At 42.9% G+C, this 67,714-nt stretch overlaps 1 long non-coding RNA gene across 1 annotated transcript; it reads right to left on the bottom strand.

Annotated features, from left to right (window-relative positions):
• Positions 1–20,764: 20,764 nt before the first annotated feature.
• On the bottom strand, positions 20,765–60,326 carry LOC122236453. Its single transcript, XR_006214522.1, has 5 exons — positions 60,196–60,326; positions 55,215–55,352; positions 28,959–29,140; positions 24,451–24,545; positions 20,765–20,842 (listed from the first exon to the last, which is right to left on the bottom strand). It is a non-coding gene; the product is annotated as an uncharacterized LOC122236453 (long non-coding RNA).
• Positions 60,327–67,714: the final 7,388 nt, after the last annotated feature.

The following is a 67,714-nucleotide window of genomic DNA, read 5'->3' on the forward strand; positions in this document are numbered from 1 at the left end:
ACAAAGACAAAATACCATGTGCCCTCACTTATATGTGGACCCCCCCAAAAAAAAGATCAAACAAACAAAAAACAAAAAACTGAACATCTAGATACAGACAACAGATTGGTGGGGGTGTGGATGAAATGAGTGAAGACAGTCAAATGTACAAACTTCTAGTTATAAGGTAAGTCCTGGGGATGTAATGAGCGGCGTAGTGACTCTAGTTAATAATACTTTGTTGTATATTTGAAGGTTGCTAAGAAAGCGGATCTTAAAATTCTTATCACAAGAAAAAAAAATGTGTGTTGTACATCTGAACCTAATATAATAGTATATGTTAATTATATCTCAATAAAAAATAATTAAAAATAACAGAATGCCCAGTCAGGTCTCTGAAGACGTCTGGCCAGCTCCCCAGCCTGGAGCTCTGCGGTGCAGGTTGCTGATATTGTGCTACTGCACCCACAGCAGCCAGAGGCTGGTCACTCCTTCCCATCCTTAACCCACTTCCTGATGTGCAGGTCTGCCCAGCTAGTTCACAATTCTCTTTATATTATCTACCCTAGAGTATCTATACAAAAGAAATACATGCCTATAACTTACAGAAGGATATGAATTCTATAAAATAAACACAGGAGGCGGATAGCCAACTCAGGAAATATATGTTCACATTTTCCAGCCACGTCTAGATAACGATGTGGAGATGAGGGTCAGTGATCGGCCCGGTGCTCTGCGTGGGGAGAGAGGAGTGCCCTTCTGTAAGCTGGATTCCACAGACCGTTGTCCTGAGTCAGAAACTCTTTGGAATGGATTCCAACTCAAAGTGCTTATGACATTTCTGTGGACTAGTTTGTGTGAAATGAGCAAAAGCACAGGAAAATGCCAAGCCCGAGAATGGACTTGAGGAAGGAGAAGATGAGCAGTCGGATGCAGCTGGGGTAGGGAAGGCCTTCCAGCAAGTACCCACTCTAGGGATCCAAGGTGCCTGGGATTCAGACAGGCTAGACACAGGACATTAAGGAAGGTGGACAGGTAGTAGGACCACATTTACTCCAAGAGCAAAGATGTTTTCCCTGCCCTCAAGAAGCTCTGACTAGAACAAGGAGCATAGACAACAAGCACTGATCCCAAACAGACCAGGAAGGTTGGGCACAAAGGTGGAAGAGTCGTAGATTGGGTTTGGGGGATGCAGGGAAGGGATTAGAGGCTGATTGTCAGAGAAGGTGACACCTGCAATGGGCTTTGGAGGATGAAAATTATTGCACCAAGCAGAGAGCATTTCTTCATGGCTAGGGGCAGATGGGAACCATTATGTCAAGGACCAGTCTCAGAACAGCATCCCTCATCTCCCCCATGCTGAACAGAAGAAGGAATGGAAAGAGGTGGATTATGGAGGAGTGTCCCTCACAGGGTTCTCAATTCTTCCCTCTTTCCTAATAAAATACAAACACGAGACCAGCTCTGAAAGAAGGTCTACAAACCCAATTTCCACTTGCCTTTGGTGTTCTGATGGAGACTGTACCTGCCAGGAGGGGAGCTGCCTGCCAGTTTCCCTTAGAAAATGAAGGCACAGACAGCTCATGAGAAAGACAAAATTGTATTGACTTAGTCAATTTTTGTTTCTCTTCAGCTCACCAAATTTATATTCACTGTTACTGCGTGACCCAATTAACTTCTCTGCTCCCTGAATCGATTACCCATATCACGTGGCTCATTATGAGCGATGGAGAGTCCATTTAAGAAATACAGTTTGACTACCTACTATGTTGCAGGCATTTTCAGAGAGCTGGAGAGTCAAAGATGAAAAATATACTCATTAGAGAACCAAAGTTGCAAGGAAGAGGCCCGCACAGACCATCTTCCGTGATGGAAATGTGTTGCATGAATCATAAAAACATGAATGTATAGGAGTTGCCCTAATACACATACAGTCACCAGAGCCCAGAATTCCTGACATGGGACACAAACTAGGCACCATGGAGAAGCACCACATGCACCCCCTCCAGGGGGTTTCCTCAGAACTCTGTCCTCTAGAGAAGCTGGACTGTGACTACAATAATTGTTTTGGGGTATCTACTGTAAAATGTTTTCAGATCTGCTCGACATTTGAAATGTTTCATTTAAAAAAAAATCGTGAGAGTGAAAAATGTTCTTTTATACTAGTGCCTCTTGGGTTTTAATATTCATGAAAAAAAAAACACTGATAAGACACTGATTCTGATTCAAGAGGTGAGGACAGGGTAGCATTTCTAACCAGCTTCCAGGTAGATGCTGGTGCTGCTGATGCAGGAATTACCGTTTGAGCAGCAAAGCTTTAAAAAGCCTAAAATGTAACATTACAAAGGTGTGGGCATGTTCCCACAGGTCAGATCAACTCAGTATAATAAATTCACAAGGTGGAGCCTTCAGAAGTGGTGAGAAAGGGTGAAGTGTCCTTTCCAGGAGACATGGACAGCAGGGGGAATCTGACATTCAATATACACCATTTGAAAGGGGAAAAAGAGAGAGGCAAACCAAGAAACAGACTCTTAGCTACAGAGAACAAACTGATGGTCACGTAACCAGAGGGGAGGTGGGTGGGGGGATGGGTTAAATAGGTGATGGGGACAAAGGAGGGCACTTGTCATGATGAGCACCGGGTATTCTATGGAAGTGCTGAATTACTATATTGTACATCTGAAACTAATATTATACTGTATGTTAACTAACTGGAACTTACATTAAAAACTTAAAAAAAAAAAACACATGCTGTTTGCAAAAAGGAAAGCAACTCCACCCAGGATCTCAATGCTGGCTGCTTGTTAGAATCACTGGGATATATCATAAAACTATGATACCTATGGGGCGCCTGGGTGGCTCAGTCGGTTAAGCGGCCGACTTCAGCTCAGGTCACGATCTCGCGGTCCATGAGTTCGAGCCCCGCGTCGGGCTCTGGGCTGATGGCTCAGAGCCTGGAGCCTGCTTCCGATTCTGTGTCTCCCTCTCTCTCTGCCCCTCCCCCATTCATGCTCTGTCTCTCTCTGTCTCAAAAATAAATAAAACGTTAAAAAAAAATTTAAAAAACAACAACAACAACAAAAACCTATGATACCTGGATCCTACCCTCAGAGATTATAATTTAACAGATCTGCAGTATCTAGGCATTGATATTTTTAAAAAGCTTTCTAGAGAACTCTAGTGTGCACCATCTAATGGGATAATCAGTGCTCCCCAATGTGGTATCACCCACGGGTTTGGAGCTGTGAGCTGAGAACCAGGTAGCTCTTATAGTGCACAATTTTGCCTGTGACACCCCCCGTTTTATGTAAATTGCCTGTGAAGACTACAGCACAGGAGGAGCTTGAGTTATTTTATTTTCCCAGGAGGGAGGCTTCTCTGCGCCAAGCCATCCCCTTGTCACATCATGCATCGTGGGGCAGTGATTCCTTCCACCATTAGATTCTTAGGGCTGGCAAGGAACTTGAGAACCATGAACTTACTAAGTAGCAGGTAGCCAAAACCAAGGCTCAGAGTGTTTCTGTGACCTCCCCACCATCACCCAACCAGGGAAAGAATATGCCAGGAATGGGGTGAAGGTCCTGTGGCTCTTGACCTAGGTCTCTGTCCATTAAACCTGGAGGTGGGTTCCCTTTTGACCCTCATGTACAGATCTAGCCAGGCACTCTCCAGGGGGAAGAAACTATCCTGCAGTGCCCTAGCTCAGAGAGCAGGGCAAAGAGAAGACAAGACAGTGAGTCTGCTAGATTAGCTCTTCTGGGCCACACACCAGGCTAGGAGGGCTCACAAGCCTGTCTCTTCCAACCCTCCCAGCCAAGGTCTTGAACGGTGGGTGTGGTCAAACTCCAGAACTATCCAGCTGAGGCTTGAAGGGGACTGTCTAGTGTAAAGGTAAAGAGCCCAGATGAGGAGCTGAGATCCCCATCTCTCACCCAGGGACACCCACTCTGCCACCCCATGCAGCCCACCCAAGACTGAGAACCCACCCAGTCAGGGGCTTTCCTCCAACCCCTACACAACTAGGGGCAGGTTTTATTTGGCCAACTGAGGACTCCTCTGGTCCAAATCCACATTCTCTTGCGGACAGCAGATTCCACTGGCAGGTCAAGATGAATTATCAGTTACTACTTGCAGTTCTGAAACCAACCGGGCTAAAAATCGGCCATCTGTCATTGAACAAACTCAAAGAGTTAGGTCTCAACAATTTGAAAACTCTGGCCTGCCTTTTTGACTTGGAATATTACCACCTGCCTGCTAACAGGCTTTGGAAAACAGAACAAAACTTCTGGCCAACAGGAGTACTCAGTGCGTACATGGCCCAAATACACAACTGAGATCAAAGGAAAAGCAGTATCCACGGCAAGAAAGTCCCCCTTATGGCCAAGCCTGACACGACTTTGAGCAATTAAGGCCACAGCAGCATCTTACATGAAACCCAAATCATGGAGAAAGAAACAGAGATCATGTCTCCAGTGAGGTATCAGAACTTCACAGGGCACTAAAGGCAAGTCTAGTGGGATAGCACCTTCCCTCCACACCCCCAAGGGAGAGTGGGAATAGCTCAAAATCTGGCATGAATTGAATGGGTGAGTGGGTGAGTGAGTGAATGCATAACATTTATTGACCACGGCTCTAGCCCAAGCACTGAGAAGAGCCTTTTCAAATATGTTACCTCAGTAAATCCTCAGGGCTAAGTAGATGTACTAATACCCCAAATAAGGCTCAGGGAGGCTAAACAGCCTGCCTAAGGTCACAAAGTCACCCGGATGAAGAGCACGCAACAGTTGAGAACTGCAGGATGTGCTAAGGGCACTGGATCAAATAGACACTCGGAAGCCTGAGGTCGTGCCCTCAGGCCACCCACCTTCTGAATTGGAGGGCTGAGCCACACCAGAAAACAGGCAAAACTCACAAACACAACTGGAACCCAAAGGAACAGGAGGTCTGGGATTGCAGGGCTGTTTCCAAGATTGCCCTGACTGACTCTGAGCCAGTGACAGAGCAGCAGAACACGGGCACCCACTGCCCAAGGACAGATGTACTTTCAGAGATGAGTTGTGACGCTGCCCTGACGCTGCCCTGACACTGCCCAGGCCGCAGGGGTGGGGGCACATCAGAAGCATGCGAAGGAGTGGGGGGGACGTGGGGGGCCACATGAGGATAGGTCAGGACCAGGGGTTGTGTCGGGGAGCATGGAGGAGTGATGAGAAGTGGGGAGGGGCATGGGGGTGCTGTGGCTCATCAGGCAGCAGTGGGGGGAGGGGTGTACAGGAAGCATATGGAGGAGTAGGGGACGTAGGAACCTATGGGGGACGTATGGAAACATGTCGCAGCAGACAGGAGGCACACATTGTCAATGTTTTCCCACTAAGGGATCCAGCCCCAGCACTTGTTGCCCCGTGAGGAGTGTCCAAATGCAGATCAGCTAGACACTGAGGCCATCTAGTGTTGGAAGCATCTTAATGGCCACTTTACCAAAACTTGCATCTGTAGTCCCCAACTTTTACCAAGGAGCCCTGGAGCCCTGGAGCTCAAAGGAGATTTGTCTGAGGGCAGGTCAGAAGTGCACCAAGAACTCCGTATCCTAGTCCCCAGTCCTAAGGGCCAGCTGGAGCCACTTGGCTGTCAGCTGTGTGGGGGCCACAACACAAAAGACAGCCACATTCCCTAGCAGACCGGTCTGCTCCCTCCCTTGGTCACCAGCCATGCTCACCTTCTCCCTCACCAAAAACTTATCCATGGGTTACAGTGTGAAAGTAAGTAGAATTTAAAAGAATATAAAACTCCATACATCACAACTTACAGACGCTAACTGCAATGAGCACAACTAATGCTTCAGCGGTCGGATTGCTTCTGCAGACTCAGGAAACCTAAATGTCTGCAAATGGTGTACAATTCCTGGAAGTCCTACTCCCACCCCCTTCACTTCGTATTCTGGGCAGATGACAGGGAAACAGGTGTGTAAGGGTGCACATGTGCCCATTTATAAAGCAAGTAAACCACCCATCAGCTTTGGTCCTTTAGAACTCACTAAGGACGGATCGCTAGTGGCCCAGCTCATGGCTGAGTGCAGCCTAGAGGTGAAGCTCCCTGCTCCGTGCCCTGTGGCTCTCTCCTATAACAAGGAGTTTCAAAAAACAGGTTCTGGGGACTTGTCTCGGAAGCAGTGGCCTGACAGTCATCCTTTCTTAGGAAAGTAAATTGTAATTCCCGCTTGGTCAGCACACCACTTCCCTCTGTGGGAAGGAACAGCTTGAACCCAGGCAAAGAAACAAGGCTTTGCGGGGTGCCTGCGTGGCTCGGTCGGTTAAGCGTCTGACTTCGGCTCAGGTCATGATCTCACAGTCCGTGGGTTTGAGCCCCGCGTCGGGCTCTGTGCTGACAGCTCAGAGCCTGGAGCCTGTTTCAGATTCTGTGTCTCCCTCTCTCTGTGACCCTCCCCCGTTCATGCTCTATCTCTCTCTGTCTCAAAAATAAATAAACGTTAAAAAAAAAAAAAAAGAAAAAAAGAAACAAGGCTTTGCCACCATGATCTGCTGTTCAGGCTGGAGAGACTGAGGAACTCTCTCCCCAGGCTTGCCTCCTGGGCTGCTCACTGTCTACCTGACTCACATCCCACCAGGGCCCCTGTTCACCCATAGCGTCTCCCCATAACATTCAATCAAAACCGAACCCTCCATTTAAACCATTGCTTGGCTTTTCATTGCTTTTGGGATAAAAACATCGACAAGGTCCTGCCTGGTCTGGCCCTTGCTCACCTCTCAGCATTTCCCACATACCACACCTCCCTTGCTTTCTGCTCGCCAGCTTTACCCCACCTTCTCTCAACCCTTGGCTCTTGCCTTTCCAGGGTCATCACACACTCCACACCCTCTGTCTGGAATGCTCTTCCCTTCTCTCTCCTCCTAGTCACATATCTCCTCTTGAGGAAGCCCTCTCTGACCTCTTTGTCCAGATCTCCCTATCAGAGTTTTTTTGGGTACCTTTGTGGCACATATTCTAATTTGACCATTGTCTCTCTCCCTGGCAAGACTGAAAGCTCCATGTTGGATTTTGCTCATCCTCTACCTCACAGGTACTATGGCACCCCATGATAATAATGGTGGCAACTACCATTTATTAGGCATCTACTTGAGCTGGCCATTGTGGAAATAAGCTTTAATCTCTTCATCTTGGAGCATACTAGCCTCACTACGCAGATCAGGATAGTGAGGCTTGAATAGGGTAAGCAAGTTGCCTCATAGTTGTTAAGCAGAGGAGCTGGGATTCAGGGACTTCTGGTGGTAAAGCCCATACTCAACCACCACTCCATACACCTATTCATCTGTTATATCACCTTCCCCCTCACCATATACCACTCTTCTGCCATCTCTTCACCCTCTTTGTTCCATCCCCACCCACTCTGTATAACTCATGGCTGACCCAGAGTAGGGATTCAGTAAATGCCTGCATGTTGAAACCTGGCCTGGTAATCTGATACCAAGTTTCCTTCTTCTATGCAGACACAGTCAAGTACAGCATTGCCATCAAAAATCATCTGAAGGACACATTCAGTCGGCATCAATCAGATCCCCCTTCCTGAGCATCTCCTCATGAGCAGGTATTATGTGAAGGGACTGAAATACCCAAGACATTATTTGCCAGAGGCGTGCTGGGGCACAGTATCCCTTAGGATGCCAATAAGCACAAAAACTGGACTCTGTCATCAAAGTTGGGAAGGCATGGATTGAACCGAGTTGCACAGGGTCCCTTGTGGTGCACTTTCTTAGTCTTTCATGAGCTAATGTGTACTGACCATCCACACAAGGGGTTGGGATGGGCATCTCTTCCTCAAACAACTCCCAGAACCTTCTTTTCTGGGAGCCAAACACGTGACTAGAGTTCCATGGAAATGCTTTGAATGTCACCTAACCCATGGTACAACTCTCCTCTTGGCTTTGTCGGTGAAGTCAAGATGGCTCTGGTATCTTCAGCACAGCACTGGTCCCTTGTGCTTCGCAGTGGAAAATCTGACAAATAATTCAGTATTCAATAATTCTCAGCTACAGGGACTCTATCAATATTTTTCAGCTTTAAAGTCTGATATCTTTCAGCCAGAAACTCACATGGCAACTGTTTCTATTGCCACCCTTCTTGGAGGTGGCTCTCAACGTTCTTGGTGCATGTATTATCCACATTAGGTGCAAAAGTCCCACAGGCTTCCTTTCCCAGGTACCAGGGCCATCAACAGCTTGGTGAAAGGTAATGAGAACAGGTAGGCTGCTTAAATGAAGCATGGGAAGGAAATGGTAAGACTGTATCCAATTTTTAGGACATAGAGAACAGATTTGCCAAATGACATGGTAGAAAGAAGCCTACCTACTAGTTAACTGAGTGTCTCAGAGGCTCCTCTGACCTTCAACCAATCGAGGGAAGAATTCAAGACAAGACTCTGACAGCACCATCCATTCATTCAACACATACTTAGTTAGAGAATGACTATTTTTACATTGTTAGCATTCACATCCTACCTATCTTTCAACAGATAATTTTAAGAACTCTGTGTGCAAAGGGCTGGTGAGTTGATTGTTTTCCATACCTGGGTTTTTAGATCTTGAAAGAATTCAATACAATTTGGGGAATAAAGAGAACATCTAGCCAACAAATAGACTGTACTTCCAAAGAGGGTTTGTGAATTAATTGTTTGGAGTTCAGGATGTACTTTCTAGAGGAACTCTCAGGCTGCTACTGATAATAATAATAATAATAATAGATACTAGAAATAGTAATACAGGGTTAATTATGTGCCTGGCCCTTTACTAAGCACTTAGTATTCATTTTTTTCACTCAACCCCTGCAATACTGCTATGAGTTCTATGATGGTCATCTCTATTTTCCAGAGGAAGAAACTGAGGCTTAAAGAGATAGGGTAACTTATTTCAGGTCCCACATTTGGTAAATGGCAGAACTTAGACTCCAACCCAGACCTGTCTGTCCAGAGCCATGCGAGCAAAAGGCTGTGCAACTCCAAAGCTGTGTTGACATATGGCAGAAAATTGCACAGTGATAACTGCAGCATCCATCACAAGGAAATAATAGCATCTAATAAGCAGGCTTATTTTCTATATTGAACACTAAGGATTTAAGAAAAGAAGACATGCTTTAAGAATTTGATTTTCTACCAAAGATGTCTTAACACATGGTTTACATTTCCCAATTCCTGATTCCTACCACCCTATGCAACCTTCATTCTGGTACATCATGGTTTATCTCGGGAACCTTGAGAACAAGCCAGATGCAAGCAGACTGACCAAAGGAGCAGAGGTTAGTTAGCTCTGTTCTCCACACTCACAGTCAGGTTCATGCAGCCAAAATGGGAGGAAAGGACATCATCTCTGTCTGCACAACCTAAGCTAACCAGGGATATTAATCAATTAATGGATTCAAATTAATCGGTAATCAAATTGATCAATCCACATTCTTCAAGGAAGAATACTCCAACAGAAAAATAAGCAGGGAACATGAAAGAGTAATCCACAGAAAAATATAAACGGGGCTATAAACATGTAAAAAGACTGCTAAATTCTCTAGGAAACACTGAGATACCAGTAACAATAAAATACACTGGGCCATTACATTTACAACATTTGGATTGGTCTTGTTTTGTTTTGTTGGTTTTTTTTTAATTTTTTTTAACGTTTACTTATTTTTGAGACAGAGACAGAGCATGAACGGGGGAGGGGCAGAGAGAGAGGGAGACACAGAATCGGAAGCAGGCTCCAGGCTCGGAGCCATCAGCCCAGAGCCCGACACGGGGCTCGAACTCACGGACCGGGCCATGAGATTGTGACCTGAGGTGAAGTCGGCCGCTTAACCGACTGAGCCACCCAGGCACCCCGGTCTTGTTTTGTTTTTTAAAGATGACAGTATTTCTGAGGATCCATGGGGAAAGGCACTTCCATTTTCTGTGGGTGAACAGCAGTACAGCTTTTCTGTACAGTAACTGGAAAAGCACACCAAACACCCTTACAAAGTGCACGCCCTTTGCTTAGCAACTTCATTTCAAGGAGTTTGTCTTAAGGAACTAAATAGGGATGTACCAGAAGTTTAGCTACAAGTAGTGTGCCCTGCATGACCCCATTTTTTTGTTAAAAAAAAACACACACACACGCGCGGGGTGCCTGGGTGTCTCAGACGGTTGGGTGTCTGACTTCAGCTCAGGTTATGATTTTGTGGTTCGTAGGTTCAAGCCCCACATCAGGCTCTGTGCTGACAGCTCAGAGCCTGGAGCCTGCTTCAGATTCTGTGCCTCCCTTTCTCTCTTCCCCTTCCCTGCTCACACTGTCTCTCTCAAAAATAAACATTAAAAAAAAATTAAACACACACACACACACACACACACACACACACATATCTTTAAGACAAAGTCTAGGAGAATATAAACTAAAAAATAAATTGCAGTTACCACTAGATTACAGAACAAGGACTAATTTTATATTTTCTATTTTTTTGCTCAATGAATATGTACTAATGCTGTAATTTTTTAAGTTGCATATATAAAAGCTGTACATGTGTGTGTGTATATATATTTGTGTATATATATATATTTAGGTTACGTGTGTGTGTGTGTATATATATATATATATATATATATATATTTTAGGCTATATATATGTGTGTGTATATATCTGTGTGTGTGTGTGTATATATATATATATATATATATATATATATAGCCTAAAATATACATATATATAAGATTCAAGCCAATGAACCCATTCCAGATTATTTGCAGGGTAGGGGGTGGGGTACCCTTTGTCTTGAGTAGTGGTCTCCAAAGTAGATTATGTGCATGCCAGGATGTGCAGAAGAAGATCCATTGAGATGTGGGGAGAAAATATTAGAGCTTCTATTTATATTTATTCTTCATCAAAAAACAAGAAAGATGTTTAGTGTTAGCAACATTTAATAAAGTAGCTGACACTGGCACCTCGCTGGATCCCCTGGTGAGCCAGGCACAAGTCACATGAGACCTGATGGTTCCCAAAGGAGGAGGGGTTCCCAGGACAGAGGCTTCACCTTCTTGCTTGCTTGCTTTCAGTGTCTCATGCTGTGCCGCACTTGACATGTGCCCAGTTACATCAATTTATGACTCTGGTGTTCAGATGTAACTAAACCGGCCCTCAGGAAATAGACAAGTGGCTTTAAAAGAGTCCTGCCAAGAAATGGCAGATTGCAGATGATAATGATAATATTGCAAGCCCAGCAAACAGCAAGCAAAAGCTCACTGTGACACTTCTGCTCCTCGTGACAGCAAGTCCTCAGCCACATGATTAGATAAAAGTAATGACAATCTAATCAGATCTGACAAGAAGTGAGCCAGAAAGAGCCAGAAAGTACGGAGTTAGAGGTGATGTTTTAACAATACCAAGGATCAGTAAGACAGAAACTGGGTTCCAGCTTTAAAGAAATTATATTGTTGAGTGAGAAAGGGAAGTGCAGAACAGGGAGTAATAATCATCAACCACCATAAAAGGGGAGGGAAATACTGTCTGTACTGGCTTGTACGTGCACTTAAAAACAACAGTGGAAGGATAAACCAGACATGAACAGTAGTGGTAACTTGCTTAGAAAAGCAAGACCTGAGGAGACTGACAAGTAGGCAAGGAGACATTTCAGGCTTTTACTTACAGCTTTTGAAGTTTGCACTGTATGGATGTATTACCTCCTCAAAAAAAAGTAAAAGTTATATCTTAATTACTTTTTTTCTTAGGCTGTTTCTGAACATTTCCGAACCATATTCTACAAAAGTCTTCTACTCTTGGAGTCTGACCTACTGGTTTATCAGATCCAATTTTAAAGCTGTGAGTGGTTCAGCTGGTGAGGCGTCTGACTTCAGCTCAGGTCATGGTCAGTGAAGAGCCCACTTCAGATCCTCTGTCCCCTTCTCTCTCTGCCCCTCTCCTGCCCATTCTCTCCCCCCCACCTTTCTCTCTCAAAAATAAATAAACAATTAAAAAATTTAGATAAATAAAAGCTGTGAGAGCTATTAAATATGCCTTATTCCAAACACTTGTCTATCTATCTCCAAAAATCTATTCCTCAGAACATTTCTGAATGTGGCAATGGAAAGAAAGAGAGGCAGAGAGAAGGAGCCCATTCCAGCCCTCCTGGGAATATCTGACTGACTGAATACACAAGCCTCAACCATCCACTTGGACAACATTTTTTTTTTTCAAAATATTTTTTTACGTTTATTTATTTTTGAGACAGAGAGAGACAAAGCATGAACGGGGGAGGGTCAGAGAGAGGGAGACACAGAATCTGAAACAGGCTCCAGGCTCTGAGCTGTCAGCACAGAGCCCGACGTGGGGCTCGAACTCACGGACCGCGGGATCATGACCTGAGCCGAAGTCGGCCGCTTAACCAACTGAGCCACCCAGGCGCCCCTTGGACAACATTTTTAACACTGTCCTAGGAAGTTATTTAAAATATATATGGAAACTAAAAGTCTTACCAAATTCCCAGGCAACTTCTGGTTTCAGGTCCAGCATGTAAGGAGCTTGAAAATCTTGTCATCACTTGCCAAAGTAGGATCTAACCTCCACAAAGTGGCCCCTCACCTCCAAAGGATTTCCCAGGGTCCTCAGGAAATTCTGAAGAGGTCAACAAGTCCAGAACTAATGGAACTTGTGTCCAGTATTCTAAAAGTTACAAATCAAAACTCAAAAGAGAACCTCAGTACATCATCCTCTTTGTCCTTCTAAAGTGAATACTATGACTCTATTCATTTTGAATGTGCACCCAAATCTCTTTCCCATATCTATTTTGCCATTTTTATTGTGTCTCACGGTATTCTTTAAAAGGTATATCTAAATTCCTTTTCAAACAGAATGTTTTTACAAGGCCCTCCTTTTCTTGTGGATTCCAAAGCAGTCCCCAGAAGGAAGAAAATCCCCCAGGTTGACATGTTAAGAGCTGAGGAATGTGCTCAACATCATTAGTCACTAGGGAAATGCAAATAAAAACCACAATGAGATACCACTTCATACCCACTAGGATGGTCATAATCAAATATATGGATAGTAGGGGTGCCTGGGTGGCTCAGTCGGCTAAGTGTCTGACTTCAGCTCAGGTCATGATCTCACAGTTCGTGGGTTCAAGCCCCACATCAGGCTCTGTGCTGAGGGCTCGGAGCCTGTTGCCTGCTTCAGATTCTGTGTCTCTTTCTCTCTCTGCCCCTCCCCCACTTGTGCTCTGTCTCTATCAAAAATAAATACATGTAAAAAATAATAAATAAATAAATATATGGACAGTAATGTTGGTGAGGATGTGGAAAAATTGAAACCTTGTACATGACAGGTAGGGATGCAAAATGATGCCGCCACTGTGGAAAACAGTCTGGCAGTTCCTCAAAAAGCTAAACATCATATCACCATATGACTCTGCAATTCTACTCCTAGGTATATATCCAAAAGAATTAAAAACAGGTATTCAAACAAAGGCTTGTACTTAGAAGTTCATTCAGCACTACTCACAATCACCAAAAAGCAGAAATAACCCAGACGTCCATCAACTGATGATGCAGTATATACCAAGTGTGGTATGGCCATGCAATGGAATATTATTCAGGCATGAAAAGGAATGAGGTACTGACACATGCTACATCATGGATGAACTCTGAAAACTTAAGGCACATATGTGATTCCATGTGTATGAAATAGAATTGGTAAATCTATAAAGATAGATCAGTGGCCACAGGGGCTGGGTACATGAGTGAAGGGGAAGTGATTTGCTTAATGGGTATGGGGTTTCTCTTTGAGGTGATAAAGAAGTTTTGGAAACTATCTAGCGGTATGGTTGTACAACATTGGAAATATACTGAATGCCACGGAACTGTACACTTTAAGATGATTAATTTTATATTACATGAATTTTATTTTGATCAAAAAAAAAAAAACCTAGGAGAGGGAGGTGCCTGGGTGGCTCTGTCAGCTAAGCATCTGACTCTTGGTTTTGGTTCAGGTCATGATCTCATGGTTTGTGGGATCAAGCCCCATATCAGCCTCTGCACTAACAGCGTGGAGCACGCTTGGGATTTTCCCTCTCTCCTCTCTCTCTGCCTCTCTCTTCACCCTCTCTCTCTCTTTCTCTCAAAATAAATAAATAAACATTAAAAAATAACAAAAAATAAAAAACCTAAGGGCTGGTTATCCCCATCCTATGGTTTGTGGTCTCCTCATTTCTTCTCCGTGTAGATCTTGGGTAAATGACAAATCAAACTGCAAAAGCTTGAGTCCATGGGTTTGTTCCCACGCCAGTTCTCGCTCGTGCCCAGGAGTAAGCCCGGTCCATTACTCTGCCATATCTGAACTTTACCCTCTTCCTGTTCTGGTCCTTCACAGACACTGCTGATACTTCTGCTAGGTAACAATGATTTACATTGAGCACCTCCTGCTTCCAGAGTCACTAAGCTAAGCACTTAGCATGCATTACCTCATGTAATGCTCCCAACAATGCCATAAAGTGGGATTATCACTGTCTCCACTTTACACTTGATGGAACAGAGAAGGACTTTCCCAAGACACCTGGGCAGTGGCAAAACTGGGCTGGGAAGGTGGATGGCAATGATTCCAAAGCCATGACACAAATCTATTCTCTGAGATGTTAATGGTGTTCCCTGCAAAATAAAGTGGGAATTCATATTAGTTTAAAAAAGACTCTGATAAAAATCCTGCAAGAAAGGAACTTTGGATTTCTTTTTCCCAGTGTTCTCCAAAATTAGTTAACCACAGAACACTCTCTCCCTCTCTCTTTCCCCTCTGGCCCCTCCTGCATCTCTTCGTCTCTTTCAGAGAACTTCCCTTAACATCTCAGGGGACACTCATGTTTCTGGGACCACAGGGTGGCAAGTGCTGCGTCAACAGGGTGAACTGTCGGGCCAGAGAGGCCTCTCCAGCTAACCAGTGTCAAAGAGACTAGTCATAACACTAAAACGGAAAGGCGGACTTTAGAGACCACTGAGCTGGGTGTAGGGACCCCGGCAACGGGGTCTGGCACTACAGGAGATAGGACTCAACTGCAAACCCGACAAGGGAAAGTGAGGATGTACAGCCAAAGAGCCAGGTGGGGGTGAGTGGATGGAAAATTCCTAAGAGGAAAGGGGCGCTCTGGCTAAACCCACCTACCAGGGTGATCAGACACCATCTGCAGGACAATGGAAGATAAGGAACCAGATCAGCTATCGAGGGTGACACTCTGGCTAAACCACCTTCGCAGGATTCTTGCTAAAACTGGATAATGCAAGATGGACACAGAAGCCCAAAAGCCAAGTCCTAGCTGGGAAGAGGGCTCAAAGGAGCCTGGCTGAAGTTTGGTCAAGGAGAGGCTCTGCCAACAAACCACCAGCTGACCCCCTGCGTCAGACTCTGAAGAAGTACCAGAGGGACCTGCAGGAAAACAGAGCAGGAAGTTAGGAGGCGGCAGGACGAATCGAGGAAGATGGCAGAGCCAGGGCTTCCAGCCGGGATTCTCAGCCCTGAAGCCCATCGCAATCCCTGCAGAACTGAAAAACAAAAGCAAAGAACCCACCTCCGCCCTCGGAGGCTCTGAGTAGAGCTAGAGCTCACACATGCACACACTTGTCCGTCTTCCCAGGTGAGTCTGGTGCACAGCAGCCGGGTGGGACCGCGCCGTGCCGGGCTGGGCATCTCCCTCACGCGGCTCCCAGTCACGGCCAGAGAGGTTCCCCCAAGAAGACACACCAACGGGCTTCAGGTTTCTTGAAGAAAGGCTGTCCTTGGCAGCTCTAACCTCAAGAAGCTGAGACTGACAAGGCCAGGATGAGGGAGAGAGGCAGGAAGCGGCATCCTCCCCATCTTCACTGGAGCCAGGGCCATTAGGCAGAAATGGCTTCCTCTCCCCCGGAATCCCCACGCTTGCCATCGAAAGCCAGAAACAGGATGAGTGATTACAGTTCCTGACAATCAATCCGTTTCATAGGATCTCCCTCTCAGTTATTTCCTAAATAAATGCATTTTTGGAGGGAAGGATTTATTGCCAATCAACCCTGTCAGCTCTCTATATCATCAACATGTATTTTCTTTTACAAAGTATTTGTTGTATTCTGGTTTTTTTTATTTTTGTTTGTTTGTTTGTTTGTTTGTTTTTAAATGTGGCCTGAGATAGACGCATCCTGGAGAATTTAAGAAATTCCATTTTATTTTGTTGTTTTCCTTCAGGCTTTCCGGGTGCCCATTTCCCTGGCCTCTCAGCCTTTATGTTAACGGTTTTCAAAGCACGGCCCCAGGACCACCACCACCAGGACCTGCACCAGCAACAGCAAGGAGCATGTTAGAAATGCAAAGTCTTGGACTTCAACACCCCCCCCCCCATCTACTAAATCAGAAACAGAAAGGCTGAGGGTGGAGCCACAACCTGTTATCTTAACAAGCCTTCAGGTCACACTCAGCTGCACAGTCAGACTTCTTTCAATTCTTTTGCTTGAGACCCTAAAAGTCCACACTTTGCGGAAATAGTCTGTGTCTTTAAGCACCTCCCTTAGATTTCTAGGCTTTTTGTTTGTTTGTTTTATTTTGAGAGAGAGAGAGAGAGAGCATGAGCAGGGGAGGGACAGAGAGAGGGAGAGAGAGAGAGAATCCCAAGCAGGCCCCTCACTGTCGGTACAGAGCCTGATGTGGGGTTCAAACTCACCAACTGTGAGATCACGACCTGAGCCCAAATCAGAAGTTGGACGCTTAACCGACTGGGCCACCCAGGCGCCCCTTTTTAAAAAATTTGTGTTGTCAAACTCTTCTTTGGTAGTCATTGCTCGGAGCAGGCCCCGATGTTCTTTCTTAGTCATGGGTTGTCTATGGAAAGGACGCTGGGAGCAGGGGTCACTATGCGGTGGCTGATCGCCTGGGCCACAGGATGAAATATAGGGAATTAAACAGGAGCAAAATCCAGAACCAGTGATCAAAGGAAAGACAAACGTGGGCTTCCCCGGCACCAGCCCCCAGTGGGGAGGGAAGCCGCAGGACTGAGATCCCACAGCAGAGCGCCAGGAGGGCTAACCTCAGCCCACACAGTCCTGGTTGATGCCCCTGCCCCCTGCCTTCCTTTCTAAAACTTACTGGCCAATTTGCATAAAGTCCCAGCTCATTAGGCACTGGGGATTGGAAGTCTAGTATTAGGCAATGTCTCCCCTCCAGGGTTTCAACTTCCTTCCAACACCAGAGAAACAAGGTACAAGAATCCAGAACTGCAGGCTAGAATTCTTTTTACTGAGAATTTGCAGTCTCCTGAGCAAGGGAGAAGGGCCCAAGGGAGCTTGCCCTGCTAAAAAGGGCTAGCTGCCTCCCTACAGGGACCGCCAACTGGACAGCCTTGAAGGACACCCAGAATCTCTCTGATTTGGGGGCACACCCAAAAATTCCTCATCTCAGAACCGCTGTCTCTACTGAGTCAATGTGGTTCCAGAAAACATTTTTTTATTTTTTTTTCCAGAAAACATTTTTTAAGTTAATCCTTCCTTTGGAGTCATCAAACCAGAGAGGGACCTGGCATCAGTTTAGCACCTACTGTATACCAGATTCCATGCCAAGCACACTACACACATTGTCTCCTTTATTCCTCATCAGCCTGTGGGGCAGACACTATTACCACCCCCACTCCATCGTAGAGATGAGGAAACTGAGGTCCAGGGAGTGTGTGACAGTTGCTCTAGATCATAAGACTAGTGAGGGGCAGGTCAGAGGCAAACCCAGGTATGAGCACTTCCCCTGCACCGCCTCCTACCTTTAACCCATCCGCTCATGTTTGCCTTTCAAAACTTAGAAACAGATTCCCTAGAAACAAAACCGGATTCCTTAAACACAGGAGTAGAAAAGGGGCAGAAAAGGGCCAGATATTATTTTGAGTGAGATAGGGTCTTTGTAGCGAACAAGACTGGTGAAGTCCGGTGGTCCTGGAGGGCTAGGGTGAAAGTACATTCATAGCCTGCAAAGCAAGAAGGGGATTCAAAGCCATAGGTAAGAAGGCCTTTGCCTCACCCTGGCCCATGGATTCCCCAGGAACGGGATTGTGAAAACAGGAGAGTTTCTGAGGGCTTCTAGTGGGAACTGATGCTCAAGTAATCCCTGCCTGCAGAAGGGGACTTTTCCTACCCCACTCCCCTCCTGGCCCCAGAGACCTGAACAACAAACACTGCTAACAGAGGTCACTTGCCCCCATCACACAACATAAGCCACCTGACCCTCCTTCTGGGAAAAGGCCCTTTCTGTCCAGCAGGCCTAGAGGCCAGGCAATCTGAGTCCCACCCCTCCCACCACCCCAACTTCGGGGTTCACAGCCCGAGCGGATCGCCTCCCGCGGCAAGGAAAGCCCAGAAAGATCTTAAAACCATCCCCAGAGGGGCAGTGAAGGCTAAGGGGCACACACTTTTTAAGGACTAGAACACAATCTATCTTTGGCAGATTTTGTTCCACTTTGGGGGATGGCAGTTACGGAGTGCCCTGAGTATGTAATTTTTAACTGATGTAAATTCAGCTTTCCCTGCTTCATTCCAGGAGACACATAATACAATGTTAGAGGTGTGGAAGTGTGTGCGTTATGATTAGATTCACAAACCTAGTGCTTGAACGGATGCCGGGAGACCAGCCCCCCAGGAGGGCAAGACAAATCTTAGGCAGAAGCTTTGGGTTTCAGTCTCAGGCTTTTGTTACGGGATAGATTTCTCTGGGTCCACCATGCTATTGGCATCATCAGACCCCTTCCTTCATTTGCTCCTTAGTGGATTCTAATCAGGACTGGAAGGCAAAGGCCAGGAGCCTGTTCTAGGACATCTGTGGAAGGGAAAGTTGGGTGGATCTGGTGGCGACAGACTCAAATGTCATGGTGGAGATAAGGCTGCCAGGCCGCTACCACAGCAGCAGAAGAGATCTGGGTGGGGCACAGATGAGGCCTCCTGGGTACTTGCTGGAGTTTTACATGTTGCCCTGGGTGCGGTTATACAAGCATCGAGTGTCACTTCACGAAAGTTCATTAAGCTGTATATTTATGTTTCATGCTGTGGAATGTTTGTTGCATTTCATCATTTTTTTTGAAGCATGGCTTTTAAAAAACAGGCATCCTGAGCATTTCCAGTTTAATCCCAATATTGCCTCCAAGGCCTCCTGAGAGAGATGGCGTGCATGAGTCAGGAAATGTCTGTGAAAGGGCAATGTCATTCTCTAAGCAGCAAGGGAGGAATCTGATTTCATTCTGTGGGGGGTGGCGGACAGGAGATTTTCCCTTTCTGGAGTGCAGGAACCCTTGCCTCCATGCCCAGAGGGATGCAGAGCTGCAGACAGCCTGGAGGAGGGGCCTGAGGGCGCCCCACTGGGAGTGGGAGCGAGTGTTGGCATGGGCTGTGAGAGGCCGAGCAGCCATGCTGGCAACTGCTGAAAGAAGGAGCCGCCAGGGGCCTCCACAGGAACCCGCCTCCCTGATCTCTGCTACCATCGCAGCAGATTACGAGGTAAAATGTGTTTTTATAAAGCCACTCCCAACTTTTCATTAGCTTGCTTTTTCCTTAATGAGAAAACTGATCAGGAGAAACCACAAGAGAGCCCCAGCTGGATTTGAGCTCTTTGCAGGGTGGCCAAATGTGGCTGAACTCAGACCAAATAAAGATGTTTACTGACAGCCTAATAAACAAATGGACCCCTTTGGATGTAACCTTGATGAATGGAGCATCCAGGTGTTTTCAATAATGGCAATAAGCACTACAACTCAAAGTATTTCTGATTCAAGTATAATGCATTATTAGGCCATTAGAGGCTGAGCACGGAGGACCATTTGGACACGGCCCTATCAATAATGCTGCTTCCCAGCCTGCATTTAGGCCCAGGGAATTAGTCATCCTGATATTCTATTTAATAAAAACCTCAAGAAGAAGCATCAAAAATCACATTACATTTTAACAGGGTTACAGCAGCCCAGGAGAACCACAAGTTTAATTTTCATAAGAGCATTCATTCCTCAATTATGTCAGACATGAAAATGTAAATGGCAAATTTAATGCTCACAATATCCCTCAAAGCACATTGGCAGGTAAAGGCACATTATGTTGAGTAGATGCTGGCTGCATATCAAGCAGCCCCCAGAGTGAGACTTGGGGGTGCAGAGAGGAGGAGGGATTCAGGCTACTTAGCTGGAAGAGCTCCAGCGCCTTGGGTAGGGGGAGGGGAGGAAACACTTGTGCGTCCCAGAGACACAGGCTTCCTGGCGCCCGCTCACGGCATTTCTAACAGGTGCCAAAAGCCCATTTTGTTCAATTTGCTTCGCAGTCAAAAGATGCCAATGAAGGCATTCCAGGGTCTAAAAGTGAACAGGACTTCCAAGGGATTACCAGGAATTGTATGGAGTATGTGAGATGGGAATGTGTATTTTAAACAAAATTCCAGGTTAGAAACTACTCCTCCTTCAGAGGACTAGACCATTTTCTGGTCAAGAGTGTGATAGAATGAGGAGAGTATCATTTCTATTTTGTTAACTTTTTAAAAGTTTATTTATTTATTTTGAGAGAGAGAGAGAGAGAAAGAGAGAGCACAAAGGAGGGGCAGAGAAGGAGGGAGGGAGAGAGAATCCCAAGCAGTCTCCACACTGTCAGCACAGAGCCCGATGCGGAGCTTGAACTCACAAACCATGAGTTCATGACCTGAATCAAAATCAAGAGTCGGACTCTTAACCAACTGAGCCACCCAGGCACCTCTTATTTCTATTTTTAATGGGGAGCCACTGAAATCAACCACCAAAGAATTCCACTGCCTTTTTTTCCATAAAGAAAATGGCTTCTGCAAGATGTTCATGATATACTGGTAGATTGAAAAAATGGAATAATCTGTAGCAAGAAAATACCAGATATTAATTGGGTAGGTATACGTATAGGAAATCGTCTGAAAGATTATATACCAAACTAAGGGTATCTATTGAGTGTGCATTACTTTTGTAAACAAAAATAATAATGATAAAGCTTTTTTTCGAGATAGAAACCCTGTTAGAGAATGTCCATTCATGGGTACAGCCATCTCTCCAACGACAGTTATACCATTCCTTTTGAGTTTCTCTGTGTCTGTAATTAAACCAGAATCATAAGACATGGGAGAAGAAAGGAGGCTCAGATGCACTCTGGTCTTACCCCTCCCTTCACTCTGGAGGAAACTAAGACCCAGAGAGATTCATTCATTCAGCAAGGATTTGCCAGAGTCCAAATGCGCCAGGCAGGACTCGAAGTTCTGTGTTTCCCTCCACAGCTTGATCCAAACCTCACTCTGAAGATCTTGGAGCAGATACATCACTGATAACTGGGTTCTATGGAACCTAATCTATGACAGCAAATTTTGCCATTCTTTCCTTTTGGTAAATTTTTTTGGAGGTTCACCTTTAAAAGATCTACTCAAATGTTTTTTATTTCAAACAAGGTCATGAGTCATTGTTTTAAATATTCTTTGCTCTTTTCATGTGAGAAAGCATTTATAAAGATTTTTTCAGAGGAAAATGTTCAAACCATATTATTTTATATGTGAAAGATCCTATAGGGAAAACATAAGAAGCCACAAACATTGAGCTGATGTCAAGGAACTTTAAATGGCCCAGGTAAGAAGAGACGAGGGTCCACACCAGGGCTATAACTGAAAGGTCAGATGGGAGGGAACAAATGAGATACTTAGGAGGTAAAACCTTTAGAATGTCCCAACTGAGTGGATGTGGGGATGAGAAGAAGAAGAACCAAGGATGCATGTGGGAAGACACGGCTTTAGAAGCTAGAGAATGTCGATGTCTCCAAGTACCTAGGAAAGACAAGAGAGACATTTGGTAGGATGGGGTAGGGAATTAATTTATCTTTTGGCAGGTTGAGTTTGAGGAGCTTTTGGGACATTCAAGGAAAGATTTTGATGGACATGGAGTCTAGAGCTCCAGAGAAAATTCTGTTGGAAGACAGAGAGTTGGAATACAACTTCACCATATGACATTGGTTAAAACTGTGACAGGGAATGAGGTTTTTGGCCCAGGCAGAACATGAACGAAAAGGGAAAGTGGTTGCCATTGTCTGCTAAGCAACAAAAACGCTAAAGCCTTAGGTAGAACAAGAACTGATGAAGGCAACAGGGAAAGAACAGAGAAGTAGTAAAACACCAGGACAGCGGCCAGATCACAAATGCACAGGGCAGAAGGCCACACAGATCACGAGAAGCTAGGAATCAAAGATGGGGGATTTGCTAGCACTACTGAGTCAGCATGACCCTTTGGGCTTTCTCGAGTAAGTTAGACTATGACAACACTCACAAAATCATAACAAAATTTTATTGATGCCTGATTTCTGGCTGGACCCCAGGGAAGCTGAGGCAAGATATGTAAAGCCCAAGCTCCCAGGCATTTCGAACAAGGCTTAAATTTTTTTTGAAGTGTTTCATAAGAAAACACTCTTCTCCCATGACAACATTTCATGGGTCCTCAGCTCCTCCCCAACACTTAACAACCCACACCCTATGAAGGGGTAGGGAAAACCTTGTCGGGAGAAATGGAAGACACCTGCCAGCCACAAGCAAGACTTCACCTTGCCTTGGCCATGTCTACCTTCTCTCTGTCAGCGCTGAGCGTCTGTCACATGCTGAGTAGCTTGACTCTTGGGTCCCTTCTCTGTGCCCAGCAGCAAAAGAACAGAGGAGGTTGAAATCACATAGATCCTACATGTCCGCTGCGGAGAGGGTAAAATATGAATATTCTAAGACAACGTTGTCTCCATACGGTGGAGCAGAAGACAACATAGGCAGGATGGGGCAAGAATCTTACTCATGCCAGTAAATCAGTGGGGACACTAATGAGAGGTTTGACTCTGGGTTCTTGTCACATAATCGGGATCTACAAGCACTTCCTCCTTCCTCCTAGAGCCATTATTACCTTCCCTATGTGACTACTGAAGAGCATGGTGAAGGAAGAGAGGGGTGAAGAACCAGGAAATGACGCATTATAACAGCTGAGTTCAACAATGGCAAACCCCTGGTATTGGGCTGGGAAGGTAACCTCCTTCCCTCTGGCTTTGTGTTCCACCTGAGGGATATGACTGACTCTCCTGGCCACTCCTTCCCCCTGCAGAAGAGAAGTGATCTATCAGATTGTCTGATTGAAAGCAAATGCTTATCCAAGGATGCACCTGTGTCCCCAAGAGCCTTTAGAAATCCCCACCAACAGAAGGCATCTCTGCTTTTCTGGGTTCCCTGCAGAAACGTGTGGACAGATTGTCCTGGGTGGCAATTGCTGTGAAGCAGCTGGAAGGGCTCCACTTTGCACAAAATAAATAAATCTACAATGTAATGTTAAATAAATCTACGATGTAATGTAAGTCGTGACATGCACCGAGAATACCTTCCACCGGCAAATACGCTGATGTGTCTGGGACACTGGTTTTGCCCAGAAGAGTCTGACAAAAACAACAAACACACATTAACTGAATGAGAATTGGAACGACAAAGGAGAGAAAGAAAGTGTGTGTTCAGGCCTCCTCTGTGCTGAGCCCTGCCTTTTATATACACTATAACCATCTAATCTGCACAATAATTCCACTAGACAAGGAAACAGCATCAGAGAGCCCGGGCAACTTGCCTGAGATCACACATGGAAAGAGCAGAGCCTGCATTTGAAGGCCTCAGGTCTGTCTAATTCCAAAGCTCCTGGTCTTTTCATTCATACGTACTGACAGGTGGCAAGCAATTTGTTTTCCTCATTTTCTCTTTGCTTGCAGTTTCAGCCCCACACCAGAGCAGAAAGCCCACTGTCTGGGAATAACAGAAGTGTTGGAGTTTGTACCTGGGGTTCAGAAAATTCCTAGGATCTGGTAAGGGACATACCCGCTGTTGCGAGGGAGGTGGCAGGAATACACGATAGTACACCTGCACACTATAGTACACCCACACATTGCAGTATACTCACACCTGGTTGTACACATGCACGCTGCAGAGCCTCTGCATTCTGTAGTACCACTGCATGCTGCAATATATTTGCGCTCTAAAGTTTACCTCAAGGTTGTAGTAGGCTGTAGTCTGTCCTCATAAATGTTAGTTCCCTTTCTCAGTTTGAGAAAATGATAGGAACCAATCGCAGTGACAGGGACCGCATCTTGACAACAGTAAAGAGAGGACACCAGCAATTTAAAACTGTTCAGAAGAACTAAAGCTAGGCTTTTTTCAAGGAGGCTCATATCCTGGTGAGAATCAGTTCGTCATCAACTAATCAGGAAAAATCTGTCGAACCCAAACCTCGTGGGAAGTGCCATGCATAGTAGACCACCTTCTAGGATGATCCCCAATGATGCCTGTCTCCTGGTGCTCATACCCTTGGGTAATTCTCACCCCTCAAGGGTAGACTAAATTTGGTACTTGCTTATAACAAGTAGAATACAGCAAAAGTAAAATAACTTCATTTCTGAGATTTGGTTATAAAAGACCGTACCTTCCTTCTTGCTGGCTCGCTCGACCATTCTCCACCCTCCACCACTCACTTAGGTAAAGCCAGCTGCCATGTTGTGCTGCCCTATGGAGAGGCCCCTGTGGGAGAAATTGAGGGTGACTGTCAGCCAAGGTGGAGACGCCCTAGCTGCAACCTCATGAGAGACTCTGAGCCCAAAGACCCAGGTAAGCCATGCCCAAATTCCTGACTCACAGACACTGTGGCATGACAAATGTGTGTTACTTTAAGCTAAGTTTTAGAGTAATTTGTCACACAGCAATAGATAGCTAAAGCACCAAGTGAACTAGACTCTGCACAATTTTTCATTTGAATAAACATAGTCCAGAAACCACAAATAATTTAAATTGATCCCAAGCTTCACTGGAATTTTGTAAAGAAAGTCAAAGCAAATAAAACTTTAAACCCACTACCACACCGAAAACCTTCTTTGGCCATTTCAGCACGCCAGTTATCGCTCACGTCCAGTGGCTACCCCACAGCCCCTCTCTCTTTATGCCTCAATCTGAATTGTTTACTGAAAACTCACCACCAGATTTGGGCTCTCATGGCCCTTCTCTTGACTTCCACTCTCCCTTTCCTTCAATGTCTATTTCTTCTTTTCTTTTGAAAGTATATCTGGACCATGGCAGACCCAAATCACCAGTAACCATCCCTCAGTTTTGCCTCTTCTGGCCCTAAAGCAACCAGTGAGCTGAGCAAGTGAATACAGCATTTGCCTTAGTCAATGGGGTGGTGGAAAGACAGGGAACACACACTTGGGTGAATATTTGCCCCTGTCATACCTAGTGATGGGCTTGAGCTGTTCCATGAACAAGTACAAACCCCATGGCACGTGGACTTCAGCTTTAAAAAAAAAAATAAGAGTATCAGGTCCTTAGAGAAGTAGTAGCTGCCAGGGGATGACTTGGGTGCCGACCACCATTCCTAAAAAATTGGGCCTTCTGGAATGAAATTTTCCTCTAAGACAATTTTACAGTTTCTCTTTCCATTTGTGATTACATTGGGAAGGGTAGATTACAGATATTTTTCAGCTAGAGATGTCTTACATACTCATGAATTAGGTAAGGGTTTTATCCTACAGCCAAATTATGAAAAATAAGAATGACTTAAAAATAAAAAGTAAAATAATAATAATAATACTAATAAAGAAGAAGAAGATCTCAGGAAGAATGCCAAGTTCCACCAAGACTGAATTTCTCAAGGTCCTGCAACCTAGCCAGTGTCTGGTTGAAAATTTGCTACAGCCTCATCTCAGGCGTTCAGATAACTCTGAGTATACCCTGATAGGCTGTGCAGGGTCATTATCTCCCCTAAGTAGATCCAGTTCCAAGAGCAGGAAATTAAATAGCTTATTTTAGCCAAGAAGACTGCCGTAAATTAGCTAACTCCATTACCTTCATTGCAGTGCTCCTCTTGCCCTAAAGGACAGCCCTGGGGCTGCACAGGAAGCTCTCAACCACTGAGAGCGGGCGTGGCTCAGGCTGCACGAAGGCTGAGCCTCAGAGTGTCTGTGCAGAGAGAAAAAGTGCCATTCGATGCCCCAAATGCCACCACCTTGGGTTCAAACAAGAGTGTCTCAGGTTATGTTCAACAGGACAGTGAGCTCTGGGAGGACAAGGATGGCATCCTTTATCTCTGAATATATTGTAAGGTGCTCTGTGTTTAGGTAAGCCAAAATGTTTTACTCTCTAAAATGGGAGTGTGTCTTCCTCTCTCTCTGCTTCTTACCGCACTCACTCACTCTCTCTCTCTCTCAAAAATAAACATTAAAAAAAAAAAAAAAAAAAACAGGGCACCTGGATGGCTCAGTCGGTTAAGTGTCCGACTTCAGCTGAGTTCACAATCTCACGGTTCATGGGTTCGAGCCCTGCTGAGCTGTCAGCACAGAGCCTGGAGCCTGTTTCAGATTCTGTGTCTCCTCTCTCTCTGTTCCTTCCCCCACTCACACTCTGTCTCTCTCTCTCTCTCTTTCAAAAATAAATAAACATTTAAAAATTTAAATAAATAAATAAAATGGGAGTAATATGCACATACGCTCAGAGCTGTAGAGAACATTACAAATTGTGTACATTGAGCTTCTAACAATTTATAGATACAGATATATATCTATAGATATAGACTGGCATATAGTAGCTACTCAATATTAATGAAAGGGGAAGAGAGTATCACAGAAGAGATAATGGAAAGAAAATTAACCATAAAAACATATATTTATTATTGTGTATGCTATTTGTCAGACACCATTTTCAATGGACAGAGAGCATCAAAATATATAACAGAGAAAGACAGCATTTTTATAATCTACAAATTTAATATAGTGAAAATAACTAGTATGTATAGCTAACTGTTAACCATTTGTTATCATGACCATTTCATGGTGAGAAAACTGAATATTTCAGAGATTAAGTAATTTGCTGAAGCTATCCACAAGTATATAATAAGGTTTTTAGAATGACAATAGTATCTTTGGAGTACATCATATTTACCAGACGCTTTGCATACATTAGCTCTTTTAATGTTTTCAGCAACCTCATCATTAATTTTTTTGAGAGAGAGAGAGAGCAAGCAGGGGAAGAGCAGAGGGAAAGGGAGGGAGAGAATCTTAAGCACACTCCATGCTCAGCACAGAATCCAATGTGAGGCTCAATCCCACAACTACTAGATCATGACCTAAGCCGAAGTCAAGAGTCAGACGCCTGACCAAATGAACCACCCAGACACCTCAACAACCTCATCATTAAGCTAGAGGCTATTACCCTACTTAACAGAGGGGGAAACAGAAGCCCAGAGAAGTGTCAATGACCATTAAGGGGCAGAGCCCATGTGCTTCCTCCTGACGATATCCTTGATAAATATATATACAAAATCCTCAACAAAATTCTGAATTGAACTGCACATTGAAAGGATCATACACTCTGATCATGTGGGATTCATCCCTGGAATACAAAGTTGTTTCAAACATATGCAAATCAAAAATACCATACACCACATTAATAGAATAACAGATGAAAGTCCTATGATCCTCTCAGTTGATGCAAAGAAAGCATTTGACAAAATATGACACCGTTTCATGACAAAAGCTCTCAATAAAATGGGTACAGAATGAACATACCTCAACATAATCAAGGCCATATATGACAAACTCCAAGCTAGCATCATATTCAGTAGAAAAGCTGAGAGCTTTTCCTCCAAAATTAAGAACAAGACAAGAATACCCACTTTCCAGTCTTACTCAACATAAAAAAAAAAAAGCCGGGGAGAGCCTGGGTGGCTCAGTCAGTTGAGTGCCCAACTCTTGATTTCAGGTCAGGTCATGGTCCCAGCATCATAGTATCAGGTCCTGCATCAAGCTCTGGGCTGAGCATGGAGCCTGCTTAAGAGTTTCTTCATATCTCTCTCTCTCAAATAAAAAAAAAGGAGGAGGAGGAAATAGTCTACCTGAACTGACATTTAACAATAGGTCTAATGGGGGATAAATGTGCACTATGAAGAAAGGTGCCATGGGTGGAAAAAACAAACAGAACTAAAATGTCAGTCTTAGGTCAAAAGTCACAAGGGCAGGTGTTCTGAGGATACCTATTTGCAGCTGAACTTCTTCCCCTTAGGCCACCCTGAACAGTAGCTGTTCATGAACAGTAGCATGAAGTCAGTCCCTTAACAGGGATAGAAGATTCTCCTTAACAACATACGAAGCCAACTACAATAAGAAGAAACAATTCCAGGTGATAGATACAACAAAGAAGGAATGAAGGCAGAAAAGGGGATAAGCAGACCAATCTCTTTTCAAGTCTGTGAATCAAAAAACAAACAATCATTTTTACAGTTCTTGCCCCCCACAATTAAATCTGTGTGTGTGTGTGTGTGTGTGTGTGTGTGTGTGTGTGTAACAATTCTGAGGAATAGAATAACGCTTGTTAGAGGTAAGACAAAGAAAGGTTGTCTTTCTCAGATGATAGAAGGCTTGCAATAAGAAATATTGTGCACACAGGCACAATTAAAGCACATTTTTGAAATAATTTAATGTTAATATTGAATTTTACATAGTTTGCCAGAGGAATCTATCGCTTGGGCTAGATGTGAACTTTTCTGCAAGCTGGTATATATTGCTTAATACAGTTCAGCCTGTTCCCTCCTGATGGGACAGTGTATTGTCCCCATCAAGGAGTTCTGGCAACAGGGTTATGACCAGAAGCTGAAGTAAAGACTGATCAAGGATCTAGAATTCAGAGACAAATACCAATCAGTAAGATGCTTCGGGTGACTACTGTCTCCTAGTTGTATCAATTACATGATAAGTGACCAAAGGCATGACGAGTCTGTGAGTTCAGAGCAAAGTTCTGAAGGGCATAGCAGAAGCAATTCAGTTTGAGAGGGGTCCGAATGGCAGCGGAGGGAGAGTAAGAACACTAGCAATTACTGAGCCCCTGCCATACACTTGACACCATGTGCTGGTTTTCATGCCATGCTTTTCCTTCCCACCAGGCACTTACTTCAATTTGTGGTTTCTCCAAATTGTTGCATCTTTGGCCTTCCCAAGAATAATCATCTCAAGGAAATTGAGGTAACACAATGGCAATTAAATAGCCATGAGGAAATGAGTTCCTGTCATCATGGGACAAAGACCCCAAAGACACTGGTTTGGTTGCTGGAAAATACGCAGCTCAATTCAAGCCTAATGTGAGAAAAAGCAGTATCAGAATGCTGGAAAAGTCAAGTTCTTTCCACAGTGGATGCTGCTGTGGTTGGCATGCCAACTATTAACTCCAATTCAGTAAAAAGAGATAAGGAAGGGACAGTCAGTGCAAACCCATAAATCTCTCTGCCATACAACCTTTTATCTGAATATATAAAAAAAAGAATCTAGACAGGAAGTATGTAACCCTAAAGCAGTAACCCGATACATTTATTAGCTATAACTGGGTTTTCCAAAGATGCAGCATAAGTTAATTGAGAGCTTCAAGGGGGGCCTTAAACTACTGGCCTCTTCTACCCATTTAAAATGTAGAAAATCACAATGTTCCTGATGAGAATCAAGACAGCTGTATTGTCTGCAGAAACCAGGAACCCCTGGACACGAAATGTCTACCTGTAGACCCCAACAGCTGATCCCTGCTCAGGTACCATTTTGTAAATGGTGAGTTAAATAAATACGACTAGTATGTGCAAAGGCACTAAATGTGCAATTCTCATTATTCAGTGACCAAGTAAGACCTCAAAGCGTGAGCCTGGACTTATAACTTGTCTGCCAGTTCAGATCTCTCCTCTAAAGAGTTTCTTTTAATTTGATTAAGAAATTTCAAATACACACTACACAACTATATACACATGTCTATCTATCTTTCTATCTTTTTATCTATGTTATTGAAGGTTAACTTAGGCATAAACACCTACATTTACAAATTCAAATACTATACAAGTCTGACATTATGCTCCTGGAATTATCTACCAGTCCTTCTCACTAGGGAATTTTGCCAGGTGTGATTAGGTTAAACTAATTCTCAACCAATGCCTCTTAGAGGACCTTGGGCAATATTTGGAGACATTTTTTTTTGAAGTTTATTTACTTAGGGGCATCTAGGTGGCTCAGTCAGTTGAGAGTCTGACTTTGGCTCAGGTCATGATCTCGTAGTTCATGAGTTCAAGCCCTACATTGGGCTCTGTGCTGACAGCTCAGAACCTGGAGTCTGCTTTGGATTGTGTCTCCCTCTCTCTCTTCCCCTCCCCTGCTCGCACTCTCTCTCTTTCTTAAAAATAAATAAACATTTAAAAAATCTTAAGTTTGTTATTTATTTTGAGAGAGAGTGTGTGAGCAGGGGAGGGGAGGCTGACAGAGGGAGAGAGAATCCCCTTGGGATTCTGTCTCTGCCCCTCCCCCTCCCCCCCATCTGTCTCTCTCAAAAATAAATAAACATTAAAAAAATATATAAAAAATATATATATAGTTTTCTTAGAAAACACCACAATTAATTATGTGTAAATATATATATTAAGTAAAGTGTCTTTAAACAGAAACACACATAAAACAAGATTATGGATTGATCAGTTGACGAAAATGTTGTGCATAGAGGCATGCAGGAGTCCCATCCTGTATTTCCTCTAGGAGCAATGATTCCATATTTGCTAATTCAGTATTTGTGGCAACTTAACAGGACATAACTGCTGCAGATAATGAGAGAATCGACTGCATCTTAGGAAGGGACCTCTCAGAATCAACACCACATGGAAGTATAAATTCCTGATGTTGTGTACCTTCCTGAGGGCACATTTGAAAGGCTTCTGCAGCACCCGGTGGGAGGTTTACTATAGAGAAAGAGAGGCAGACCCGAAGAAAGAACAAGAGGGAGGAAAAGACAAACTCCGCCTACTTCCCCATAAGGCTATGGTTCTGCCAAAGCTCCAATGACTCAGCAGCTCCTGGAGTGAAAACCCAGTGAAATTAAAGTGATTTGCCAAAGACCAGCTAGCTCGGGGATCATGGCGCTAGTACTTGGAGTCTGGTTCTGTCTTTTCTGCACTTACCCCAGGGAGTTACAGAAAGATATCCTCATAGCCATGCATGGAGCCATCAACACAGCATATACTCATGCCTGTGGGCACACCAGCCATGTCAGGACTGCCCATCAGCAGCTAGCCACCAGGGGACTAGCTAGTCTAGGGCCTAAGACCCTTACAGACTCACTCAACAAAGAACGACATTTCTCAGTCTCAGAGAACACACCCAAAAGTATACACCTGGCAATATTGACATCAACAAAAATGATAACAGCAATATTTATCGAGCACTTCCTCTGTGACAAGCATTGCATTCAGTGCTTAACTTGTTACAAATTGTAGAGCTAAGCGTACATCAAAGTCAAGCCAACTGGAGTAGCATTTTGAAGAAATGGCTTCTATGGACACGGAAGTTTCTTTCATGTTGATGTAAATTTAGGCAGTTGTCATTTCTGAAAATCTCACCTTAGAGATGTGTGTCCTGGCAGTAGGTGATCACTGAGAACTTAGCAACGGTCATACTACATTATATTTGTTTATGGAAAATTAGTTCTGAAGCCCCAGTGTGAGAAAGTGAGCAGGCTGGGTGCTAAGCACACCCAGCAGAACAGGATATCTGCCTGCAGGAATCAGAGCTGGCAGAGCACAGGAGTCAGGAACTGAAATAACAGGAAAGGAAGCGATATGATTAGAAGAAGTGACCTGTGGATGCGTCACCAGAGAGGTTCAGAGGATGGAGTAACGTCTCCTGCATAGGAGACACTGGGAAGGCTCTTGGAGGAGGGGATGTTTGCACTGTATGTGAAGAGAGGGCAGCAGGCATGCGGTAGGAGAGAGGGACTGGGGTTCAGAGGCAGGCAAAAGCTAGACAGCATCCGTCTCTGGGTAGCACCACACCGCACATATAAATAAGGGTGGCCAGGGGTGTCTGGGTGGCTCAGTTGGTTAAGCGTCCAACTCTGCATTTCGACCCAGGTCGTGATCTCACGGTTCATGGGTTCAAGCCCCATGTTGGGATCTGCGCTGACCGTGCCGAACCTGCTAAGGATTCTCTCCCTCTCTCTCTGCCCCTCCCCTGCTCGCTCGCTCTCTCTCTCTCTCTCAGAATAAATAAACTTTAAAAAAAAAAACAAAGAAGAGTATCCAGAATCTATCATGTTCCAGGCCCCATGATAGAACTAGGACCCAAAGATGGTTAGGGTGAGGCTCCAGTCCCAGAGCGGCTCCTGAGCAGCCCAGAGGCCCTCCTAGAGCAGTGCTGCTCAAATGCAGCCTTTGGTGAGATAAGGAGCACTCGCCAGAATGAAAAACAACCTGCCGATTCTTTTATTAAGTCAGTCTTGTGAGGAAACATGTGAGCTGACCCAGTGACAGACTTGACTTACAGGTGGGCCCAAGGACACTATCGGGACTGGCAGCTGGTGTGCCATACTTGGAGTTGCACTTCTCTAGAGCAACCGTCCCCAGAACAGGGCATGTGCAAGAAGACGTATTGGGGCACTATTGGGTGCAAGAAGACGTATTGGGTAAACACTAAAATTTCTCCTCATAGAGGGCCACGAGCTCTGAGCTGAAATCTTTGGGGACAGATGTGCTTTGCATTTTCTTCTGGGTGTTAGAAAAGGCAAAATGTGCACACACCCCACAGGAGGTAGGGCGACACCAATTAATCAGACACGCGGACACTTCTGCGGCAAAATTTGTGACTGATTCTCCAACAGCGTGTTTAATACTGATTCCAAATAGTCTTTGATCACTGCAGGTCAGACTTTGCTGATCTTGGGAGACCCATCTTCCCCAGAATTCCTGTCATTTCTACACAGTCTCGTTCCTCTGCACAGCAGCACTGGCAAGCTCTGCTTAGAAATGACTAAACCGCAAACGTGTCTTAGAAGCGAGAGAGAGCATATGACAAAGATAGAGAATGTCTCCCTCCCCGAAGACATTCCAGGACTGTAAAGCTTAGAGATGCCTCCTTCCTCAGAGACGTCCCAGGGGAGTAAAGATAATGTCTTGTCTTCCTCAGAGGCAACCAAAAGTAGCAGGCACCATTATCACTCCACCCCCGCACCCCTTCCCTGGAGCTTGGACTCAGCAGTTAATCCAGCAAGGTCACACAACCAACGAGCAGTGGAGCTGGGTTGGAACACGATTCTATAGGGTTCTGTCCGATGCCTAGCTCTGCTCTTACCCACTGAACTCAGATGAGGATGTGCCAAGAGCACCGGGAAAATTGCCTGCTATGAAACCTTATTTAAGGCATACCTCTTAACTTCTCAGTTTCCTTACCTGTAAAATGGGGCTAATACTTTCCTACCTCTGAAAATTGTGACGATGTGGTAAGATGATCATGGGATGGTGTTGGGTGGGATATTCTGGAAATTAAAAGGCAATGTAAAATGTAAGGGATTATAACTGATGTTACTGCAATCATTATGGTCCTAAAATACACAAAAGGGAAATGAGTAAAGTGACTTAGTAGCCTTGCCACTGCCTCCCATTGCAGCGTAGAAAGGCCCAGCAAGGCTCAAAGGCCCATCGACACTCAAAGGCCAGCCTTGGTGAGTGGACAGGCTTTGGCTCACAAGACTCCCTGAGCATGACCAAGCAAAGAAGAGAAGGGAGCTTGGGCTCTGAAGAAACAGAATTGTCCTGCTTTCCATTTCTTTCATTCCAGAAATAGTGAGGCCTTCTCAGCAGGTTACGGGGAACTGCTATGTTTTGATTTTACCCAGAAGTTGTCCAAGGAAAAGAGCAGTTCCAGAGCCCCTCTGAGCAGGAATGAGGATCACACACTTAATTCCTACTTAGCTAAACACTCTTCCTTGGCTGGTCTGACTGAGTTTAGAAAGAGTAAATATTTTTTGTAGGATCAAGTAAGTGATTTTGTTTTCTAAATACATGCTGACATAGGGTCTGGGTAGAAGAAATACAGGTTCAGACTAGGTCTAGAGATCAGGAATTCACATTTGAGCCCCAAGTGTATATCAGACACAGAGCTGGACATGTGCACAGTCCTCTCTTTACTCTTCATAGCAGCCCCTGAAGGAATGACTGCCACCCTCACTTTATTACAGATGAGAGAGAAGCTTGGAGAGGCTAACTGGTCTACCACAGACACACAGGCGGCAAGCACCAGAACTGAGGTCTAAGCCCAGCTTGCCTGTCTAGAACACCTATGCCGTTTCCAGAATGGTCTGCCCGGCTGACTTATTTTTGATTCCTCTTCTTTGCCAGGTGACCAAAGGACAGACATTGTCATACCGGTGTCTCTTCATCTGTCCAAAACCCTAACCATATTATTCCCTGGCAGATTAGAAAAGTAGTTCTTTAAGACAATAAAATGGTGCTGTTGACTTTTGCATCTTACCTTAGAATAATAACAAGCATTACCTCTAGAAGTTGACATAGATGGCTTGCTCTCTCTGGTTTCATTTAGCACTCAGTTGCTAGATTGGATCTACACCTATGATGTCGCCGAAAGGTGGAGGTTGGAGATATCAGAGCAAATCAGCCAGTTACCAGAGGTGATGCCCCTGAGACAGGGTCTAGCCTGGTGAGAGGCCACATCCCCCAGAAGGAAGCCAGGCTCCTTCAACAACAGTGATGGCTTACTGGCCCTTATTCCTGTAGCTCTGGAAACAACAGCATTTCTCCTGCTCATGATCACACACTTCTGTTTATTGACACCCCCCCCCTTCAATTTTCCTTACTATGACTTATATTGTAACCCAGCACTAGACGTTCTGGGTCCAGCATAAGCTTGAAATGGAAGGTGAGATTTTAAAAAAGTTCTGGACGAAAGTATTAAACACTGTTAAAGAGTTCAAAAATCAAAGAGATGGAGAAAGGAGAGATGGAGAAAGGGGGAGAAAAACAGAGAGAGAAAGAGAGGGAGGGAGAGAATTACCGCTTTGCCTAGAGAAGACAGTGCAAACACAGTCAGCTCTTTATCTGGGGGGTGCATCATTTTTGTTGCAGAAAACCCAAGGAGATATCATCTTAGCTGTGTCATTGAGCATCTAGTACACAGTGGGCACTGGTCTGGCACACTACCCACATTACCTGGAAGGGGGTGCTCTTTCCAGCATACTTGGGCATGATGCCTTTAGAGAGAAAACAGGAATGGAAATGAGGAGGAAGAGGAGGGAAGGGAAAAGGAGGAATAGGGCCAGGTAAGGAGGGGAAGGAAAAGAAACAGCTATTTATTATAAACATGCATGATCCGGTACTGTGCTAAGCTTATGACAGGCAACGCAGCATTTCTCCCCACATCCACTCTGCAAACTGCAAAGTAGGCATGAATAGTGCCATTTGACAGATTAGGAAACTGCAGCTCACACATCGGCACATGTGTGATCAGCTAGCTGTCACTGAACTACTGCACTAATTTGAGTCAGCGCTGATGAGTGGACCAAAAATAATTCTTCTAGGACAAAGAGGAGAATAAAATTCCTTTGCTCCTAAAATAGTCAAATCACTATGGAAAAAAAAAAGAGTTTTATTAGATTATCGGGATTCTTGCCTTCATTATAAATTTTATATCCGTACTCTATATAGACAGTCCTGTGTTTTGATTTCAGTGCCATAGGGGACAGTTATATCCAAAGCTGCAGTACCAAGTCTAGTCACTTCACACCAATAAATGTTTTTTGTAGTTTTTTCTGAAGCAGAACAAATTTGAATCATATACTATCAGTGGAAGCTGCAACCAATCCTCAAGTCCAATGAGGCCTTGACCAGAGTTGAACGGTTTGGAGGGTGAACATCAAAATGCTTCTTGGAGGAGGGTCTAAGGCCAAAACCAAGTCCATGCTGGGGGTCAGAGAAGGCCAGGAACCAAGGTCTAGAGCCGAAAGCAGGGAGAGGAGCAGAGAAATAGGCAAATGAAGAGCTGGCTGGAGATAGCCTCAGATCAATAGACTGAAGATAAGTCTGCATCCTCGTAACATGTATTTTATCTGTTCCAAGTGCACAGTGGATGAATAGACCAGAATTAGGTAAAGAAGTCCACCCTGGATACACTCTAGCTTGTTGAAAGTCATATTTTTCATCCCATATCACCAACTTACCATTCTGGTTTCTATCCAATTCTCAGTGCTATGCCCACCATATGGTAAGCCGTCAATAAATATTCGTTGAAGTATATGAATCAACACATTTTTTAATGTACCCAGAGAGTGAGGGAGGTTTCTATATTTAGAAGCCTTGACCCCATCTGAGAAGAGACACACCTGAGGGGCCAGTTGGCATCTCACAATGATACCTCTGCCTCTTTGTTAACCACCAAGACCCCCAGTTTGAACAACACAGCCTTCCTCTAGCTAGGAAACTATTTTTGCATCAGCACAAGAAATTTGGGCTCATCTCTCAGAGAAGAGGCTTGAAACCCTGTGACCGCCACTTGTCCCCCAGACACACAGTCGTCAAGTAGTGGTTCTGTGTTTTCACAGTAATGGGTGATGGGTCTTCCCTAAGTGCTTGATTACTCCTGCTGAACTCTCACAGCGCAGAGACTTCTATATACGTGGAAGATAACACTCAAATCTAATGTCCAGGTCTGACTTCTCTCCACTTAAGATAATAAGAAAGACCAGTAAAAGAGACTTCACACAATGCGAGAAGAGCACATATATCACTGATAATACCTCCCTTTCACAGTACTTAGGAGTTGCTTGCATGGATCAGGTTATATTCCAAAGGCTTTGGTTTGTCACAGCCGGAAATAATTCACAGGCTAGTACAGTGCAAGATCATGTAATAGTACTCAAATGTAGTCAACTAATGATGGGTGTTACTATTAACTCATTTCAGAACAGCATTATGAAATATTTGTTATCTCCATTTTATAGACGAGGAAACCAAAGCTGGGAGAATAAAGCTATCAAAAAGCATAATAAATTACCCCAGAACTTAGCTTAAAATAACAAACATTGGGGCACCTGGGTAGCTCAGTCAGTTGAGCATCCTACTTCAGCTCAGGTCATGATCTCATGGTTTGCGAGTTCAACCCCCATGTCAGGCTTGCTACTGTCAGTGCACAGCCAGTTTCAGGTCCTCTGTCCCCCTCTCTCTCTTCCCCTCCTTCGTTTTCTTTATCTCTCTCTCTCTCTCTCTCTTTGTCTCTTAAAAATAAAATAAATAAATAAACCTTAAAAAAAAAAGCATGAACATTTACTATCTCACACAGTTTCTGTGGGTCAAGAACTGGGAGGTAGTTGGGATGAGGGCTTCTGGCTTAGGATTTCTCCTGAGATTTCAGTCAGTCTGTTTACTGGGACTATAGTCTTTGGAAGGCTTGACTGGGACATGGCTGGAAGTCTGATGCTGGCTGTGGGTGTTAGTTCTTCCCCAAGCCAGCCCCTCAACAGGCTGCTTGAGTGTCCTTATAACGTGGCTCCAGCTTCCTCAGAGTGAACAATCCAAAATATAGACAGCCAAGTGGAAGTTATCCATTTGGCTAGCCATAACATCACTTTGACCACATTCTATTTATTAGAAGTAAATCACCAAGACTAGCCCACATTCAATAGAAGGGAAAATAGATTCCACTTTTTTAGGACAAGTGTGTCAAACATTTTACAACATACTTCAAAATCACCACAGAAGCAGAACTGGAATTCTCATTTACCCCTTTCTAATTTTACATCTTCATATCTGTCCTTGATACCCAAGGTAGGGAAAATATGGCATAAATATTTCCCCAGTTCATCTCCATTATGTGTAGCAGACATCATAAGCAATCTAGGACTCATTCTGCTGAAGCTAGACTTGGCCTCAGAATCTCTCTCACTATGCTTGAGGAAATCACCACCAGTCATTTGGAGTTGGTACACAAGTAGACATGTACTCCATCACTGCCTATACCATACCTGTGTAGAAGAATCTCAAAGGTATGGCAGGTTTGGACTTAGACTCCCTAATCTATGGATCACCTCTTGAACCCTCTGTAAAACAAGATTTGTACTAGTAAACCCCTCACAAAAGTTCACTAAGAAGGAAAAGGCTTTAGAAAGCCTCATTTGTCCTATCTTTTAGAAGACCCTCCAAATCTAGAACTCCACCATAACTGTGCACCCCATACTCCAGTGATGTCGTTTATACTCTAGTGACAGGAGGACGGGACTGTATCTAACACCCACATTCCTTTACTTGGTACAGGGGCGCTCACTCATGTGTGCACATTGGAGTCACCAGTACTGGGGACTGGCTCCCACCTCAGGGATTCTGAGGTCTTTGATCTGGGATGCAGCCTGAAGCCCGGAGCCTTTTCAGAGCTCCCCGCATGATGCTAATGTTTAGCCATGTCAGAAAAACTGACTTAGCACTTTGTTTTCATGGTCAATAAGCTGTGTATGCATTAAAGTATGTCACTGTGTCACTAGTTAAATGAATATATTAATAGAATTTAGAGAGTGATTAATCTGCAGGCAATATTCAAAATTTGCTACTCTTTTCAAAATGCCAATCTTGTTTTGACTATAGATTGCCTTCCTCCTATAGTTTTTACCATCTTTTTTAAATGGACCAACTCATATGATTCAATAAAGATCAAATTACTTGGCATATGTAAGTGGCTTGAACACACATTTTTCATAGGCACCTCCAAAACCCCCACAAATGTTCACTTCCCTCTATAATTCATCTGAATTTCATAAAAATATGAGATCGCTTTGGAGTAAATATAAAATACTGTTGATCTGGAATTTAATGATGGTTTTTAGTAAATACTTTTCTCATACCACATAGTCCATGTTTACTGTCATAAATTAATGAGAAGTTAGTTAGGTCATCCAAAAATAAAGAGGGAGATTAGATAGAGACTCTAAAGAATCTGAAAATTTTCTTTCAATTATCACATCTATCCTAAAAGGACATATTTTTATCTCAGACATTTTTGTCTTTACTCATTAGCCAAGGCAAGGATAGACCATCACCACAAGATATTGAAGGTTTCTGGAGACACAGGGAAGGCTGCAGTTCCCTTAACACAGTTCCTAAACTTTATTTTTCATTAAAATCACCTTTAAAAGTCCTCATAATCAGTTGCGCCCCAAATATTTACATCAAAATCACTGGCAGTGAAAGTTAGGCATTTGTAAAATTTGTAAAAATGCCCTAGGTAGTAGCTATGTGCAAAAAAGTTTGAGAACTATTGCCTTAACATTTTACTGCTAATTTTTTTAGACAAGAGAGAGAGACCACGCAAGTGGGGCAGAGGGACAGAGGAAGAGAGAGAGAAAATCTTAGAGAGAACCCAGATGCAGGGTTAGACCCAATGACCCTGGGATCATGACCTGACCCAAAATCAAGAGTTGGACACTCAACCGACTGAGCCACCCAGGCATCCCCTTACTGCTAAATTTGTATGGATCTATGAACAGAATAAATTTTCTATATCCTCAAACTATTTCAAGAAAAAAAATAGCACCTACTTAGATGGGACAGATTTGAATAAAAAGTTCATAACTGAGCTAGACTGTTACACAGTTAAGAACTTGAAAAATACATGTTTCTTCGCTTACCAAGATTTAACATTAAAGCAGAACATATTATTTTAAATACAGTATTACCCTTTGGATTTGAAAGCTAAGCAAAAATGTAGTTTATCAATGTGTTCTTTTTTCTCTCTTTGCTATAGCTGACTTGTCTAGTTATGTCACATATGTCTCACAACCAAAGACCAAATTAAAACTGATATCAAGAATCACATTTTTTAATCATAAAAATAAATTGTTTATATTTCTATTGTAAGGGACTTATTAGCTTAACTCACAAGACTTATCCATACCACTTTTTCAGTTCTTAATCATCTACTACTGCCTTACAACTTCATTTATTTAACTGATTTACATCATTAATTCTTAGTGTTTTTATTTTCAGTGTGTGCCTCACATGGATTGTAAGAGAAGAGATCACGTACATCAACTAATACTTACTGAAAATATGTTATGTGTCTAGAGCTATATTGGCCCATCAAAAATGTTGTGTTGCCTATAGCTATGTTATTCAATTTACAGTTTACAATCAGTAACTAAATCAACTTAGTGGCCTGACCACCTTTTTAATGACATAGTATAAAACAAAAGAGACTAGAAAAGAATAGCAGATTACAGCATGCTTCCCACATATTAAGGGTAAGTTTAATTAAATGAAATTTTGTTTCGGTGTGTGTGTGTGTGTGTGTGTGTGTGTGCGCATGCACACCCATACGTGTATGTGCACACAGAGTTGGTGGAGCCTTGGAAATCAAAAGAAAACTATATGACAATGATTGATATCCTAAACTAATTTTTTAAATGCATATTAGTTATTTGTAGGACTAAAACTCACACACAATCTGTGATAATTCAGGCAATTTATAACTCACTAATAGCCACTAATTGTGCTCCACACCTGCATCCCTATGACCCTGATTGTGATTAATGAGGTCATTCATTCTTGCTGTTATCCATATAGCATATACAACCTATTTATGCTTTGAACTAACTGAAATGAGGGGAATATGGTCACACTCAATGTCTGCCAAGAATTCTACATAGTGGTTCAGTAAAATGAAGCATCGTATTTCACTACAATGCACACAGTTTGAATGCGGAGAAGACATGTATAAATTGATTCAACTAATCAATATCTGGGTGCCTACCATATGCTAAGCATGAGAAAATTAAATATGATTATTTATACTGTGGAATTATAATAAAGTTCTACCTGCATTAGTGGTAAGTCAAAGGAGGCCACTAATTGCTATATGGGTTCAGAATGGTGAAATTCAGAGCAGACATCAAGATAATTTGAACACATTTTAAAATATTGAAAACACAGAATGTCACAAAATGTGAGAAACCATTGAGGACAAAATTTCATAAGCCACCAACATACTGGCCTCACAGCAAGACGACAGACTTCAGAAGAGGTTATATGGGTTACCACTTGTATGAATATGTATTGATGAATAGAATTTATAGAAATGTATAATGTATGTTTGTATCTATTCTGTTCAATCCTCAAAATGTTTAGAAGTGGAGGGAATACTTGCTTCTTTACCAAGTCATTACAACACCTTCATATACTTTCCAAATCGATAATTGCATGAGTTATAATAAAATAACCTGTGTCCTCCATGGTTTAATTGCAGTGTGGATGTTTGGTGGCTTTCCTCTAGGTAACAGGCAATAGCTGGACAACAGACTTTTCTCACTGCAAAGGGACAAATATTTGTGGAATGTGTTTCTCCTCCATCCTCCTCCTCTCTGCAAACTAACATTTGATAAACCCTTAGACACAGTGTGATAAGCAGGAGTGCTGTAATCAGAAATAGGCTCAGCAACACTGAAAAACAGCTTTCTTATGGAGGAATATCATCTTGTGTTTAAAGAGCTGATGAAGAGTTAGAAGAAATACCTGATCATCACTGTCTAGGCTAGTTGAATTCTGCCTGGAGAAACCAACTTTGCTTTAGAGCTTTGGTCCTCAAAAGACGGGAGGTTTTATTCTTGCCCAGTATAATCATGGTCCTTCCATCTTTGAGCTCCTTTCCAGGGATAAGTAGGATACCAAGATACTAAGTACACCTTGGGCTATTTTATCAATATTTATTTGCTGATGTGAGTGAAGCTTTCTGTTTCTTCTAGAGTTTTTATTGCTTGTAGCTATTGTTTTTCTGTTATAATTATAATAATTGTAAAATTTTCAAGAACAATTTGTAATTATAGTTCAACTCAAGATCAATAAAAACTATATTCCACATTCAGCACATTGGTTTGTTGTCCTTGAGAAAAGACCATGGGTGGGAAACCAAGGGACCTGAGTGCTAGTTCAGCTCTGTCATGCTGCTGTGTGATCCCGAGCAAGCCCTTGGCCTCTCTAGACCACAGTTGTCTCATCTACAAAATATAGAGCTTCAAGAAGATGTTCTCTCCTCCTTTAGACAATTAGATCTCCTTTAGTGCTAAAACTATACAACTTGGGCTTAGAACTGTCTCACCTGCAAGACCTCTGTGCTAGACTTTGTGCACTGGCTATTCACATGCTATCCACAGCCCCCTTCTCTCTTACCTTCCTCGGTCATGGGCTGGAAAGCTAACATTCTTAATTCTCAGACCCCTTGTGCTTACATGGGATAGCCATGTAAGCAAGTTCTGGCCAGTGATGTTACTTGAAGCCTCTGAGAGGAAATTCCAGAATAGCTTTAAAAAAAAAAAAAAGACTCAGCTATAACATCCCTTCATCCTTTCATTCCTCTTCTATCTTCCTTCTTGGATGTGGCTATAAGCATAAAGCCACAGCATGTGACCATGAGGCACAAACATGAAGACTATGGTCATAAGCTAATGCTAGCAAAAATATGAAAGGAACCTGATCTGCAAATGCATCCCAAACCAGCATCCCAGACCTGGCTGTTCCACATCACACTCTTGTTGCTTGAAACAAATAAATCCTTGACCAATTAAAGCACTACTAATTGGGCTTTCTATGAGCTGCAAATAAATGGAGCCATAATAAACATTAAAAATTATCTTTCCCAAGGGGCACCCGTGTGACTCAGTTAGTTGGTAATAGGGAACTCCCATGAGTTTCCCACGACTCTTGATCTCGGCTCAGGTCATGATCTCACGTAGGATCGAGCCTCACATTAGGCTCTGCGCAGACAACACGTAGCCTGCTTGGGATTCTCTCCCTCCCTCTCTCCCTGCCCCTCCCTTGCTCTCTCTCTCTCTCACTCTCAAAATAAATAAACATTAAAAAAATTATCTTTCCTGAATAGTAATGATTTAGAACATACTTCAGTACACTTTAGAATTAATCCTTTTCCTAGGAATCAGTTTCCACTTTGAGATGACTTCCTTCACCTTGTTTAGAGCTTCTATGATTCCTCCTCAGCATTCAATCCCCCTCCTCCTCTAGAAGTAGTGTCAGACCCCTCCAAGTAGAGCCAATCACAGCCTCCTCTATGCCACCACCATACTTGGCACTCTCTTCTGTCTTTGCCCCACCTCATTGTATTGGGATTTACTGAGTCCAGCTTTCCTCCTTACCATGAGTCTCCAGAGGACAGTCAGCATGTCTTACCCAGCTTTGTTTACTTCAAGTATAGCTTTGAACCTGGTATACACAGAGGATCAATAAATGGTAGTTTAGTTATTTAATTTTGAATGAGTGCATTAATTCATTAATGTCATTATCATTTGGCAAACTCCTTATGGAAGTGGTTGCAGACAACTGGACTTCATGTGGATTTTTCTATACAGAGATTGCATATTCTGTCTAGACTGTGTGTATATATATGTATATATATATATAGTTATATAGATATATATATAGTTATATATATATAGTCATATATATAGATATATATAGTTGTATGTATATATATATATAGTGTGTATATATATATATATATATATATATATATGCAATTGACACTGTCATTCACCTCTGCATGCATTACAAACTTACTTTCAAGAGGAATTTCTTTCCAGCATCAAATCTATGACTAACTCAGCCAATCCCCCACCTTTTCTGATGCAACAATAAGATTGGTCTTAAATTTATTAGTTTACAGGAAATAAAAGATGTTATTTAAGGTCCTGAAACTTATGGGAATGAAAAATGTGAAGCTTTTCACAAGCAATAAGTAAACATTTATAGTGTTACATTTATAATGCCTGGGAGGCATGCATTATGCCTTCCCTGGGACAGCATTATAACAAATGAAGGAGATGGCAAGATATTCATTCTTTCTGATCTATTGATTTGCTTGGCATAGCACATGGAGGAGACATTCAGAACTATGGATTGTGTGTGTTTTTAAGGCAAGGACTACCTTAAAAAGGTCAAAAAAGTAATTGAGGTGTAATAGGATTGTGTGAGATTACATTAAAGCCTACAGTTATTCAGTTTATTACATTTTGCTATGAACCACTAAAATGTCTATCTACCTAAGCAAATTGAAGCTGATTCAGTTATGCTAAGAATGCTCCGATAATTGATATTTTAGTGGACCTCATTCCCTGAAGCTATGGATAAAACATGTTTTCTTAAGGGAAGTGATTTGTCTAGTGAAAAGCACCATGGTTGAGAAAAGCATTCTGAAACTTCAAGTAATCTACATACCAAATTCACATTTGGGGCTACAACCTTTGCCTGTACTAAGAGATAACTAGTATACTGGTTGTTTTACTTCGAGAAATTTACTCTTTTTCCTTTTCTACTTAAATAAGTTTATTTTAAAAGGAATTGCATAAATTTAAATAAATATGTATGCATACACAGATACACACACACACACACACACACACACAGCCTTCAAAAGTGTCCCAGCCTTGTACAGTATATATGTATATATTAAGGATACTGTTGTCTGAGGCTCTGAGCCTGAGGTCTGATCTTTATTAAGAAGTCAAGGCACCTGGGTGGCTCAGTCAGTTAAGTGTCAGACTCTTGATTTCAGCTCAGGTCATGATCTCATGGTTCATGAGTTTAAGACCCACATCAGGCTTCGCGTGGACAGTGTGGAGCCTGCTTGGGATTCTCTCCCTCTCTCTCTCTCTCTCTCTCTCTCTCTCTCTCTCTCTCTCTCTGCCCCTCCTCTGCTCACTCTGTCTCTGTCTCTCTCTCAAAAAAAATAAGTAAAGCTTTTTTTAAAATTCAAAAAAATAACTGAGATAAGAACACAGTAGAAAGGTGAACAGCATTAGAAACACACTGGGACTAACCTGAGACTTCTTCACTGACATATTAATGAAAACAATTAAAAAGAGAATAACTTTCTGTGAAAATGTGATTTAGTATTGTATCCACATTCCACGTCAAGTTCTCTTAAATACCATCAGATACACACATTCTACAGCTTGGCAAATAAGAGTATAGTAGAAAGAGCACAGATTTTGGAGCCAGAGAGACTTGGATATAAACTCCAGCCCCATCACTTCCTATGTGATTTAGACAACTTCCATTATCTCTCTGTACTTTTCTTTCCTCACCTGCAAAATGGGCATAACAAAATATCATAATGGCATATAGTTATAGAATAGAATGTCATAATTTGAAAAAGCATACTGATGTCTCAAGATATCTATAGTTTATTTTGAAATGTTTTAAAACATTTCAACTCGGCTAGGCTGAACTGTGCCTCGCAGAATTCTCAGAAATATTCCTGGTTAGGGTGCAAAGGACGTGTGAGATTTGGAGGGTGAAAATGAAGCATCTGCCATTTTTATTTTTATGCTCAGAGTAATATGAGAGGAAAATCCAAGTAGAAGCGAACAGAACTGCTGCTAGCCTCCTCTCTTTCTGGGAGGGATTGTAGAGATCAGTGCCACCATAGCGCATGCGAAAGATGTAGAGGTAGTGATTCCTACCGCATTGCCATTCAACTTGCTGATTTGGTGGATTTGGCCTGTGCAGGAGACAGAAGGACCATGGAATACCATCAACTTAATCAGATGGTCACTCTGGCTGCAGGTGCTATTCCAAAAACAGCATCATTGCCAAAGCAAATCAACAAATCCCTTAACTCCTGATATGCCGTTATTGATCTGGAAAGTGCTTTTTTCTATTTACCTGTTAATAAAGGCCATCAAGAGTAGTTTGCTTTCAGCTGAAAAGGCCAGTAATTTTCCTTCCCTATCCTATTTCAAGGGTATAATAACTCCCAAACCCTAGTCTGTAGGAATCTCAATCATCTTTCCCACTCTGCAGAACATCATCCTGGTTCATTAGGCTGATGGTATGTTGACTGGATCTGGTGAGAAGTAGTGACTATTCTAGACCTGTTATTAAGATACTTACATGCCAGAAGGTAGAAAATAAATCCCACTAAAATGCATGGGTTTCCTACCTTGATCAAAAATTGAGGGATGCAATGGTCTAGGGCATGTGGACATATCTCTTCCAAGGTGAAGGGCACGTTGTTGCATCTGGCCCCTCCTACCACTAAGGAAAGACACAATCCTCTAATGAGCCTCTTTGTACTTTGGAGACGATTTATACCTCATCTGGGGACATTAACTCCATCACATTTACCCAGTGATACAAAAAGTTCCCAGTGTTGAGTGAAGGCCCAGACAAGAGGAGGGTCCCCAGTAAGTCCAGGCTGCCATGCAGGCTGCTCACTTACAGCACAGTACCGATAAGCATGGACAGTGCTTGAAGTGTCAGCAAATAGGGATTCTGTGTGGAGCGTTTGGCAAATCTCCATAGATAATCATAGTGCAGACCCCAAGGATTTTGGAGCAAAGCCACAGATTCTCTGCAAGTAACTACTCTCCTTTGCAGAAACAGCTTATAGACATCTATTGGGCCTTTATAGAGATGGTTGATCAGGGGCCACCAAGTCACCATGTGTCCTGAGCTGCCTATCGTGTCCTTGGTCCTGTCTGACCCACAAACCATCAAGTTGAGAATGCACTACAGCACCCCATCATCAGATGGAAGAGGTATATTTATTTGAGATCGAACTCCTAAAGTAACTAGTATGTTCCATGGGGAAGTACAGTCCCTACTCCTGCTACATTGCCTTCTCTCACTCAGCCCACCTATGTGGCCTCATGGGAGTTCTCTATGACCAGCTAACTGACATGGTTGAAAGTCAGGATGGTTTTGCAGGTGGCTCAGCATGACATCTAGGTACCACCTAGAAGTGGACTGCAGCACTCCAGCCCCACTTTGAGATAGCCCTGGAAGACAATGCAAAGGGAAATCTTTCCAGTAGGCAGAAAGATGAGCAGTGCACCTGTTCATCTTGCCTTGGATTGATGGCCAGAGGCACTGGTCTACAACAATCAATGGGTCTTCTTCAACTCAGTATGGCTTTCCTGCATATGGCTCCTGGCAGCTAATTCTGGAGGCTGGTACTCCGTAGAGGGGACTCAATGTTCCCACGCTCCCTTTTGTCAGAGCTGATGTTGTCAATGGGTTTAGATTTTTCCTGAATCAATGGGGCAAATTTTGTGCCAGCAAAATTCTGTCTCCTGCTTAACATAAAGTCAGCTTTTAGCTGAATAGAAATTTCTGAATTATTTCCAAATAAAAGCAATATTTCTGAATGATTTCCAAATAAAAGCAATAAAAGATGTATGAAAAATCTGACCATGGCTGCACATGACACTGACTCCCAGAGATTTGCAGGAAGTCAGAGTCTGGCCTCAGGTCACCAGATATCATAATCATCTCCCCGTTTACCTTACTGAGGACAGCCTCCAAAGAGAGACTCACAGAGGGTCATGGCCCCACATAGCTCTCAATCCCAGCCTCAAGAGCTCCCCTATAGCCAAGGTTCCACCAGGCCACATCCCAGAACACACCACAGAGCTTCCCCCACTGTTTTGCCTGGAGCCCAAACCAGCACCTGAGAATGAATGCAGAACTTTGGGGCACAGGAAGAGGGGAGAATAAGTCAAAAAAGAAATCACACACAATGTTTATTAAAAAAAATTTTTTTGTCAAACATCACCAAAGTAAATACCCATGTACTATTTCTTATATTCAATAATGTTATTGTTGTGCCATTTTGTCATTCTCCTTTCTCTCTCTCTGCCTCTCTGTCTCTCTCAATCTGTGTGTGTGTGTGTGTGTGTGTGTGTGTGTGTGTGTGTGTAGAAATTCATGATGGAATAGAAAAGAGAAAGAGCTTTTGGGAGAACAATAAATTTTGCAAAACTCTGTCCTTAACCTTTCTAATCTTATAAATCCAACTGCTGACTCAGCTCTCCGCTGGTTGTCTTACAAGCATTCCAAATGTAACAGAAATCGTGATTCATCATTTCCTACCCCAGACCTGCTCCACCCCTATCTTCCTCATCCTAGGAAATGACACCACCATCCACTCATTGTTCAGCATGAAAACTCTGGAATCAACCTTGATTCCCTCTACAATGGGACCCTTTACAAAAAGAAGGTTTAGAGGGAAGACTCAAAACAGAAGGGGCCATGATAGCATGACAGTTATGAATATGGAGGATCCTGGGTTCACTGCTGGCTAGCCAGCTCATGAGGTTTGTGAATGTGGGCAAGACTCCAACTGCTCCAACCTTCAGGTTTAAAATATCAAGATCACAACAGTGTCTACAACTCCACAGTTGCTGTGAGAATTAATGACCTCAGTGTGGCAGCTGTCCAAGGCCAGCTCACCTAGGGCACTAGAGAGTAAGCCTGTTTCTGGTTCATGGTCTCCTCCATGCAGTGATGGTGGAAAGACAGAATGAGCTACATGACTTTTCACCTACAATCAGCTGAGCAGCATCAGCGGGAGAAGACTCCTACCATAATTACACTTGGATTTACATGCTTTTACCAAACCAAATCCTTTTCCTTGTCTATTCCCTCTTCTAACTGTACACATTTGAAACCAGAGCCCCTCTGGGGGTGGGGTACATGGTGCTGCCTCCTTCCATGCTCACACTAGGCTTTGATACCCACCTCTCTGTGTCATGCAGCCACTATGATATGGACCCTAGTTTATGTTCTTTGCCCGTCTTGCTTGGAGCCTGTGATGTCTCCTCAGTGGATGTGACTTAATAGTTTGCTTAATAAAATGAGTATTTTCAGATGATAAATCCAAAATTATAATAACTTCTGGCATTAGTAAGAAGTTTTCCACCATGCTAGAAATATGTGTTCTAATTAAGTATCAGAAGCAGACGTATTATCATTTCAGGACCAAGTGTTTCATGCTATTTCACTCACTGATGAAGCATATGAATGATATGAAATGAATGGTGAATGATAGGAAAAATTTTTAAGATAAACCCAATATAACATATACATTGTGGAGTGCCTGGGTGGCTCAGTCGGTTAAGCATCCGACTTTGGCTCAGGTCATGATCTTGTGGTCCGTGAGTTCAAGCCCCATGTCAGGCTCTGTGCTGACAGCTCGGAGCCTGGAGCCTGTTTCGGATTCTGTGTCTCCCTCTCTCTCTCTGCACTGCTCCTGCTCACTCTCTCTCTCTCTCTCCCTCCCTCTCTAAAATAAATGAAACATTTTTTTTAATTAAAAATATACACATTGTTTTAAAATACATCAATAGGGTAATTATATTTTAAAGCACTGTTAAAAATATATTTATCATTTATATATATATATATAAATACAATCACGAAGGGTTATTAATACACTGTAAAATGTTATATGAATAATTTATAAAATGAGTAAAACTAGAAGTAGGTTTTTATTATTCAATAAGGTCAGTGCCCCTTACAATATTACTTTTATGTACATATTATCTCTACTATGAAAGACCAAGAAACCTTGTTAAGTTTCCTAGCTAAGGGGGAATTTATGCTAAGGTAAATGCCCCTTAATTTACCAACAATTGGTACAACAATTTAAATACAATTGGAGAAATAGAAAGGTCTATAATTAGACTAAAAAAAAAGAAGCATGACTTGGATCCCTAGAGCAGACCCACCTGGACTTTGGGGCATGTTTTCCTAGCCTGGGATTAGTCATCTGGCCCTGACTTTACAGCTTATTACAAAGACTAATTTTGTCTTTCATAATTGCCTGTATCCCACTTGACTGGCGCATTCTGTACAGAGTCAAAAATGCACCCTGTCAGGTCAGATCATTCAGCAATGAATCCTGCAATAAAAGGAACAAGAAGTACTAATTTGTCTAAGTACAAATAATGTTTTCCGGACAATCTCTCAACAAGCAGAATCTAAATAATGGTGAAAATCTCAGTATTGTGAATTAATGTCCTATGGCCTCATTTTATCCACCCTTGACCAGAATGAGAATTTCGAAAAATAAATCTCTGAAAGTCTACAGCCGGCACTAACAGAAAGACCATAAGGTCCTACTGAAGATAAACGATTTCACAGAACGCCACCATCAGATGAGGTCATGCTGGGATCATGTCAGTGAGATAAAAGTGAGACTCCTTTGAAATTTTTTCTGAGTGCAGACAAAAACAAGGATACTGGCAAACCCATGAAAATAATCAAATATCTCCCTCCCTTAGCTACCATGAGTGACCACTGCCTTTTTGCCAATTTCATCTATAGCTTCACTCCATTTCTCCCACCTCCTAGATAAAAAGCATTAAGTTACCCAAGCATAGATTTAATTGTACTTCCTTACACTATCCAATCCAGAAGAGAACTTGGCTTCTTTAAACACTCCACAAAATCACCTAACACAGGCTTACATCCTGACTCGCTTCCTGGTGTGGTCTGCTTTGCTGAAGCAAGTAACAGACAAATCTGTTCCACTACAGATGTGTTCTCAGGGAACTCTGGCTCTGGACAGCGTTAACATCAAGAGCTACACTGAGTCCTCCGACCCAAAAATAATCCAAAGACGGGGGAAACAGAAGAAATTAGAAACAGAAAGAGCAATGATCACTCACTAGATACGTGTCAGAAGGAATTTGCACAAGGTTGTCTTTATTTGACACACCAACTCCGTGAGTTTTTTCCTTCCCTGACAGCCTCTGAGCAATCCCTCAGCAGGCCTTGTTAGCTGCACCTCACAGGACGTCCCAAACCTGACCCTTCCTCATCTCCACGGCATATACCAAGCCCAGCCATCCTCAGGCACCACCTGCTCTATTGCCCCAGCCCGTGGACCTCAGCTGTGGCCCCCAGCCCCCTCCCACAGTCCCTTTGTCTCACCACAGCCAGGGGGCACTTTACAAACAGGAAATATGTATGTACACATAATACTGAGTTTATGAAAAAGTGTTCAGTATCAACAAGCAACTCCACATTTTCAAATTAAAGTAACATGTTGCTCACAGGGTAGTGCTTGGCACAGAGTGACTCCGCAATGAATATTTATTATATACATGAGAAGCGATTTTTCATCTAACAATTGGCAAAGATTTAAAAATAGAAATTCACAGTACTGGCAAGGGCTCACAGAAGTAGCACTCCACACACTTCTGGAGAGATTGTGCATTTTATTAGAACAATTGTCTCAAAAGTCTCAAACGTCCATACACTTTGAGAAAGGACTTTCATATTTAGACTTTTGAGTTACGGATTTAATTAAGGACGTGCACAAAGCTGTATTTATATTCAGTAGTCCAGGCATTTTAACTGGCATTTTTTAACCTTACATGGCCAAGAATGGATATTTTTTAGGTTATAAAAATTCATCATGAAATTAAAAGATGTTTTTCTGTATTCATTCCCTATTGCTGCCATAATGTTTACCACAAACTGTGGCCTAAAACACACAAACTTATGATCTTAAGTAAATGGAGGATAGAAGTCAGAAGTGGATCTCACTGGACCAAAATCAAGATGTCAGCAGGGCTGTGTTCCATCTTGAGACTCTAGGAAAAAATCCACTTCCTTGTCTTTTCTAGCTTCTACAGAGTCCAACATGTAAGATACCTACATTTCTACATTTCTTGACTCATGGCCTCTCCCCCCATCGTCAAAGCCAATAGCTCATCATTTTCAAATCTCTCTCCAGTTCCCACCTCCTTCTCTGCCTCCCTCTTCCCTTTAAGAGTGTATCAAGCTCACTTCCGTAACCCAGAATAACATCCTAATTTTAAGGTCAGCTGATTGGCAACTTAATTCTTTCTGCAACCTTAATTCTCCCTTGCTATGTAACATAACATAGACAGAGGTTCTGGCGATTCAGCAGTGGACATTTTTGGAGAGCCACTATTCTGCGTACCACAGGGGGTAAGAAAATTTTGATCTCACTTCTAAGCAAATGATGACCCTTCCAACCTACAGGTTGTTTTTCAAACTTCAAAAGAAGTCTGGAATCTGCAGCCTCAGACTGCAGACAAGGAAAAAGACTTCTCAGCATGCAGTGTATCTTCTTGATGACCATAGTCATGGTGGCTGGGAATCGGCATTGCTCTTATTGCTTGAAATCTAAATATTCAGGCAACTAAGGTGGCCTGACCAGAGACCTGGTGGGTATTTGACCCTCAGCCTGTAGGTTCAGTCTACTCGAAGCAATCAGGAGAGGAAGAAGTTCAGAAGTTGAGTTCCTAGGCCATCTGAGAGTCAAAACTGAGGAAACAAAATTCAAACACAAAATCCATGCAGCAAAAGTAGGGTTGATGCCGTGAGGCCAAGCCAGTGGCAGAAGCCAAGTATAACTGGGATGGAACTGGAATTTAGTATCCAAAAAATGGGCACATTCAGCCCACTGTGCGCCTACTTGCCAACTGCTGTCATGGTGTTTTGGCAGGTCAGCCTGGCTTAACCTTTTTTTTTTTTTTATAGTATTTTTTTTTAAATTTTTTTTAACGTGTTTTATTTATTTTTGAGACAGAGAGAGACAGAGCATGAACGGGGGAGGGGCAGAGAGAGAGGGAGACACAGAATCGGAAGCAGGCTCCAGGCTCTGAGCCATCAGCCCAGAACCCGACGCGGGGCCCGAACCCATGGACTGCGAGATCGTGACCTGAGCTGAAGTCGGATGCTCAACCAACTGAGCCACCCAGGCGCCCCAGCCTGGCTTAACCTTTAGTGCAAGTTTGGCTGACATCATTTTTCTCAGGGCAGAAATGAAAACTGCACCATTGTTTTGGTTAATTTTCCTTTTTCTCCCACAGATTAAAGAACCTCAGAGTTAGAAGATGGAACTTTGGCCCCATGCCTCATAGTAATCCTAAAGTGAAAGTAGTATTTAGAGCCCCTGGCAGAGTCCTCCTCCCCCAGCACTTCTGCAAGTGACTCACTTTCAGTGCATACACACAAAGGGGACATGAGATGGAAACCAGCATCTAATGCACACCACTCACACATTTCCAAAGAATCCATATCGCACTGATCCCCTTTCCATCCAGGTATCACCATGCATTTTCTTTCTGGCAATAATGGAATGACATTGGTGAAGGAAACAAGCATGAAACTTCTAGCTTATTCTGTTGTGGTTCAGAGAAAAGAGATTTTGTGTTCAGCCCTCTGACTATCTGACTAATGTGTTCCCTTGATTTGAATGAATAAAGAAGGGGGGGAAAAAACTACAGCTAACTTCATACTAAAACACGGAAAGTGGGAAGGATTGTATGGGGTAGAGATGAAGGAAGAAAGGCAGCTCAGCTAATTCGATTTTTCCCAAAGGATCGAGAAAACAAAAGCCCAAATCTTTACTGTAAACTACTGGGTACCAGAATCCTAAAATTCTTAGGACTTTTGCAGCAAGTTACTGATAAGCAAAAAGAAACCAGGTCAGTGTAGAACAGTCTTGAGACTCCATCACAAACACTGGTCTCCCTTCCCATATCGTCTGTTGTGACTGGCTGGTGGGAAAACAAATTCTCTCCTTTCGGCTGTGAACTAAGCTGACAAAAGAAACATTTCCTTCTATCCCGGCCTCTGCTTTGTCCCAGTGCTCAGGCTCAGGGCCCTGGGGCCAAGCTCAGGGGTGAGACTTCTCTTCACCGCATGAAGGAAGCAGTGTTGAAAGCAAAGTATTTGATTTCAAGAGAGGAAGGCCTGTTCTCAAGGCCCAAACATTTAACTGTAAAATGTGTAAATGGTGCCATGGAATTCTGGCTGTGGTATGTGTCAAGCTAAGAAGGCAACATGCCATCTTGCCACTCTATATGACACAGAGGTACAGAGAGGCTGAGATAGATAAACACATACACAAGGTTGTTCGTTGTGATATTAAAATAAGGGAGCCGCTCAGAGAATTTCCCTGCTGTTGAAAAATTAGAACCACCATTGTATAAAAGCCATGGACATTTTGGCTTGATATCATCATCAACTAAGCAGCAGTTATAATAATTTGTTTCTGGAAATGCATAAAGATAAGGGAATATCTTGGTTTTCCATTTAACAGGTTTCTGAAAATGCGGAAAGAAGGGTTTTGTACGTGAAATCATATTAGGCATAGCCCTACTTAATTTTTTCTGTAGCACATATGACCTTCTAGTATTTAATCCACTTATTTGTTGCATTTATTGTTTATTGATTCTTTCCCTCCTATTGCAACAGGAAGATCTTTGCATCTGGCGGCTACAGCCACTGCTGTGGTTGTCGGCCCAGGACCCAGCTAACACCTCGACCCCAGGGTTTCCTACTCCACATCTACATATTTACCACTCTACCCCCAAAAGCCTGGGGTGCTCAACTCTAACACTTCATTATCCTAAAGGTGTTACAGGGATATTTAGTCCCCAAACAGGGAGAAGGTTATTCCTTTTACCAACCCTTCTCTGCAACTGTGATCCTTCATTGACATGACGTTACCCACACAGACATGCCCTGATTTACTATTTCGACCTCAGAATTTTTCAACAACTGATGCTTATTGAGCACCTACTATGTGCAAGATACTGTCCTGGGTGCTGGGGATATAAATAGACAAAACAGACAAAAACTTCCGAATTCATTCAACTTATATTTCTTAAGTACCCATTGAAATTGATCCCATATGCAATACCCCTCTATAAATTTACCCTATATGTCTAACTCCATGCTTACAATCAATCCCACATTAAAGTCTCAACCTGACACTAAGTTCTCATGTTTGCCTTTAACATAAACAGACAACAGGACCTATAATACTCCAGATCTCTAGGGTTTTTGTTAAAGTATCTTACTTCACACTTAGCGTAAATGAACAGGTGCTCGCCTCCCATAAAGCCCTGGGGAAGGAATCATTGAATGTGAATATCACAGATTGCACAAACCTCATTTTTACTTCAGGGAGACTCCTCACACTCCCAAAGTAACCACCAAAAAGCCAAATTGAACTATTATGGAATTCTGAAATAAGTTTCCTAATCCTTTGAGAAATCTCTGTCAATCTGCTTCCATCTGACCACACTGGTCCATGATCCACCCATGCAGACACCCTTGCCCAGGCAAACCACTGGAGGTTTTTAGTTGGAGTGTCATTTATATGCCAAGTCATAGTAACTATCTCGAAAATATTAGGAAAAGTCAATACAATGAAAAGCTTTCCCTTGTCTCATTCTTGAAATTCTTCTCCAGCTTAACCCAATTGCGTAAGTCACTTAGAGGCCTTTAAACAAAATGAAATCCTAATGACGTCTCTGCCATGAATAATTAATTGTTCATGTACAATCTTCTCAATAAAATCCATTCTCATTAGATTAGAGGTTTCCTCAAGATGTGTGGGTTCATTATGGACATTTTTACCTCCTTCTTGTATCTTTCTTTCTTTGTCCATCTGGCAGCCTTCCAAAGAGGAAGAATTGGAAGGCATTTGAAGACCTTTGAGAAGTGGTCAAATGTCTTACTATTTCAGAACATAGTGGCTTAACTGACAGAGTAAACAACAGATAGTGAAGGACTAAACTTACCACAGTACTGAAGGGTAGTTTGGTCTTTGGGTGGGAAAAGGGGGAGTAGGGAAGGCATGCTTAGCCGTCTTCTTAGAAACTGACTTTTTCGTCCATGAGTCTTCTGCCTTCATGAGAAAACCTTAGTGACCAGAAAGCCTTGGGAAGAAAGAAACATAATAAGATCTTGTAATTTCTTTTCAGATTATGGAATGTAAGGTCATAAACACAATGGGAGAAACATTAGAGGTCGTCTTCCACTCATTTGACAAACTGCTGAATGCTGTCATCTGTTACAGTTCTAGCCCCTGGACAACAGTGAACCTTGTCCCTATCCCCTTCACAACCCTGCCTTTCCATTCTTCCCTCCTTCAGCCTCACACACAGATGTGTTCAATTCTGCCAACTGTATTGCCCAATTAAGTCAGACTTATTAAATCTATGTTTGAATTTTTAAAACTACTCTAGGGGCGCCTGGGTAGCTCAGTCAGTTAAGCATCCAACACTTGATTTCGACTCAGGTCATAATCTCGTGATTCATGAGATCGAGCCCTGCATCTGTGCATTCAGCACAGAGCCTGCTTGGGATTTTCTCTCTCCCTCTCTCTCTGCCCCTCCCCCACTCACACATGCATGCACACATGGTGCTCTCTCTGAAAATAAATATTTAAATAAATACAAGTAAAACTACTCTAGAAGAAGAAAGGATCTCATCTCTAACTTGAAACACACTTTCTATTTTTCTCCTAAACACTGGATGAGGCCTAATTATCATTCCTGCTCATAGTCATGGTCTAAAAGAACACTTAGGCATAAAACAGACTTGGCAGATACTAGACACAGATTTTTCTTTCACAACTTTTTTACATAATTATATTCATCCGATAGACAAGATTTTGTATTCTGTTCTGTCTTCTCTAGCGTGTCATATGCCATTTTTGAGGGTAACAACCACCGTTTAGAAAAGCTGCATAATATTCTGCTGGGCGGACACACTCTAACAAACCATTCTCTTTTCTTTCCATTTTTCATTACTATCAATTATACTTCAATGAGCAATGTCTTTCTGTATAAAACTTTCCCACTATTTAGTATTATTTCTATAGGTCCAACTCTTAGAAGTATAACTACTGAATTAAAGGATAACATTTAGGTTGTTGAGATATATTGTGAAAAACTTTCCCAAAACACTACTCCAATTTATCCTCCTACATTTCCTATTCAAATTAACTTTCAATTTAAGGTGTGTCAACAGAAGACGCAGACTTTAAATGTTTATTGTGAAAGGTATCTTACACACAGAAAAATATATAACATACACAGTTTAAGGAATAATACTAAACACTTGTGTACCCATCACCCAGTGTAATGGAATATTTTGAAAACCTTAGAAGCCCCCTTTGTATATTGTAGCACCTACAGACATATCTCATAATCTCATTAGCTTAAAATACGTATACAGACACATACATTTATATTCCATTCACATCACAGCCTATGCAGCCTAAGAAACACTCTTTGATATAATTTTGGGGCATTTCCATCTTACAATTTTACCATCTGAGATCTTTTTTTCTGCCTGTAGTCAAGTGTGACAAATAAGAGAGAGGGCACAGAGAACTGACATCCACTTTTAACTGCCTTTCTCAAGAAGTGACACATCTCTGCTTTCTTTGTGAGAACTGCCACATGCCCTCAACTTCACCATAAAGGAGGCTGGCCGACATGGTCTTTCTTTATACCCAAACAGTGCTGTCTGCTGCCTCTGGCTTCTGCAACAGCACCTTTCCCCAAGACAGAACCCCTTCCTGACTTTTGTTAATCACTCCCTTGCCTTTCTTTAGTGTTAAAAAAAAAATTGCCTAGGAAGCACAAACCTAATTGTGTGAGGGAAACACAGAAAATCATATTCATTCCAGACAAACAGCTATTGTTGATGGAATTCTCAGATGCATTCCTTCTGTCATCATTTTTTAAATTACTGCCTTCTATATGCAAAATCTATAAGGAAAGATGCAATTAATTTTCATGATGCCACATAGTACTTGGCTCCATCGGTCCATCAGCAAAATTCCCTCATGAGAAAATTCTAACTGCAATCAAGGAAGCAAATATCTCCCAAGAGCTCCTGGGAGAAATAGCTGATTCTAGGGCTTGGGCAGGACATATACAAGATGAGCCTGGAACACCTTGTTTTGCCAGGAAGGCATAAGGAAATGTTCAAAGGGAAAATCTCAGTGATGAGAGTATGTCGAAGGGACACCGGAGCCAACTAAACGCATTCCCAATGGCCAAAGCTGGAATAATATGAGCAACAAAATAAAGTAGTATTGGATTAAAACCCAATGTATAAGATAGGTAAAGATCCATGAGTCCAACTGATGTAAGTAAATGATTGGAAAAATAAATGGGAAAGAGAGACAAATATTTCATGTAGAAGAACTCTAAATAATTTATGTAGATACTCATCTATAAAATGGTAGAGCAGACCCTACTATTTAAGTACAGGATGTACACGGTGACTTCCTTCCAAAGAGCAGAGTATGGAAAGGGAGTAACTCTACAGTGGAGAAATCTGACAAACACTACCTCAACCAGGTGATCATGGGTAACATCAAGAGCGATAAGTCGTGTTGATAGTGTGTACTCTTGATGTGATGTGAGGAAAAGGGCAATTTACCTCTGTGCTCATCCCCCTAAACACACGCAACCCTACTATAATGAGAAAAACATCAGACAAGTCCTAAATGAGGGACATCCTATAAAACACCTGACCAGTACTCCTCTGACTGTCAAGGTCATCAAAAAGAAGCAAAGTTGGAGACACTGTCACAGCCTAGAGTAGTAGGTAGACATGAATAGAAAAGGGACATTAAATAACTATTAAGGAAATTTGAATCAAGTATGGACTTAGTTGATAACAACGTGTCAGTATTGGCTTCTTAACTGCAATAAATGTACCACACTAGTGTCAGCTGTTAATAACGGGGGAAACTGGGTACAAGCTGTATGGGAACTCTCTGAACTGTTGTTGCAATTTTTTCTATAAATCTAAAATTTCTAAAATTACAAGTTTATTTTTTCAAGTTAAAGAAGTTCAACAAAAAGATCAACAGAAACATCGAGCAATTGAGGCCGCTTTTATCTATATGTTTGAGCTTTAGACGGTAATAATTAAACCCCTGTAATAAAAGATGAGGACTAAAGAAACATTTCTCCCAAGACAGCTGCTAAATAAGTCATGCAGCATAGATTGTTATCTCATTGCCAAAAACGGTGGTCTTATTGGTGGATTTTCTGTGAATTTACCCAAAGTAGAGGCTGTCAGATTCAACCACCAAGAGCCAACTCTGAACATAGAAAGTGGGACACCAGCGCTTACTTAACTCCTTTGGGAACCACTCTTCTCTCTGGCGCCACCTAGTGCACATTAGAGTCACCTGCACAAGTGGTTATTACTCTTGGAAATTTTCTGTATGTTTGAAATGTTCCGTAATAATATTAGGTCGTGTTTTGCTAAAATTTTTTCCACTAAACTTTCAATTTTGAAATAATTGCAGACAAGTTGCAAAAACCGTGCACCCTTCACCCAGCTTCCCAAAACGTTAACATTTTACATAGCCATAGGACAATGATCAAAACCAAGAAACTAACTTTGAAGCAATGCTATTAACTAATCTACAGACTATCTTCAAATGTCATCAGGTGTCCCACTAGTGTCCTTTCTCTGGTCCAGGACCACACACTGCATTTTTACCATGTCTCCAATCTGGGGCAATTCCTCAGTCTTTGTCTTTCAAATCCTTAACAGTTTTGAACGGTCAAAGTAAAACAGGTAAACTATGGAGTTTATGGCAATCTCCCCAAAACAGTTTTATTGAAGGTAGCCCTTCAGATAACTGCCAGCGAATCAGGGAAGAGCCGTGATATGGGTTCTTAGCCGAGATGACTCTGTCATCTCTAGCAAGACCCCAGAAGCAATAGGAGGATAGGGAAGTGGCCAACAAGGGCAGGACTGTACCACACCAGGATTACAGAAAAACCAAGCTTTTATTTATTTATTTTTTTAATGTTTATTTATCTTTGAGAGAGACAGGGCACGGGTCAGGGAGTGGCAGAGAGAGAGAGAGAGGGAGAGACACACAATCCGAAGCAGCCTCCAGGTTCTGAGCTGTCAGCACAGAACCGGATGAGGGGGCTCAAACTCGTGGACCGCGAGATCATGACCTGAGCCAAAGTTGATGCTTAACCAACTGAGCCACCCAGGCACCCCAGACAAACCAAGTTTTTAAATCTAAGGTCCCCTGACCATCTACCATAGTACCAAGTTCCTAGAAACCAGGAAACCTCACCTCATTTGCAGGAACTTCTGAGGTAAGGGGCCCCAGTGTTGATAAGTCCACTCAGCCGAGCTTGGTGAAGGAGTTCAACACCAAGCTGTGAGACAGACCCAGGCCGTCAGTACAGTGCACCCTGGAGCTGGCAGGGGTCCCAGTCTGCAGCCTTCCCAGAGTTTAGCATCAAAGACTCTCTGGGCCAGGAGAGGGGTTCCTCTCTTGCATGCTTCCACATGCTACTGTAAAGTAGCATCCTGCCCTCCCCTGGGGCACCCAAGCTCTGACAAACCTAACTCCAGGACGCACCGCCATAGAGATATGTGGTGTCACAGCACCATCTAGTGCTGATGTAAGAAAGTGCACTAATGCTGCCCCTGCCTCTCTAGTCACCGTTACTGGGGGGACATAACACAAGGTATTTAGCAGAGGTTGACAACCTTGAAGAAGCAACATGACAAGATTTCATGAGTTTACTAATTTCATACTATGACAAGCCAGTGAGGTTTGTTAGGAAGAGAGACTTTGGATCAGATGGACCAGGAGAGAATCCCTTCTCTGTTCTTATTCAATGTGACTTGTTCAGTCTCTGAACATCCCTGAACTTCCTTTCCCTCATATTTAAAATGAGGCTAATAATAGTTACATTTAAGATTGCTACAACATACCTGGGTGAGCACTGGGTTCACATTAGGCCCCAATAGACACGTATTCCCTCTCACACTCCTCTAGCTCCTTGTGCATAATTTCCATGGCAACCAAGGTTGTCACTGAAATGGAAGAGGCAGTTCACGAGAGGTATGATAACATTTATCCACCAAGTCAGACACACTGTGAAATCCAGCAGCCACACTGCGGAGTGCTTAGAGCAGAGACTCTGGCACCCTCTCTTTCACAGCAGCTCTGCCAACTGCTGGGCTTTCCAGCTGTAAAACAGAAATGGTAATAAACACAACTGCGTCCTAGGCTTGTTGTGAGAATTAAATAAATGAATACCTGCAAGGCACTTAGGAGAGTAAACATTCGATGAGCGTGGTCAATTATTGATCACAGTTCTTAATGTTGTGGACTCAAAAATGCAGCGGTGCGGGTGGGGAGACTCAGGACCAGCATTTATTTGATTTATGAAAAGAAAATGTTACATGTTAGGTTTCTTGTCCTTTTGAATGCTGCTACTCCATCCAGACTTGTGTTTTTCCCTAAACACACACACACACACGCGCGCGCGCGCACGTGCACACTGTCTTCAAATAGTCTGAGTCTAGAGCCTCTTACTGTTGGCTTCCTGGGCCATGACCAAAGCGTGGGGGGGCCTGGGCAGCCAACCTGAGCTTTATAAAGAGCCCAAATCCATCAGCAAGGTGAGTATTCCTGGTAAAGGGGATCTTTTATCATTATGAAATATCCCTCTTATTCCAGCTACGCTTCTTACCTGAAAGTCCACTTTGGATACTAGATACACCAGCTTCCTGTTGGTTCATAATTGCACGGAAAGACTCTTTCCGCCCTTTTACTTTTCAACCTTCCCATATCCTTACACTTAAAGTATGTTGTTTTTAAGTCTCACAGAATTGGGCTTCATTTTTTATCCAGGCTGGTAATATTGTCTTTAATTGTGATATTTAGTCCATTTATTATTGACACAGATAGTGATGCATTCAGGTTTAAATCTATCTCCTTACTGTTTTCTCTATTTGTTCCCATCTATGCTCCTTTTTTCTCCTTTCTTGCCTTCTTTTGAATTTTTGAATTTCATATTCCCCTTCTATTCTCATGTTTAACATTTTTATTATTCTTTTAGCAAATACTGTACAAATGAAATGTGCACCCTGCTTTATTTCTAATATAAATTAGTGCCTTCACCATTTCCATTTCTAAGACAATTTAAGGACCTCAAAATATTCAATTCCATCTACCTCCCGTCAGACTATAGGCTACTTACTCTGTCATGTATTTTAGTTCATTATACATGTACGACCCTATAAAGCATCAAATTACTGTTTTATGGCATTACCTTTTTAGATTTATACATATATGTATCTTTCCATTGCTTTTCAATTCCTTTCTGCACCTCCAAGTGATCTGTGATCATTTCCCTTATGTTCAAACACCCATTGGTAATTTTGGTACTTTCAAATGGTGACAAAGTCTGTTTTCATTTACCTGAAAATGTCTCCTGAGAGATATTTTTGGCGCATATAGGCTCCCAGGTTGGCTATTGTTTTTTTTTATTAAGTTCTTTGAAAATATCATCTATTAGGCTTACTTACTATTGCTTCTTTGAAAGTTTTCCTCTGGCTACTTTTAAGACTGGTCTGTTTTTCAGCTGTTTTACTAGGAAGTAATTGGTGTGATTTTCTTTACATTTATCTTGCTTGGAGGTCAACAGCATTTCTTACATCTGTGGCTGAGTATCTTTCATCAATTTTGGAAAATTCTTAGCCACTGTCCCTTCAAATATTGTGTCTGCTCTATTCTTCCCTTGTTCTCTCTCCATCAGTCACGATATTTGCTTACCTTTCAGTTCACCAATTCTCTCTTAAACTGTGACCATCAAAGCCATCTCCTGGTTTTTAAATTTCAGCTATATTAAGTTTCAGTTCTAGAATTTCCTTTTTATTTTTACTTTTTTTTAATGTTTATTTATTTTTGAGACACAGAGAGAGACAGAAACAGAGCGTGAGTCGAGGAGGGGCAGAGAGAATAAGACAGAACTCGAAGCAGGCTCCAAGCTCTGGGCTGTCAGCACAAGAACCCACGTGGGGCTCGAACTCATGAACTGCGAGATCATGACCTGAGCCGAAGTCAGATGCTTAACCGACTGAGCCACCCAGGTGCCCCTAGAATTTCCTTTTTATATGATTTCCAGGTCTCTGCTGAAATATCTCCATCTTGTCATTTAAACCCTTGAACATTTTTTAGTTTATTTTTAAATGTTTTTAGTTGAGTTTAGTTGGCACACGATGTTACATCAGTTTCAGGTGTACAAAATAGTGATTCAACCGCTCTATACGTTATGCTCTGCTCACCTCACCTCAAGTGGAGCTACCATCTGTCACCATACACCGCTATTGCGATATCAGTGACTATATTCCCTATGCTATACCTTTCATCCTCATGATGTATTCATTCCATAAGTGGAAGCCTGTAACTCCCACTCCCCTTCATCCATTTTGCCCATGCCTGCCCCCTCCACTCTGGCAACCATCAGTTTGTCCTCTGTATTTATAGGTCTGATTCTGCTCTTTGTTTGTTTATTCATGTTTTTTTTTTAGATTCCACATATGAGGGAAACATATGACTTATTTCACTTAGCATAATACCCTCCAGGTCCATCCATGTTGTCACAAATGGCAAGATCTCATCCTTTTTATGGCTGTGTAATATTCCTGTAGGGTGTGTGTGTGTGTGTGTGTGTGTGTGTGTGTGTGTGTGTGTGTGTTCCATATTCTTTTGTCTATCAAAGGACACTTAGGTTGCTTCCATATCTTGGCTATTATAAATAATGCTGTGTATAGGGGTGCATATATATTTTCAAATTAGTGTTTCTATTTTCTTTGCATAAATACTCAATAGTGAAATTATTGGATCATTTGGTATTTCTTCTTTAATTTTTTAAGGAAGGCTCCACAGTCTTCCACAGTAGCTGCACCAATTTGCATTCCCCACCAATAGTGTACCAGAGTTCCTTTTTCTCCACATCCTCACCAACAGTTGGTGTTTCTTGTGTTTTTCTATTTTAGCCATCCTGACAGGTGTGAGGTGATATTTCAGTGTCGTTTTGATTGGCATTTCCCTGAGGATGAGTGATGTTGAACATCTTTTCATGTGTCTGTTTGCCATCTGGATGTCTTCTTTGGAAATATGTCTATTCGAGTCCTCTACCCATTTTTTAACTGGATTGTTTTTTGTGTGTTGAATTGTATAAGTTCTTTATATATTTAAGATATTAACCCCTTATCAGATATATCATTTGCACATATCTTCTCCACTTTAATAGATTTTCTTTTGTTTTATTGATGGTTTCCTTCCTAGGTTAAGGAAGTTTTCAGCTGTTATTCCTTCAAATAGGTTTTCTGCCCTTTTTTCTTTCTTCTACTCCTAGGACCTCCATAATGTGAACGCTTGTTCACTTGATGTTGTCTAAGAGATCTCTGAACCTATCCCCATGTTTTTATTCTTTTTTTTCTTTTTGATGTTTAGCCTGAGTGATTTTCATTACTGTGTCTTCCAGATTGCTGATATGTTCTTCCACATCTGCTAATCTGCTATTGATTTCCTCCAGAGTATTTTTTATTTCAGTTTTGTATTCTTCAACTTTGGTTCTTTTTTACATTTTGTATCTCTCTAGGGAAAGTCTCACTGAGTTCTTCCACTCTTCTCTCCAGCCCAGTAAGCATCTTTACAATCATTACTTTAAATTCTTTATCAGACATATTGCTTATCTCTGTTTCATTTAGTTCTTTTTTCTGAGGTTTTGTCTTGTTCTTTCTTTTGGAGCATATTCTTATGTCTCCCCATTTTGCTTGACTTTCTGTGCTCGTTTCTGTGGATAAGGCAGAACAGCTACTTCTCCTAAACTTGAAGGAACGGTGTTGGGTGTGGTCATCCCCTATGTAGACTGCGTGTGCTTGGTGACTTTTGTTGGCTGGCTGGAGCCATGGCTGGCACGGGCTAGGGGCCCCAGGGCTTTCCACATAGCAGGTGCCCTGGAAGAGCAGCTAAGGCTAAAGTGGGTACAAGCCAGGGTGTCCTGAAGCTGTACACACAGAGGGCACCTTGGCAGGATAACTGAAGCTGAAGTGGGTGTTATCTGGGGTGCCCTGGCAGGATGGCTGGAACAGAGCCAGGGTATTCGGGAGGTCCCAGGGCTTTCTACACAGTGGGAACCCTGCCTGGAAAAACAGCTAAAGCTGAAGTGGGTGCAGGCAGGGGAGGGGGTCCTGGAGTTCTAAGTGCTGAGGGCACCCTGGTGGGAGAGCTGAAGCTAAAGCAGGTGCAAGCCGGGTGCTCTGGGGCACTCTGTGCAGGGGGCACCCTGGTGGGGCAGCTGGAGCTGAGGCAGTGTGCAGACTGGGAGATCCCTGGGCCTTCTGCACAGAGGGTGCCTCAGGAAAATAGCTAAAACTGAAGTGGGTACAAACCAGGGGGATCCAGGGCTCTATGCACAGTGTGCACTCTGGCAGAATAGCTGAAGCTGATATGAGGGTAAACTGGGGAATTCCAGGACTCTTCACACACAGGTGGCCTGGAGGGGTTGACTGGAGCCAAGGCAGGGCACAGGCCAGAGGGTCACAGGGCACTCCGCTCAGGGGAAGCCCTGACAGGACAGCTAAGGCTACAGTGGGCACAGGCCAACGTGCCTGTGTTTGCACAGGCTCTCTGTGCAAATTGTGCCCTGGCAAGACAGCCGAAGTGGTTACAAAGGGGGTGTTCCACTGCTCTCCACACTGACGGTGACCTGATGAGACAGCTAATGCCGAATTAGGTGCAAGCAGGATGTCCCAGGGCGTCCCAGGGTGCTCAGCTCAGGGGGTACCCTGGTCTGATGACTGGAGCCAAGGCCAGTGAAGGTGGGGGTGTTCTGGGGTGCTCTGCACAGGGGGCACCCAGGCGAGGTGGCTGGAATTGACATGGGTGTGAGCCGGGAGGGAGGTTCTCGCCGCTAGGGGGCACCCTGGCAGGGTGGCTGGATCTGAAGGGTCCCGAACGCTCTACACAGGGGGTGCTCTAACAAGCCATCTGAAGTCGAAGTGGTGTGCGGTGGAGTATTCTGGGGTGGCCAGCACCTCTGTTATCTCGTCAAGGAGGCTGGGGCTGTGGTGGGCGCTACTCAGGGGCGCCCCGGTGCGCAGCGCCCTGGGGCCACCTTGGAGGAAGGCTGAGGCTGGTGTGGGCTGGGGCTCACGGAGGCGGCAGGCCCATCAGGGCGCCCAGCCTGTGCGCACGGGGCTGCATTTTCAAGGTGGGGGAGGGAAGGCTGACCCAGAGGACAGCCCCTCCCATCCGAGCACTCCAGCGGCTCCCCCCACCGGTTGGCGGCATTCAACGACTGACTTTTTTATACTAGTCGCTTTTTTTTTTTTTTCCAATATAATTTATCGTCAAGTTAGCTAACTTACAGTGTATACAGTGTGCTCTTGGCTTCGGGAGTAGATTCCCATGATTCATCGCTTACATACCGCATCCAGTGCTCATCCCAACAAGTGCCCGTCACCCCATCAGCTAGTTGCTCTTTTAAAACCAGGCTTTTTTCCCCGTGAGGAAGGACAGAGGGCTCTGCTCCCAGTCGGTCAGTACTAGCCCTCCCCACCGTGGTTCCAGGCGTGGGCCTGGGGTCTCCCGCGTTACCTTGTCTCCATCTCTCCTGCTGTTCTCTTTGGCCTTCTATCTTTTGTTGTGCAGGGGCTGTTCAGGTGGTCCTCGGTTCTTCCTCTGGAGGAATTGCTCACTAAATAGGTGTCATTTGGCATGTTCCCCGGAGCGCTTGGCGAGTTCAGGGTCCTTGCACGTCGCCATCTTGGGAGGGAAGCTGTGATCCCTTGAGCAATTTTATTTGGAGAGGAGGGGTGGGCAGAGACAGAGAATCCCAAGCAGGCAGGGCGCTGTTAGCACAGAACTGGGCGCCAGGCTCAATCTCTCCAAAACAGAGATCATGGCCCGAGCCCAAAATCAAAAGTGGGATGCTTAACCCACTAAGCCACCCAGGCGCCTCAAATTTCTTGGGCATTTTAACCATAGCTATTGTAAGTTCGGATAATGCTAAATATCTGAATTTTCTGAGGGTCTGTTTCTATTTACTTTCTCACTTTAGTCAAATCCTAAGTTTTTCTATTCCTAGTTGTTTTTTATTAATTCCTACTTACTTTTTATTGTATTCCTAGTTTATATTGTATTCTACTTTAAAGTATCCTACTTTTTATTGTATTCCTAGTTATTTTTTATTAATGAACAGATTTCAAAAACAACTATAAAGAAATTTGGGAAACTGCATAATGTTATCCTCCTTGGGTGAGGATTTATTTTAGTTTCTGGCTGTTACTAGGTTTGGTGCAAATTGCCTCATTCATTTAGGGGCTGAAGTGATTTGAGACTAGGCTTCAGTCCCTGTGAGAACAGGCCCATTTCCATTTTGTGTACTCAAGGGGTAGGTAGCCCTTTTGGGTCCTGACAGAAAGCTGGGGTATTTAAAAAGCGTTTCCACTCAGATCATCCTGGACTCTAATTTTTGTTACCTATGGGTCTTCCAAAAATTCTGCACAGCTTCCCAGTTACTACCCTTGAATGAACAAGTGCTTTGAGGTGGGGAAAAATGGCACCCAATTTAGATCACGTGTGTCTGCTTTCTTGGTAGTTCTCTGATGTCTTAATAGATAACACATGTTCTGACTTTTCTAGTTTTCTCAGCAGAAGGGTGGTGCAAAACAAGCTAATCACCTATTGCTGGAAGCTGAACTCTCCACATGCCTTACTTGAATAATTAACTTTAAAGAGTTCATGTTCTAGGGGCACCTGGGTGGCTCAGTCGGTTGGGCGTCCGACTTCACCTCAGGTCATGATCTCGCAGTTGGGAGTTCGAGCCCCGCGTCAGGCTCTGTGCTGACAGAGCCCGGAGCCTGCTTTGGATTCTGTGCCTCCTTCTCACTCTACCCCTCCCCGACTTGTGCTCTGTCTCTGTCAAAAATAAATAAATGTAAAAAAAAAAATTCTTTTTTAAGAGTTCATGTTCTAAAGTAAAATAAACAAGTTCAAATCTTGATTCTGCCACTTACTAGCTCTACGTGACCTTACGTGAGCTATTCAGCCTCTTTGACTCTTAGTGTCCTCATCTGGAAAACAGAAGTAACAGTAGCACCTACCTTGAGTTGTTTTAAGGATTGGTTTTTTTAGATGCAGATAGAGCACTTAGCACAGAGTCAGGAATATATTCAGATATTAGTATTACCATTTTAACCATTAATTACCATTATTACCATAATTACCATAATTACCATTAACACCAGATATTAGTAATACCCATTTTTAAAGCACTATAATAATTTTGTTATTAATTAATTAAAACAAAACACCAGCCTCTCTCCTATGCACCCTCTTTGAGGAGTGGTAACTGGTAAAGACCCTACACAAATCTTAATTTTTCCAACTTTCCTATGGCTTTGGAACCATTGGAAAGAATGGCTTATTGCA

The sequence above is a fragment of the Panthera tigris genome, chromosome A2 (assembly GCF_018350195.1).
Source record: "Panthera tigris isolate Pti1 chromosome A2, P.tigris_Pti1_mat1.1, whole genome shotgun sequence".
Classification (NCBI taxonomy): Eukaryota; Metazoa; Chordata; class Mammalia; order Carnivora; family Felidae; genus Panthera; species Panthera tigris.